The following is a 72,089-nucleotide window of genomic DNA, read 5'->3' as shown; positions in this document are numbered from 1 at the left end:
TTTAAAAACATCTTTCTCTACTAAAACTAAAATAGTAATGCGAAAGACGATAACACACTTAATTACTGCCCTTTCCTGGCGTCAGGTTTTGCTTAATTGCTCTCATCTCCTGCCTTATTTGTGACAGTCAGACCCTTAAGTTTAGGATCTGGGTTCATCATCCTGACACAATGACAGCTCACTGACTAGAAATTAATTATTTTGCTGTTGTCTCCTAAATGAGCCAAATGCCCCATGTTGGTTCTCTGACTATTAAATTGGGTTACTTTATGATATGGTATAATTGGTATCAATTGCTCTCCAGGTGACGTGAACCCTGTTGTTTAAATGGTGCTGCTTTTCCCACAATGATGGCAGCGTCTTGCTGGGCAAAAACTGTACCGAGACACTTCTCTGGGTAGCTATAATCTTAATTAGCTAACCCACTCATTCACGTAGATATTCGCATTGCCGTTGTCATCATCTATATGAAATACGCCCAGCAGGATGGCCATGATACAATATATTACACACAAAGGCAACTGTGTGAAATGTGTGCTTTCCCCTCCTTAAAATCATGGTGCGATGGAAAGGACCTGAGCACTTTTATCCTCATTTAATTCGGGTCTGGTGCGCAATGTGTAGCGCAGCAGGCTCAGATGGTGCCATTGTTTATTTGTCAAAAGTTAAAATGCCTCTTCGACAGTTCTTTGAAAGCAAGTTTAAGAGGTGCCCCCATGCTAAATTGTAAAGTTGTGCCCAAAATGGAACACATGATAAAGAGTGCCATAATTGATGGGTTCTTTGGAGGAATAAGGAAAGTGCTTAAATTAATGTTTGGTATTATGGCCCTTTAGTGTGTAATAGGCCTGGTTAAGATCATAAAAGCTAAGGAATTGTTAACACTTGGAAGAAGTACCCAGTAAACTAGCATGATGTTAGTTCCTTTGTTTCCCAACAGCGTAAAGCCACAGGAATCTGCACACTATTGGCTTCCTGGAAATGGAAGCACAGGCGGTATGATCAAGCATACAGTTGGTCCACAAAAGTATTTGGACACTTTAGCCACTTTTAAAAAGGTATGAATGTTATTGCATTCGAAAACAAAATATCACACCAAATTGCATTTATTAGAAGATTAGCACAAGCACATTTTTCTAGTAAAATATTTCACAAAATGTTAGGTTAAGTAAAATTTTAACTCATCGAATGTTTCTGAAATGTGCTTAGTTAGTGTGATTTCTGCTAAAAATCAGTCTAAGCTGGTTTTCTGCTCTTTACTACGTAGGTCTCCCAACCTAGTCAGCTTGGGGGAAAAAACGGGTTTGTTGGTCTTGTCTGGTTTAGGATGGTTTCCCAGGTTGGTTTGTTGAGTTTTTGGGAAGGGATTGGGTGACTGCCCAGATAATAGACACCAACCTGTTCAGATCGGGAGACTGTCCTAAACCAGTTAAGACTTTTGATTCATGCGTTCTTGCTGACAAAATAAATAAATAAATAAATAAATAATAATATATTATATATATATATATATATATATATATATATATATATATATATATATACACACACACAGTACAGACCAAAAGTTTTGACACACCTTCTCATTCAAAGACTTTTCTTTATTTTCATGACTATGAAAATTGTGAAAACCCAGAAACCAAATATGCTGTTCTGAAGAACCTATATAATAACAAGAACTAAAAGCCCTTTATTTTTGCCCTACAATATATTGAGTAAAATCTCTTGGTAAAGCAAATCAACGCAAATTGTAAAGCATTAATTTTTCCTATCCTAGTTTTTGTTTTTGTTTATTATCTCAATTATTTCAAAACATTAACTTCAAAACTTGTTGTTGATTGTTTAGCAAATCTCTGGAACTGTCAGGCCTTACCTTCATTATTCGGAAGCAGAGATGAATGTGAGAAATGATTATACCGGCAGTCCCAGTCATTATCTTATCAAACAATGGCAGGCCTGTACAAATGAAACTTTCTTCTGTTGACAGGTGTGTACGGATGTTCATCTCTTACCACGTGCCTGGTTCACGTTTGCGTCTGGGGTTGTGAGTCTGACGGACAGGGGTTTACTGTGACAGAGAGACCCCCACACACTCCAGAGAGACACTCTCCCCCCTTACAGAGAGTTTAACACAAATAGCTAATCTTCCAGGTGAAAAGTGTCTATGTGCGTGCGTATGTAAAGTATACAGCGTAGGAGTAACGTGACAGAGGCACAGTGTGTGTGTGGGGGTATCTTGATAGACAAAGGTTCAACGCAGCAGTGGCAGGTGAAGGTGCTGCCCTGATTCAGCTGTGGACTATTTATTAAAGAGGGAGGGAGGGATAGACAGATAAACGGAGGGAAAGACTGATTGGGGACGGGGTAGATCAGGTGTTTCTCATCCAGCCCCTCATTAATGGCTCGTTCGTTATTTCTGATTTAGCACCGGAGTGCTGCAGTGGTGTCAACTCTTAACTTCGCTCATTAAATCATTAATATTTTTCAGACAGTAAGTGAGGCCAGTGTAATGAAGCCATCACAGTCTCAGCAGAATTCACCCCTTGTTAAGCGTCTCTTGCAGGTTGTGAATGGCAGTCACTTATTAACAACTTCCCCGGTGTCTTAAAGTTTCTGTAGATCTGTTTGGGTAGAACATCTGTTTGGGTGTTGCATGCATTAAAATTGTTTGGACTATTAGGCTATGTATTCCTTACATTAACATAAAGTACTATGGTATTGCCTATTTTATTTGATTGGACATTTACATGAATGAGTTTGGCAGATGCTTTTATCCAAAGCGACTTACATAGCATTCAAGGTACACATTTTATACGTTTTTAATTTCCATTGGAATTGACTGGATGCACTTCAAATATTGCAAGCACCATGCTCTACTTTTTGTTTTATTTTGTTTCATTTTGTTTAGTTTCATTTAGTTTTGTTTCTGGACATGGTAATACCAACACTTTCTGGACATGTGCTGTCATGGTACCACTTTACTCTGGTATTCTTTGAAGTACTGTAAATACTATAGTGAATGAACATGAATATGGTGATCATTTCAGTATCATGGTATTGCCATTTGTCATCTGATGCCATCACTGTACCATGGTACCATTGAAATCACCTTTGTTAATTGTAACCGTACAGTAAGAAAAGGTTAAAGCCCCAAAAGCATAACAAAACGTAAACCAAACAAGCTAAATAAAGACAAAACACAAGTAATCTAGACTAAATAGAAGCTATTATAAAAAATAAATAAGTAAAGACCTGCACTGTTAACTGAAACAAAATAAAATCAACCTAACAGAAACAAAATTTGTTAGAAGTTTACACAAAATATTAACAGTTATATATATAAAAACATCTGTCCTGGTAACCGAAAGGCTATAGGTTTGAATCCCACAAGGGGCATTCAGTAAGCTACATGCATTTTGTCCTGGACCAAAGCACCTAATCCCAGGTTATTCCTAAGGGATTATGTCTATTATGGGGAATATTGCTTTAGAGGGGGGAAAAGGCCTTTAATTGTTACTCTTTAAGTTTGTGGCATTATATGTATAGCAAGGCAAACTGTTATGGTAATCATGAATATATTGACTAAACTCATCATCATCATCATAATCCACCATCATATCCAGCCCCACTAGTACTTTTATTTGTAACACCCAGTTGCTGTCACCAGTCCCTGGGATGCCGGTTCAGGAGTTTAGAGTAGGCCCAGGTACCTGAAGAAGCCTTGATAAAGCTCTCTGAGCCCTCTCCTCCCCTGTTATCTTGTTACTAATGTTTTCCTCTCTTTACCTCAGGGATCTGGTGGCCTCCAGGGTCTGCCATCAGCAGCAGCCAGCAAGCTGTTTCCAGGCAGCTCAGAGGCAAACAAGTATTGTTGAGTGTCATATATGACAACGTGCAAGTCTTTTTCCACTGTGATCTGGCACAACAACACATGTTAAAGGGCATCATGCCTTTCCCACCATGAGTTTTTTTTTTTTCAGCCTCAATACTGGATAAAGATTTATGCAGAAATATAAATTTAGCTTTAAAGTTCAGATCACCTTTTTGCAACATTATGTTTTAATAAGATATTTATCCAAGACCACTCTTGTGTGATCCACAATAACTACAGTTATTTTGTTGTTGTTTAACAAAAAAGGTGTGTCTTGTGGATCACACTCTTTACAGCATAGTTAAACTGCTTTCATATTCGCTTCAATATATGTGGAGAGAAATTATAAATGACAATGGAGCGCAGGACTTTGAATGCTGTAATATGAATAACTGAATGCTCAGTTGATGATTCTGGCCAAAGGGAGTCTTGTGATCTTGCGGCATGACATTTTTTTGGCTTCTCTCCTCCTCAGTATGCATGAAGTCTCTTCCATGACCCTAAGCTTGATGTGCCAAAAAAGTTGTGACTTGCTTTTGAAAGCCATCCAGCCTTTTATAAAGGAAGTCTAGACAGATGATTGGTTGTTTTGCATTAGTTTAGTGCTTGTTTAAATATATATTTTTTAATGTCAGATGATAGTTATTGCCAAATGTCATAGTGAGCTCTTGAATGTGTTTATTTATATAGTTTGCATGTAAATATATTATTGTTATTTACATTTATTATTTTTCTTTTATTATTATTTATTTGTATTATACATAATATATACATTTATTTGCCTAGAATTTGGGTAGAATACTTTTTTTTTTTTTTTACTCTTTTCTAGCCAAAACAGAGCTTTCATAACTAATCTTTATGTTTTAAAAAATACTCGTTGGTAGCTTTTCTTGTGTGTGTGTGTGTGTGTGTGTGTGTTTTCTGAACCGAACCCCCTCCGATTTCACTCTCACACACAATAAAAAGGCACTTTGATTGAAACTTACTTAGCTTCTCTCTTGTGGGCTAATGAGGTTCTGTTCAATGTGCTATTTTCCATATTCCATTTGATGTGTTTAAATATTAATCTTGTGAAATATTAATGCACCGGGAGCCTTCAGCGGTGGCTGTTACGGGAGGATAACTCCTGATAAGTGTTAATGTATCAGAAGCAGTGAAAATTTAGGATGAGAGCTGCTCAGAGATCAGTAATCTTTTTCTTTTGTGGATAATAATGCTCTGACTTTTAATGGACACTGTGATATAAGGGCTGCGTAACGACATACTGTGTTTGCATTTGATTTTATGCATGTAATCTCATTTTTGTGTGTGTTTGAGTGCATGCATGTCAGTATTGGGAAGTATCTAACTGTAAAACCTTGTTTGATTCATTTAAATGAGTGCTAAATCAGGGTTGTTATAGTTCACTAAAACAGAAACTACAACTAAAACTATATATTGAGCATGTTTATGTACATTATGCCATAAAACTATGGCTCTGATAAAATTATAAATATCTTTTGATGTTTAAAATATTATTTATTTATTTAATATGAAAGATATTTCCCCTTTAAATAGCTTCAGTGTTGTTTACTTAAATATTATAATATTATAATATTTCTGAATAGTAGTATAGTTTCACTACTTGAAATTATGTTTACTTGGCAACCTCCAATTGTTCTGTAGTTTTCTCAGCACGGATGCATGAGTGTCTATGTATGTATCCTAATGCTCTGGCCCTGTGTACATTCTGGGCATGTGCTAAAAAGTGTTGGTCTGTCTTACTGTACATTGGGGTCACAGCGTGCTTGAGACGGTGTCAGCTGGGTGGGCATATGGAAGTCTTGGCTGCTGGTGCAAGCAGACTGTGGGCAACCCTGGGTCCAAACATGGGCACATTTGTTCTATAGGCAGAAGGCAGGGGCAACCCCTATACCAGTCACACTCTGAGGACCCGGGACAGCGGCCCCCACCAGATGCCTGTATTTGTCCAAACATTGCACTGCGCCATTTTGAGATTAAACTTGCTGTAATTTGGTTTCAAATGGTTAATTTTACTAAACGTCAGTGTTGTTCAAAAGTTGTTTTGAAAGCATTTTAAGCTAATTTTGTTATTGCATTTTCTCAAACTTTTAATTCTGTATAATTAAAAGCTAGTCTACTAGTACTTTTGGAGTTCTGTTTATGTAATTTCATATGTGAGGCTGATAAGCTGTAAGAGTTACTAATGAAATAAGAGATCTCAACCCAACTGAGATGACATATAATGAAAATGCAAAAAGAAAAAAAGAAGAAGAAACATGGCTCTCGGAGCATGAATGTTTCATCAGCTCTACTGCACTATGCTGCTGAAAGCCTTGAGTTGAGTCTCTACCACACAATTGACCTGAAAGTTTAATAATAACTCTCTCATGAGGTGCCGCATGTGTGTCAGGCTGTGTTTCAGCATCTACATTTACATTTTTGCTCATATTTTCTACTGTATTTTTTTAATTTGTGTGTGTTTTCAGAAAATTTGATACCCCCCATCCCATTCTGGATGAAAAGGGTCCTGTGTGAGAGTGGAGTACAGCCAACCACATGGCAGGGCAGGCGCGGAGTCCTGGGCGGGGGCCGTATGGAAGGTAAGGGGGTTGGTGAGTAGCGGCAGCCAGGACTCTGAAGGAAACAGTGGGAGAATGGGGTGGCTTGAGCCCGCTGGTCACCAGCCAACACACCCAACCTCGAGAGTTCGCTTTCCTTGACTCTCAGTCTCAAGTACTCCATGCAAAATGACTCAATGTAGTTATCTGGTTAGTGTAGTAGCATTGATGTTGCTGACATTCTGAGCTTATTTCCAAGTATAATTGACAATCAGAGTTTATTTCTACAATACGCTTTTAAAAATAAAGGTTTTGTGCATTGTTGACGTGAGATGTGAAATTAGCGTAACTATGTAGAAAATGATTTATCTTGGACAGTATTACAGTTTAGCTGTCTTTATAGAAATATTTGGACTCAGAAAGCCACGCCTCACCAATAAGAATCAAGTATTTTAGTCATATTAACAATTTAGATATTTACACTACCAGACAAAATTTGGAACAATTAGGTGTTTGTATTTATTTATTTGTATAGCAAAAATTATATTTTGCTTGCACAGACATATTAAGCAGTAAAACAACATTGAACATTTACAAAATTGAAAATAATAATAAACATGATTAATAACTAAGAACCAAGTCAGAATATTATTATGACTTCTGAAGGATTATTTGACACTGAAGACTGGAGTAATGATGCTAAAAAATAAATTTCATTTTAATGTTAATTGTAATGTTATTTTTCTGTATCATCAATCAAATAAATGCATCCTTGATTAGAGACTTCTTTCAGAAGCATTAAAAAAAATCTGAATTATTTGAAACTTTTGGCCAGCAGTGTACTTTAGACTGTCTTAGAAAGTGTATGTGATTAGAAAGAAATAATCTTATCTATGAATTGTTCCTGAGGCTGCCGGTTTAATTTAATGAGAAACTCTGCGTGTCTTTATCATAATTCCCCTTTCTTCATACAAAACAGTCTCCACACCAGTGAAACCAATCCTTCGCTTGGTCTCACTTGTGTTTTAAAGTAGGACAAAAACATTTTTTTTTCTTTACCATGAAAATTGCATAAGGCCAGGGCAACAAACATGGAAAAGGGGGCCATGTGAAATATTGAAAAGGTTGAATAATTCAGGGCATCCGGTCATGTGTTAAAAACAGGATTTTAGGGAGAGGGGGTGGAGAAGAAGGTGAGGCGTAAGGGGAGTGATCTCCCAGCCGCGCTCCACACCCACCTGCAGGGTGACAGTCCTCTCTCCTGCCCTGAACCCCATCTGGAGCGGGATGGCTGGGATTAGACCAGGCCTGACAAGAGGGCAAGAATAACTTTGGAAAAAGTTCAACACAAACTGCATCTATTCTAGCTTTTTCCAATTGTGGGCTTTTTTATTTTTCTTAATTTTTTTTTGTATTACAGGCTTTTTTTATTTCACATTATGCAATGTTTTTGACCATTTTAATCATATATGAGTATTTTATATTTAAGTTTTAAAGTTCCCATGATCCTGTGAATATTTAAGACAATCACATGTATGAGACATAAATACTGGACATGCAATTGTTATTTGCATTACTGCAGAGTACATCTGTGGACCAGCTATTGATTTTCTTCCCTTTACAAATCAGCCCTCTTGTAAACCCTGAGGAATTCTGCCACATACATTCAATCGCACACACACCACGTCATCCTCTCTGAAGGGAACGGAGGGGTGGATGGGCTTCTCTCGTTCTCTCACACACAAAAAAGTGCATTAGGGGCTGGGAGGGGTGCATGGCAACTGCTCGCGTGTTGTCAAGATAGATTAGTGTGATACGACTCAATCAGACGTACAGCTCGGCAGACAGGCTCGGGGGAATTTTGCGGAATGGCGTACGAGATCCCCATTGCTCTTGGATACACACACGCACACACACTCCCATTGGCCATTTTCACTCCTAGTTTTTAGAATCGGATAATAAATTATATATATATATATATATATATATATATATATATATATAAGCTGATATAAACCTATTACAATTGCAAATATTTTGCTTTTGTAAGTATTGTTGTGTAAGTGCGTGTGTGTGTGTAAATCATAGCTAATTTAACTTGATCTCACAAATGTCTATGGATATTTTTAGTTTGTTTTATTGGGGGTGTTTGGTACAAGCTGTGTTTATGTGTGTGTTCGAGCAAGAGAGAGTATGTTTGTTCTCTGTAAATATCGGCAGGCCAACTCAGGTCTCCTCCCACTGTTTTATTTACCAAAATAAATGACCCCATTATATCACTTGTTTTTAATGCCTTTTAATTGCATGTATATATTAGGCAAAATTATTTAAATATTAGGCTGTTCTCATCAGCATATTAGAATAATTTCTGAAGGATCAGGTGACAAAGAAGACTGGAATAATGGCTGCTGAAAATTCAGCCTTGCCAACAGAGGAATAAATTATTTCAAATATATTAATATAGAAAAACAGCTCTTTTGTAAGTTATAATAATTTATATTTTATTATTATATAATTATATATTTCACAATATTAAAGTTTTTACTGTGTTTTTTGATCAAATAAACAGTATTGGTGTAAATAAGAAACTTGATTCGAAAACATAAAAACTATATACCAATCAAGAAATTTGAAATGCTATTGTACTTATATAAATACTTTATCCAGGCTCCTTTTTTTTTTTTTTTTCAAACAATTCATCCGTGAAGATTATTCCAGATTATAATATGTCTTTGAATTCTTTCCTCATAAACAACTGAAACGACTTTCCTTTTCAAATGACATCACCAAGCCCTCTAATTATTCAGCCCCGCCCCTTCAAACTGTCATATAAAGATCACTCTTCCCAATCCAGCCACTCTTGATGGATAAAACTTTTTCTTGTTGAAAATTATTTATTATTTATTTCTTGTAAATATGAAAGTAAAATCAATTTCATATTGGCTTTAAAAAAAAGGTGGTCTTTGGAACAAATTTTACCATGTTTGGTCCTTCAGGGGAGCAAAATGTGTCACAAACCAAGCTTTTATGTTTTTACATAAGGTAGAATATGTAGTGCAGCTGTCTTAACGTTTGTAGCCACAGCAATGCTGGCTGAATCCTGCATGCCAGCCTCGAAGTCACCTACAATTAAACTGAGAGCACTTCCTCTGCTTTTATGCACTCCGGCCTTTATTTAAAAAAAATGGGCTGCATTTTTTTCTTGTGACAATGTATATGCAGTTACAATGGAAGCCATAGATTTTTTATTGTATAATGTAAGTACTTTTCTGCACAAATATAGATATTATTATTGTTCATGGGGTTGAATGATCATGCATCACATTTTCTTCAAAACTTTTCCATATTTACTTGTGTTCAACCATAAATATTGTTTAAATTTTTATATGTATATATGTTCTCTCTCTCTCTTTCTCTCTTTCTCTCCCCCCTCTTCTGTTCTTGCACTTGTCCATGTTTTGGTAGCTGCCCACTGGTGCATTTAATAAAATAAAAAGGACTCAAGCGTGCTGTAGGCATGATGCAAGGTGATAGCCTGATCTGCTTACTGTAAATACTGCACAAAAACCCCTCACCTCCGTCACACGCAGAGGTGACTGTGACAACAAACCCTAGCCGTCTTAACGGACCACAGAATCTCAGAACGGTTAGTTGTTCGCTCTCCAACAAGAATGGCTGTTTATCTTGTTCTGGTTCATTACATGAGAATAATCACAACATTTTGCTTCATTGCCTCAAGTGTTGAAACAGCACCGCAGACAAAAGGAGCGTGTGTGTTTGTTTGTGCGAGTGTGTGGGGAGGTGTTGCTAGTCCAAGGGGGTGCTTTCGGATTGTGAACATTTTGAGTCCCTCATCAGCAAGTCAAGTTTATCCATCTGGGTTGGCAGGTTTACTCTCTTGTCCCTAATTTTATTTTGTCCTTTGGCAGGGCCTTTCTGTGTAGCTCTCTCTCTCTCACACACACACGAGAGAGAGCAAGGAGTGAATACACAATATAAATTTGTTAAAATTTCAATGTATTCATTTATTTCTTTATATGAATAGTATTATTCATTTTAATTATGACAGTGTGTACCTCTTATTACCATCAATTAGATGTTCAGTGATCACATTTTGTGGCTTATTAACTAATCTGGCAACAGTTTCCATGTCTGTAATCTAGAGGAATTTAATAGTTTACCTACTGAAGCTCCTTGATCAAATTCCTGATTGAATGATGCTGTTTAAAACCTGATTACATGCGTGGTCTGAGCTGAATTAAGACACTCGAACAGTTCCAAGGTCCATCAAACATTTGCAACAGCAATGTTTGCCCATATTCAGTTAAATTGGTCGTAAATGTCTAGTTAGTGTTTCAAGAGAGAACTCTCTCAGCTTTTTTCTTCTTGTGCCGTACGAGACAACGGGTTTAGATAACTCTGCTCAATTGTATTCAGTCTCAATCAGTAATCTCTCTTTTATTGGAGCATTAAAGGCCTATAATGGTTTCTAAGCTCTTGTGGGTGGCCGGTGGTAGCATCTAAAGAGCTTCGGTGCTGCTTCTTTAGGTCTGGCAGACCTTCTCGCAAAGCCACCACCACTGAATGTGTCTGAATGCCATGCATCTCTCTGATTAAGTCCCCTGGCCTCGACCAGCAGAGCGTGAAAGATCGAATGTGCGAAAACAGAGGAGGGTCCATAGTGACGTGATAGTTATCTGTCCCAGTCAATGCAAGGGAGCGAGATAATGGGTGCACATGAAACAAGTGGGCAGCACTGACAACCCCGGACCTATTTGATCCTCCCCAGACCGTAAAGGGGGCTTAAGCCAGGCCCTGTTTTGCATAAGACTACTCAGTGAATAATTAGCATACTCCTCCTCCCCTTCTTTCACAAGCCGGCTGCTCTATTGGGTTGGCACCACTTTGGTGTTTGGGACTTCACCCTCAAATGACCGATCTGCCCCTGTGTTGACCCGATGGCCTCTTTAGCGGACCACTTGATTAAGAGACTTGGGCGTCCTGTCACATTGCCACAGTTCACCTTCTGCTTTGTTCTGCTGATGTATCTATACTAAAGCTATCAGACAATAACAAATTTGAATCGAATTAATTCAAATGAGTTGCAGTCAGTTGTGCACAGTATTTGCAATAGACAAAACTTGTCTTTAAATGTCAGTATATTTACAGTTTATTGCCAAATTCCCATATTTTATGCATTTTGCATATTTTATAGATTCCATCCGTCCATGGAATGGTTTTAGCATCTCGCTCTGTGAGTGTCAAGAGAAAGTAAACTCAAAAGCCTCTTTAACATCTATAAAATAGCAGTTTACATTTATTTTTTATTCCCATTTTCTCACAATATAAATGATTACTGTGTCATTTGGAATTACTTTCATTCCCTTCTGTAACTTTGCTTATAGATTTACGGCTGGTTTGTCCTGTAAATTCCCAGAAGGAGCATTAAAAACCTCCACACCCAATAGCTGGCCCTCTCTTCTACCACCTGCGCCCCTCTAGAACACAGCCATGGCAGACTACTGCCATTTTAGCAAGTTACTTAGCATCCGCTCTAGGGAGTTACCCAAAAACTAGACCACATTAGAGCCAGTGTCCCCTCAAAACACTCCTCCAATGTCATGATTTAAATATCAGAAATGAAATTGCTTTCAGAAGTAGTTTAATGCATGTGCTCTGTATTTGTCTTTTTCTTTTGTCACAGTAATTTTAATTTTAAATTGTTATCTTTGTTGGTTATTTTTTTGTAAACATATATTTACACACATTTGTTACATCTGCCTATCAAAAAATATATCTAATCCCATTTCTAAAAATGAAAGAAAAAAAATTAAGCATCTGAGATTTAAAAAAATGGCTAAGGATGAAAAATAGCAAAGGGGTATAATCCTCAATTGGGCCAATTAGCACAAGCCTGGGTTCACTATCTGCAGACAAGCCGACTGATTAGCGCTGACACCAGTCTAGTTCTCACTGCTGCAATGCCAGGTATGATGGGTCTACTTCAAAGAGCCTCCAGGCGTCAGCAGGGCAAAGGATTGGAGGCCAACTTTTGCTGGCCTACTAATCTCCCTAACGCTCCGCAGTACTCACACAAAACCATCTTACAGTTGCACAATCAGGAGGTCTTAAGGCCTGGGTCTGAGTCATGCCAGTTGCCTTTGATTTTCTGACCGTCTGACCGAGAGGATGTTCACACGTCCTGTTATATGTTTTTAAGGCATGCCAATGATTATGTGGTTAAGTACTGCAGTAAAAATGTCTTTCTAAACATCTAATCTTTACGTTTAGATCTAAACTCTTGACTGAACAGAAAAATATTGGTAACACTTGATAATACCTTTCTTTTTTAAATCATTAACAAACATATAATGCTTAAAGGGGGGGGGGGGGGTGAAATGCTATTTCATGCATACTGAGTTTTTTACACTGTTAAAGAGTTGGATTCCCATGCTAAACATGGACAAAGTTTCAAAAATTAAGTTGTACGTTTGAAGGAGTATTTTTGTTCCAAAAATATTCCTTCTGGTTTGTCAAAAGTTTCGGAAAGTTTTTTTCGAGTATGGGTCTGTGTGACGTTAGATGGAGTGGAATTTCCTTATATGGGTCCTGAGGCACGTTTGCCGGAAGACCGCGCGCTCCCGTATACCAGAGCAGAGACATTCACTGATCAAGACAACCCTGCACAGATTACCAGAAAAAAAAAAACATCAAGAGACCAGTGGACGGAGTTTATTTTTAAGTATCAACGGAGTATCAACGGAGCTGTTACTACACAGAGCCATTGTTAATAGAGAAGATGCGCAAATCCACTTCATTTTCATCGTTTTTTGGAGCATCTTCTCAGTTAACAACGGCTCTGTGTAGTAACAGCTGCTCTATGTGAAATCACGCACCTGATGGAATTAACCGCTGATTAGAAAACCGGCTTTACTGATGAGATGCGCATTAACGATCGGCCGATCGTGATCGGAGCACCCCTAAATAAAACTAAAGGCTTTTTGGAGATATGAAGGATGCAGTACTACTCTAATTTATTATGAGCCATGTAAGATGCAAGGTGCAGTTTTGAGTGCTAAAGGCTGCTGAAGTGATTACCGTCTGTTCTTATTAAAGGAAATGCATGAATGAGTGAAAAAGACTTGTTCTGTTGTATTCTTTGCTTACTCTGTCTTGACCGATTAAGTTCTCAGTAAGCAAGCCGTGCTGACATTGTTAGGAGCAAATGCTTTGTGAGTGTAAAATATAATGGGAGGTATGTTAAAAATCCTTCTTAAAATAATATTCCAGGTTCATTATAAGTTGAGCTCAACTGACAGCATTTGTGCAATATTGATGATAACCACATAAAAAAATGCCTAAAATTGACACTTAAAGTGTGATTGGGTGCCAATTTTTTTATCCTTTTTGAAAAAAGCTTTTATTAATATTTTGAATTCTGAAGGATGAAGTACTACTCTATAGGTACTCAAGATTAACAGGATATTGAGTGAAAATGAGCATTTCACCCCCCCTTTAACAGATCATTATATATTCACATAGCTAGAAATGTGAGATAATGTTCTTGATAATTGTAATACAGTTCAATGTAAGGAAGAACTGGAAGAAGGACACAAAACTTAAAATAGCACAAAAGCCCCTCACGGCGACTACAGAACCTAAACAAAATAAAGACCAGGCCTGGTCCTCTCTTAATAGCCAGAATTAAAACATCTGGACTATTCATACGAGTACTATCAAAATTCAGGTAAAGGCTGATTGCTGCTAAAGGAAGTTATCCAACTGTTAACTACTGAATTCCTGATAGATCCTGACCAGAAGAATGAAGTGGGATACTTACAGTGTGTCACAAAGCTTCATGTCCAGAGCCCGTTCAAGGGGTTTCCATCTGGAAAGTATTATTCAATGCTTCACATTAGATTAAATTTTGATTAATATCTCTTCAAATAATTTCTGTTTAATTCTGAGCTTAGTTGTAGGTGGACTTACAGTAACATTCACGTTAGCCTGAGTCTACGACTGACTTCAGCACAGGTGAGCTATGTTGGATTAGTTTCTTCACACTGGAAGGTGGTCTAAGGCTTGGCTAAGAATGTGAAACAGGCATGTAATTAAACTGCTTCAGCATTCGGAGATTGAAGCTAATGGGAACTTCATCACTGACAGGGTGAGAATTTGGACTACATGATTGGTTTCAAGATAGCTCAGCTTGATTTGCTTTGGAATGTAGCTCATACAGGCATTATATACGGTGTCACTATTTTGATGCATTTTGAGAATCTTGAAGGGATAGTTCACACAAAAATGAGAATGACCCCTGTAATTTACTCTCCCTCAATCCAGGTGTATTTGAAATAGCAAACAAATTCTATGTGGTATCTGTTGCTGGAAGCTCTAGCTACAAGCCGAGCTGCTGGAGTCTAGGTCACCAGTTCAGGTCCTTGTCACCTGGAGTAGCGCTCTTATCTGAGCTGTTTTGTCAGATCCTGTCATGACATCTGTGCTCCTATTGGCTGCAATCTAACCTGAAACATGTTGGCATCAGCCTGCCAGAGGTACAGCGATTAGGAGAGAGATAGATGAAGGAAGAGAGTGGGTAGGAGGAAGATTGGAGGAGAAAGGGCAATGGACGAGATGGCAAATAAGGACAAAAGGGGGGGGGGGGGGTCAGCTTGGAGATTGTAAATTCAGAGCTTGTATTTTGTTCTTGTGCTGTTGAGAAAATATTTGACGTTGGGATTTATTATGAGCCATGTAAGATGCAAGGTGCAGTTTTGAGTGCTAAGGGCAAGATGGCTGCTGAAGTGATTACCGTCTGTTCTTATTAAAGGAAATGCATGAATGAGTGAAAAAGACTTGTTCTGTTGTGTTCTTTGCTTACTTTGTCTTGACCGATTAAGTTCTCAGTAAGCAAGCCGTGCTGACATTGTTAGGAGCAAATGCTTTGTGAGTGTAAAATATAATGGGAGGTATGTTAAAAATCCTTCTTAAAATAATATTCCATGTTCATTATAAGTTGAGCTCAACTGACAGCATTTGTGCAATATTGATGATAACCACATAAAAACTGCCTAAAATTGACACTTACAGTGCAAGTGAGTGGGGGCAAATTTTTGAACCCCTTTTGAATTTTTTTTTTTTATATTTTGAATTCCCCTTCAGTATTACGTATTCTCGATGTATGTCAATGCCACTTGGGTCTTTAACCACCTATAAAAAAATGCATAACATATATTTTTTTTATGTTTATTGTTGCATTTTCGAGTTCTCAAGTTCATTTTATGCTGTAATGGCATATCTCACTTCACCTCTGCGCACACATTGATTCGGGCATATGTTGAATAATCATTCAGAATGCATATGCTTGTGTGACTTTGCACTAAAATGTTGAAAAGGGTCAATGTGTTTGGAAAAAATCTTTTTGCTTTTCACTGTATTATGTATTCATAAAATATAACTGAGCTAGTCTTTAAAAACTGGTAGACAAGCGTTATCATTTTCTGCACAGTTTATTTCAAAGCCTGTGGAAAAATTGTGAAACCACTGACAAATCAGCGTTGTGAAAGGTCACAGGTCATAGTTTTTGCCAGCGAGTAAACATAACGTTACGTTAACCAAAAGGGCCACTTGAGTGGATGATAGAGACTGTGAAAGGATGAGCAAACACTTCATTTTGTTTATCTAGCAATTACATTAGCATTGAAAACAACCATAAGTTGTTAATTGATTTTCAAGAATCAATTGTGTAAAAATTCTAGCGTTGAATTGGAGGGCATGTGGCTGTGGTTTTGGCTGAATTTATTGTTATCAGCGTCCAGGCATCATCCGCCGACCTCTTGTCTGTATTCAGAGGGGGAAGTCCAAAGGTGGAATTTTGATCCAGGCCATAGAGTGCCATAGCCAGGAGCAATTCCTGCTTCGTCTCCGCTGGCATTCGACTTAAAAATAACTTTCCCACAGATTGTGTCCCATCCAGATATGGGCTGGTGCAAGCCAGGCTGTTTTGTTGGATGGAAGCTTTGTTTGTTTGTTTTTTTATTTTATTTTTTTTATATTTTGTTTTAATTATTATATATTCTGTAGAACTATATATAAAGAATGTATAGTTCTAAATATATGTTATGATTTATATTTTCAGATGTATAACAATATATCTATATTTTAATTTGTTGTATTGTCTGTATATTCGGATTTATAAATAAAGTACTATTTCAAACAAAACAAAAAAAAACTTTATGTGTAATATAAAATGTTATAAAAATTTCCCACTCTGTTTACAGAAGAGCCTACAATGATGACTTTAAAATTAGCTCTTCGTGTGTCTGTGTGTGTTTGTGTGTGTGTTTGTGTGTGTGTTTGTGTGTGTGTGTCTAGTGGAGGGTCAAGCAGTGACCATCAGGTCCAAACCCCACAGGTAGCCTTTCAGAGAGGTTGTATAGAGATGTACCAGAGCACAGATAATAAGTATTGATCACCGAAGAATGCACCTTATTGTTGGGTAAAGATTGTTCACATAAAGAGTAACACTACTTCAAAAAAGGGTGTCTGTGTAAGTAGATCCGCCTTCTATTTTGTGGAAGATTTTTGAGCCCCATTGTAAGCGGAGGATGATTTTAAATGTGTGGCTAAGATAAACTTTCCTATTGTCATTAATGAGGACAGCTAATACTGAGTGACAAGTGCATTTGGAGAGGGAGAAAAAAGAGCCGCTAAATTTGTCAAACCAGATCATTTCAACTGAGCAAACTTAAGGCCTTTGGGGGTGATTTTTTTTATTCTCATGAAGCTTTAGCCTTAAACCATTTTCAAAACATACAGAAAAAGCAAAGAAAGGCTAGAAGAATTTTACTATTTTTGCTGTGTCAAAACAAATTGGTTTTCAGTGTAATCTTGGCATTTTCAGAAATCTGTCACTAACACTGATGTGTATACCTACCTTTTTCTTCCATCGTTTTAGTCTTTTTATGGATTTCAAACACCAATGACTGATGAAAGTGACAGTTTTTCATTAGCATAAAATTCGGTAAATTGATAAGATCCTTTTTTTCTCTCTTTGTTTTATGTTTTAACATCTTGTATGCTCATCAAGGCTGCATTGTTTTGAAAAAGTAAAACCTGTGATATATTGCGAAATATTATAATTTTAAATAACTGATTTCTGTTTTAATATATTCTATTATGGCAAAGCATTAATCCAGTCTTCAGTGTCACCTTTAGAAATCATTTTAATATGCTGATTTGGTGCTCAAGAAACATTTATTATTATCAGTGTTGAAAGCAGCTGTGAACAGAATGAATAGAAAGTTCCAAAGAAAAGCATTTATTTGAAATATAAATCTTTACATAATAAATTTATAAATGTCTTTTTTGCTCAATTTAATGCATCCTTGCTTATAAAAAAAAAATGCTTATTTATATATATATATATATATATATATATATATATATATTGTTAATGTTTGTATTAACGATTTGTGTAAAGATTAAGTCCCTATAGTTTTCATTGGAGAGGAGTAAAAGGTATTTGCTAAAACATTAGAGAGTAAGAATTTCATCATTCTAATCACTTTAGAACACGTGACGGGACTTTTTAAAGCTAAATCTCTGACCAGCTCTTGATGTGAAAGCATGCTTAGTCATTTGGATGTAAACGGCAATGTTAATACCACTGAGTTTTTAATGATGCAACAATTCGCCTGCATAGGGTCCTTGAATAGGTTCTCAGCATGTAAATTAGAAAACATGTTGCATTATTTTTGTTTGTGTTGTGTTCTAAATACATGATTTACGTTTACAGATATGTCCCAGAATATCAGTGTCAGCTCACTTCACGCATGATGATTTGTCAACCCTGTTTGAGTTGTCAACTTGTCAAATATATAAATATTTTTATCATGTTTCTCAGTCACAAAAAATCTCATGAACTGACAAAAAAAAAAAAAAAAAAAAAAATATATATATATATATATATATATATTTTTTTTTTTTTTTTCTGTTTCAGTTTTACCTCTTGCAAAGTCCATTACTCGTTCCCTGTGGCACCTCTGACACTTTCCTCTAGTTTATGCCAGTTGAGCCACAACAGATGCTAATGCAAAAGCCACTGTGTCCCTTTCAGCGTCTCTCTCTAACACATTTCCACAGCTCCCAATTCTCTGCCCTTAATTCAGTCTGCTAGGCTATTCATGTGATAACTATCTGAGGAGATAACGCTATGAGAGTTCTTGCGAGCAAGCCATTCCCTGTTCATGGACCCAGTCACTTTTACTAAGAGCTAACCGATATCAAACTAAGATGAGAAAACTGTCATATCTGATCTCAGTTTTTTCTGCTAAGTCGAAAGTGTCATTCTTTGTATTACAAGCCAAACAGAAATACTAACCAAATCAACCCCAGTAATTCTTTTTATTATGTCCCGCCTTACCTTTCAAACCGCGGCTTTAAAATTGATGCCCATTTGGCAGATGCCAAAGCTCTTAGCCGACACATTGTGCAAGAAAATATGACAGGTCTTCATTATCAGTAATGAAGCAGGAATAAGCTGCACACTTAGATATAATATACTAAACGACCTTTCAGGGTCTAGGAGTGATGATTAAAGGTATCCGTTTCATGAATCATGCCTCATTTAGTCGCTAGTCTTTTGTGTTGGCTAATGAGCGCGAAGCGACGTTTTTAAGTTGGACGTGTAAGTGGTTGGAAAGTGTAAAAGCTGATTAAACTGATTTAGTGTCTTGAGACCAACATTACTTTAGTTTAGAGGAAGCTGCCATCGTTATTGCAGGTTTCTCATAGAGCTGATAAGTTCTCTGCTGTCTCATGCTGTTTATTTTATTAGCATGTGCAGAGATTAGCACAGCCGAGGGAGAGAAATTGTACGTAGCTCTTCGTATTCATGTAATGACAGTCTTTTAATGTGGTATTTATTCTCATTCTTACAAATTATTATTGTGGAAATAGAAGAAATGGGGGAATTGTAAAAATGCTAAAAGCTAGCATGCTAATCTTTTTATCTTATTTGTATGTTTCTGTACGATCTGCTTCTACCATAGTGATAGTTTTCCTTAAGGGAGGACCTTCGTCCTGACTTTTTCCTAAAAAATTTTGGGTTGTGTTGTAACATTTCCTCAGTATCTACCTTTTAACTATCCCCACCAACCCCAGCAGCCTCCAAATGAAGATGGTGAAGGGTTCAGCAGTGGGTAACCTGCATGAAGCTCCATGAATCTTTCATTTTAAAGCTGTGGGTGGGTGTAATTTTGTAAATCATTTGTAGAATATAAGAAAGATAAAAATTTCATTTTGTATATACAGTTAAAAATAACTTTTATGTAGCAATCTGTTAACCCGCCTAGAATATAAAGCACCAAAATTTGCTATGGTAATATCATATTTATCCAGTTTCTGGCAGAACACTGTTGTTTTTCCATTAATGGAAAACACTAACTGAACAATTAAGCCTGCATTTATTAAGATGTAAATTATTTTTAATTAGAATGTAAATTCTTACATTTATATGAAGACATCAGCTGTCAACGTTCCATGTGATATCGGTTTTGTTTTTCAGCCCACTGTCTGAATGAAGCTTTCATTGTTCATTTATGATGCTAAAACAATTTTGCTCTCCCTTTTGTTCTTTGATTCCTGCGTTCACTTTTGACATTACTTTTGTTTGTATTGCCACTCGTATCCCATGCAGTAGTGCCTTGGGACTCCAAGGAAATTTGGAATGAAAATCGAGTTCATTCAGTGTGCACCAATTACTTCTGCTGAATATTCCTCAATGCAAATCAAGCCTGTGCTCATGAAAGGTCCATATGTATTTGAAATAATTAATTTTCTCCTCTTCGGGAAGCTCGTGCCAGAGCTTCTAATGTTTCATTGTTTCTTTATATCATACACATGCACATACTAATGCACAAATGTATTCATTGACATTCAATATTTCTGCTGTCTCTCAATTTCATTTCCATTTTAATTGTGGGATGTGTATCATACAGTATATTTTTAAATACAGCGAGTGAAACTGGCATCGCAGATGCTCTGGGGACCGATGTCAGCTTTAGCCAGATCTGAATCAGGATTATTTGGCTAGGTTAATGGATGTTGGCTGTATCAGGCTTTGTTTAGTTGAGTTACGATGCACGTGTTTAGGATAGAGAGTGGGGAGGTGGTGTGGACTCCCTGGCTGAACCCAGGGCCCGAGCTGGAGAAGAAGAGCCCCAGGGTGGACGGCCCGATCAGGGTTAATCTGGGCTGGGGCCTGCCACTAAGCCTTCTGGAACTGACAGGGTGAGAGCCAAAGGCACCCTCTCTTTTCTTCACTATATGTGGCCTTGTTTTTGAAGCTGTATGAATGTATGTGTGTGTTATTTAAAACATTGTATGTCTCTATTTTAAATATTATTGTAATGTCGAGATGATAATACATGTATGGATGGATGCTTAGCTTGTAATATTGTTTACAATGAGACATTTCCTTAGATTTTTACGACCATGTTCCTCAAGATGCTACTTACTGGAGTTTATCTGATCTCATGCGGTGGCCGTTGCAGTTTCTAATTACTTTTTTCTACATGAGTTTAGGATGTGACACAACCTTTCTCTTGCTCTTCCAAATCCCTCTTTGGCCCCTGTAAGCTAACTTGTTGACTAACAAGTTGTGGCTCTTTTCTCCTCTCGGCACTTGGTTCAAGACAACTACTTGAGACGAGAGGGGAACATTTATCCTAGAGGCCACTTGTGGCTACTCAAGCAGAAAGACGTATCGCGCTCTCTCTCTCTCTCTCCCTCTCTCTCCACAGCATTCCACATTTTTAATGAGTTTCTTCACAAACACTCGAAGGCGGTCTATTCTCTCTCTAGTACTGGCTAAAAGGGGATTTGTCTTAATTAAGGCCGGACATGTATGTGATAGCCCACAGTGCCCACACATTACTTTTTAATCACCTTTAGTTTGCAAAAACTGCATTTAAAATTAAAAAAATTTTTTATTAACTTTTAATTTGGGGGGAGTGGGAGGGGGTAATTGCACCCTGACAACGTTACGTTTTCCCCCTTAAATTTTGTCACATATTGAACATTTATGCAAGCAGAATTTTTTTTATCTCTCTCAAATTTGGCTTTCAAAAGGTTTTTGTTTCTAGTTTTTCAAGTCTTTTGAAGTGAGATTACTTCTTCTTGTTTGTATTTGTGTGTCTTTCTCTCTCCCTCACTGAAAAGATCTGTCTCTCCGCAATTACCCCATGGTGGTACTCCATGCATGCGATAACGCTTTTGAAATGGCTTCCTTTTCTCTTTCCGAGCTATATTTCATTGTTGACTCTAGTGGGCTGTGTCTATGTATTTAGAGGGTAATTGGTGAAGGATACAAGGAGCCAGTGAAGTACATCCACTTATCTCACTTCTCTTTTTTAGCCCGCCCGAGCATCTTGGTGAGTGGGACAAAGTGCCCATAATGTCTGTTTTATACCTAGGTGGACAAACACAATCAAGGGCTGGTTCGGCATTGTCCTCGCCACTGTTTGAAATAGTCTCCGAGTGCATCATTTGTGCCAGGGCTGGCTGCGGGCCCTTCAAGACAGCAACCTTTTGAAACCCCCTCCCTCTTGTCACTGAATGGCATAATCTAATGATTTCACTTACACCTCCCTTATTTAACACTGTCATGGAAAGCAAGGAATCAGCCATTTATAATTTACATGTCATTTGCTGCCTCATATTGTGTGAAATTTAATTATGGTCCCGCTCTGATTGTGGCCGGTGCTCGTTTGTCTCTGGCGAGGCTCACAATGCGGCATTGATGTGAGCCGGGGCGGCACTGGCTGCGTCTCTTTTTATCTCATCACCTTCTGCTGTAGCCTTCAAGTCTGCTTGGTCCCTTCCTTTCAGTCCTTTGTTAGGAAAATGAGAGAAGTTGACCCCTCATTTTCATTTACAAATCCAGAGGCCATCATATAAAAGATTCGCGCTCTTTTCAAAGGATCCCATTCAGGGCTTTTAGTACAATGGAATAAACTGATTTTTATTTTTTTTGCACAGAAAAACGATTACCACTCTAAATCTTGCTGTAAAGATTTTCTAAAACTTTTTAACTATGAGTGAAAGCGGCTAGTCACAGGTGTCTGACTAACTAGCGCAGACGTTGTTCGACGTTTAGTGACGTCAAACAACTTTGTGTGTGCATGTGTATGCAATGGAAAGCCTCAAGTAAGGGAGGGTTTCTTTTCGTGCTCTGGCCTTCAGAGTCTCTAATGGCTTATTATTCAACATTTTAGTCAGTTTCTGAAAGTTTCCTTTAAATCAAAGGCGCCGCCGCGCTGTAATTGCAGGCTGCTCGGCCTCCTGCGGAGCGATTCATATGACTGTAATCCACCTGACAACTCAGACTCTGCTTCGAGCTGGCAGCCGGCCCATTTCTCAGCCAAACACTAAAGTCTGAATTAGGAGGATGAAGAGGATAATTATTAGATTCAGAAACAGTTTCCCAGCAAAGAAAACTGTTATTCGCGGCTGGGAAATGTGCTTATGACATTGGTTGTAAAGAGTGGTATTGGGCTTTGGTGTATGATGTCACAGAGAGGAGAGGTTTACTGAAAACAGCAAGCTGAAACACTAATGGCCGAGGCCTTTGTGAAAGGGTGTTAAGAGACACAGAAAGGAAGAGAGAGAAAGGGGAGAAGGAGCGCTGCTTGGGGTTTGATTACAAATCAAAGATTGCTGAAGTGGAATAACAGCATTCCATTAAGTGTTTGAAGCTCTCGCATCCAGTTCTCAAAATACTATACAACACTCTTACTCATCCCGCTCCAATCACTGGTTCACTGTATTCATGTAAAAAGGTTAATGAGAAGCTGTGGTTCAGAGTCACATACATTATTTATTTGCAATGGCAGATGCTGCCCGGTTAATGAAAAAAGTGACATTTCTGTGTAATAACTGTTTCCAAGCAGGTTTCCTTTAGTACCACTCCCATTTTTGTTATTGGATGGCCACACAGGTAGTCCCGCCCCAAACTCACACTATTGGTTGAGCCACTGTTGATTTGCTGAAGCTGGATGGTTGTTTAAACAAACAGAGCAGTGTTTTGCTAGTGCCACTGTGTTTACACTACAGTTCAAAAGTTTGAGGTCAGGTTTAAAAAAAAAAACCAATTGAATTCATCAAGGACATTTTAAATTGATCAAAAGAGACAGTACAGACATTTAGAATGTTACAAAAGATTTCCATTTCAAATACATTTTGTTCTTTTGAACTTTTTATACATCATAGAATCTTGAAAAATCATGGTTCCCACAAAAATATTTAGCAGCACTGCTACTTTCTTCACTGATAATAAGAAATATTTATTTAGCACCAAATCAGCATGTTTAATAATCAATATAAAATAACATTGCTGTATAATTTTACTGTATTTTTAATCACTGCAGCCTTGCTGAGTAAAAGAGACCTTAAAGAAAAAAACTACCATCCATAAAAATTTGAAAGGTGTTGGGAAATATTAGGTTGGAATAAGAGATAGTGTTTTAACAAAGAAAAATGATATTACCTGTAATTAAAAAATAATAATCTGGGGAAATTTTGATGAGGCAATTCAGATTCATGCTGGCACTTTATACTTGAAGATGTATGTAATCATTTAACAGCCACAAACCCATATCCCAAATTTTTTTAATTAGTTTTCCCTTTTGGAAAATTAAGCATTGAGGCGTTAAACACCATTGATTCTTTATGCTGAATCTCATGAATGCATTCCTTACTTGCCAACAGCATGCAATATCCTCTGTGCAGTGAGTCATTTTACAGTAAATGTACCCAGCAAATGGCAGTCAAAGGTGAAACTGTAAATGTGTTTGCTGCATGTGCTGGAGGCTTTGCACGTAAGAAACATGTCACAATCACTTTCATGTCTAGTCACTAGTCCCTACAGGAATTTACTGGTTTAATCTGCACAATAAGTCCATGGTTATATCAAAAATATCATTTATTTTCTCTGCATCATCCTTCCATAAAGAGAAACTGGGGTTTTTAGCTGTAAAAACCAAGCAGTGTTATGAGAGAGAAATGCTAAATGCTGTTTTTGTTGGGTGAGGTTAGTGACTGTGAATATATTACCCCGAGGGCCCTGATGGCCATTGTTTGGCTTCAACTGGTTAAAGTTATTGAACAATAGACTTCAGTGTCAAGAATACCAGAAAGGGTAAGGGAGGTTACTACTGACAACACCATCTCTGCATGTTAGGTTCAACGTAGCAGAAGTACAAATGATTGCTGCTTTGCATGTGAATTTCTTCTCCTTTCAGTCACACACATGCTATCAAAAGCACTTTATAAGTTGTCTCCTAACAGACCTTCATTCTGAGGATGATTACTGAAACATGACCTCCTCACTGTAAAATAGCCACAGACCTTTGTGGTTCCTCTTTGCATCGTCTAGCTTGTAAAAACGGTCACTTCTAGATCCAGTTCATGCTCTGAAAAGCCAAGAATAAACAAAACATCCATCTAATGCATCTCCTCGCTGTCCTCAACATAAGATAACATGCGTCTTATATACAAAATGTAGGTCATACAAATAGAAGTGTTGTTTTCTCGTTTTTCCCTCAGAAATGTGTTTCTGAGCAATAACTGGGAGTGAGATTGTTGCATGCCACTTCTGGTTGTGCTTTCTGTTTCTGATTCCCTCAAAACCAGTTCTGAACTACTTTTGTTCATAATTCACTTGTATGTAAATGTGACTTCAAACCTGTTGCCTTATGAGAATGAAAGTGATGCATAAATTCATCTTAAACATTTTGTTACACATCATATCTTGTTATCAGACACAATTTGTCATGTTGCAAAGTGTTCTTTTCTTTTTTCTTTTTTTTTTACATGCCAGTATGATGTATTTTGTCGTGGAGCCATTATATATCACTAAAACAAACAAGCCTAGCTCGCCTTGTGGAACAAATCCTGTCTTGTCATGATCCTGTCTAACTTAGGTCATCAGACCACGACAGTGACCTCATAAAGACTAGATTAGCATTGTATTTAACGGCTAATTAACCCCAAGCCTACATCTTTAGGCTGGATCTACACACTGATTCTGTTGCTGGTGTCATGAGGTGCGTTGCTTAATGGCGACGTTAACAACGCTGTCATTAAAAAGCTTGTTTCGGTTGGAGTTATCACATGCTATATCACACATTTTTAACAGAGATTAGCATCTATATGCATTTTACATCAACATGCACAAAAAGTGTGACTGACGAGGGTTAGATTGGATTTGTCCTATGAATATTCATTTTCATAAATGCCTGCTCATTAATATTCATGCATTCTCTCACATACAGGTCCTTAAGTGTTTATATGGCTTTCTCATCATCTTTTTTAGCAGTAAAGTGAAAAATGAGAGTTGAATAACCCAACTTATTGTTTTGTTATTGATAATTTGAGGAAAATACATATATACATATATACTAATTTATATATATATATAATTATGTATATTATTTATTTGAATGCAAAAATTATAGTAATAATATTTAATGTGGTGTTTTTTGTGCACTGAATTATGGGATGTTTGTGTATATGTGTGTGTGCACAGTGCTAAATGTAAATAGCCTTCAGATCTGTTGTCAACATTCATCCCATTGTAACATTCACAATGCCTGTGTATTTAATCTGAAGGCAGCACTTACATGTATTTTGCTCATGCAGTGTGTCTTGCTCTCACCCCCAAGGCCAAGCCTCACACTCTTCAAATATGTAACACACACACACACACACACACACACAGTATCTCTCTATCTGTGCCTGCTGTAGCCCATGCTGCCCTTGATTCAGTTCTGACTACCAAATATAAACGCATAGTACACACTCATAAGTATACACACATATCCACATAGGTGCACACACTTACAGTGTCCTGCAAAGCATGACCCATGTGTTTGACCCATAGCCAGGTTTTGTATTGTGAATACAATTGAACTGAATTGCAGCTGCTATGCCACAAAAAAAAAAAATATATATATATATAAAATATATATATAAATATATATATATATATATATATATATATATATATATATATATATATATAGTGTGTGTGATTGTAATGTTTAATTGCCTTATTGGCACTAAAATTGAATAAAAAATTTTTTTTACTGAAAATTATTTTCAGAAAAGTGGAAAAGGGTTGTTAGTGAGCAGATGCATTAGATGGATGTTTTATTTATTCTTGACACAAAACTCTTAAATGTAATGTTTTCAGTATTATACAGAATATTATTAATGGCTATAATTATTAATGTAAAATATGATCATAATCTTGCTTCCAAATGTATTAAATCTATATGTTTTAATATTTTACATAGTAATTTTAAAATGCAGCCATGGATAGATTAAGCCATTCTCAGTTTAAATAACCTGTCCCAACAGGAAATAGCATGTTCTTTTATCTAACTATCTCTACCTCTGTGGCCATAACTGTGCTCAGTTCAGCATATTCCAAAGGTCCTTTTACTTCCAGGTGAATATGTTGCTGATATATTACAAATGACCTTTTCATGCAAGCAATCCTCAGAGAATCTGATTTTCATCTGAGCAATAAGAAGAGAGCGTCCCTAGCAAGCAGTGTGCCCTTTACAAGGTCTGATTGGCCGACAGGTAAATATTTATAGAGCTGTATGCTTCTCCATTCAGCTTCCTGATCCATGTGTTTGTGTTTTTGCATATGGGTATTACAGATTTAAGACGATGAACTTCATTGCCTTTTCTATTATGGTAAGCTTGATTTAATTATCTTCTCACCTTTAGGATCCATAGCACCCGAAAACCTTAATTTACTGGTCAGGAGGTTTTAATGTAGTCTTGAAGACTGTTCGGCCCTTGTTAAACATCTGCTCAGGTGTGTGTCAGGAGTGCAGAGGCATTCAGAAGTCCCGTGGAACAATGGCACGTAACTCTAGATGACTCAGGACTTATAGGCAGGCTGAGAGATTTTTGTGTTTTTAACAGTAGGCTTGAATTTCGGTTGAAGATTACTGCCAGAAAGAAGTGGTGGGCCAGTCATAGAGATTGGATTGCTGAAAAACAAGCTTAATCATCTCCTTCAAAGGAAAACCAAGAGCAAAAAATCAGTTCCGTGTCTGCTATTGGTCAATATAAAAAAATAAAAACATGTTCATTTTCACTATTTTACATTTATATTGTCTAATGCTCAATTAAAAGTGTAGTATTAACACTAATATTTTTACAACACCATTAAATGTAATCTTTAGAAAATCTCAAAATAATGAATTAGTCATACATTATATATTCACTTTTAAAAATTCACATTATATATTTCACATTTAAAATAATTGATTTGTTTAGTTTTTTACTCTAAAGAAGAAGAATGTATCAGTATCTGCCTGAATTTTTTGGAGAATCAGGGAATGGGACTGGTTCCAGACTCAAACCTGCATGTCCATGTCAGCAGCACAGCCTGTTTTGTGAGCATTAACCAATGCACCACAGCTCTAACATGCATATAAATCTTTAGTTTTCACTTTTACTTTTTCATTTTGAATCAGCAACCAATATTTTATGTGTATTCCATATCATACAACTAATGCTAATGCTAAAACTGCTTAAAGTTAGTGTATAACCTTATGCTAGCTGTGTCAAAATTCCTTATTTGCTAAATAGTTTCCTTATATATTTTTCCCTATAAGTACCTTATACATTTGTTGAATTAGCCATTTTTGTTTTAATTGTCTTCATTAGCGTGAATGTTGTGCAGAAAAAGTCCCTGGAACCAAAAAAGGGACAGGAATTAGCACGGTCGTTAGCGACTCAGGCCAAAGCTGAGGAATTCCTTTGAAGCTGTTCTTATGGTAAGGACCGTTTTGCTAATCTCTGTTTGAGGAAATCATGGTATTTGGGTCACAAATTATTCACTCAAATTAGTGATATAAACTATTCTCTAAATAGCACAGAGTTGTTACTCCCTCCTGGTCTCCTGCTAACATGCAATCCTCATGCTCCTGTAGTGTTTTTGTTGAGGGATTTGTTTATGTCACAACCAAAAACACATGTTTGGGGCACTGCACTGCTGAGCCATCAATAGAGTAAAGATAAAGTTAGTTTTAGTGAGACTTGGGCCTGAAGTTTGGCTCTAGGAGCGCAGGTCATTCATTGTGGGTGTTGTTAGCATAGCTGTTTTTGTTATCACGATCTGCTATTCATGATGCTGCTGCTTCTTCTTTTAGCCTTGTCTGACTGAGTGTTTAGAGTGGCGAGGTTTATTTGGGAGGAGAGTTGGGTCTTTGCCCTGTCCCACAGTTGCAGGCGGGGGGTTGGTTACAATAGAGAAGCACTGCCATGTTGCCATCACCATGATGGGCTCTGGCTCAGAGGACTGTGTCCTAGTCCAGAAAGATGCCGCTTTCTGTCTGTCTCGCTGACTGGGGTGCCCTGAGACACTCCAAAAAGAGTCAAGGGTGAGGTGTATAGACTAGACCCCTTTCCATCTGCTGAGTGTGTATTTGTGTTTGAGTTGAGCTTGTGTGCAAATGTTTACACGTGTCAGTAATGTTAATATAATATATATATTAATAGTATATATTAGTGTATTTGTATTTATATGGTATATTTCTATTAATTGTTATATTTGTTTCGTTTTTATTTCAGTTTTAAATATTGTATAAAAATATATTGGACAATTATTTGAGTTTTTTAGTAAAAGTGTTTATCCCCCCAATTATTTTAAGTAATTTTACTGTTCAGTATTAGTTTTAGAAGCCGCATTATTTTTCTTTCTAAATGATATCTGTGTTTCTCCATTGTTGAAAAGCAGCAGCTGCCACTGTGTTTTACTTAATAATATGTGAGTCATTCATGCTCAGTGTGTCTGGCCTGTTGTTTCTCCAGCTCTTTTTGCCAGCTGCTGTCACTCATCTGTCCTTCCTCTTACAGCATTGATGCTCATCCCACTATCTGTTAAAACCTGGCCAGGGCCAGCCAGCTTTCACTACTGTAATCAACTGTAGGATTTATGAATGGAAAGGTAATATGATTAAACACATTTAGGTAAAAAATATTACCAAAATCCTTTCTCTGAAAATTCCACCTCTTCAACATCCTAAAATAAGCACAAAGAGGATGTCGGTATTCGAGTTCACTCACTTTCCCATGCAATTTGAGCACAATGCTGTATTTAGAAAAATACTGTTTCGCAGTTCTGCAAATTTTAAGTGAAAAAAGGCGTAATTATAGTTTGCACTTGGCTTGCGTACAGATGCATGTTTTTTTAATTGTATGATATTTTTATGCACATTTGTGCAACTTATTTTAAAAGCTTTCATTATTGCACAAACAAAACTCTATCATCCCAGTAGATTTTGAGAGGCCGTTTGACTGAATTCAGTTCCACTTTAGGTGAGCTGAAGTGTCTCTTCACCCGCTGACTCCGTTCACAAGTGGTTGACCGCGAGGCCTCTCAATAAAGCTTAACTGTGCTAGTTCATTAAGAGAGCGATCAGTAGCAGAATTTGGTCAGCAGAGCTTGTCTCTGCAAGTGGGCATCGAGAGGAGGGGTTTGGGGTTTCTGAGGACGTGTGAAGTGGCTATTACTCTAAATTACAAGCTTCAGTATAAAGCACTGGCAGGCAAAGGATACACACACTCTGCTGAAGCATTATTGTTCAAGTATCAACAGCCACTTGTCTTTTTCCCTCTCAGACAGACTGATAACCCTTCTTTACACTCTCTGGAAACCATTCTGTGGATTTATGCACAGGGCGTTTATTAGATAGCCTCCCACTAAATTAATAGCATTTTAATGGAACATACCATCATTATATTTTCATCACTTCTTTGATTTCCTTCTTAAGCACACTATCTATCTATCTATCTATCTATCTATCTATCTATCTATCTATCTATCTATCTATCTATCTATCTGTCTATCTGTCTATCTATCTGTCTATCTATTTTTTAAGCAAGCACAAAAAGGCTAATTGAAATTCAGACACTTTAGATGAAGTCGATTGTCACATTGAAAATCTATATTTTTTTAGCAGTATTATTTATTGAAGCTTTAATGGAAAGCATCTGATTAAAATGTAGCCAGATATATTTCATACCATATATAAATATATAAAATCTAGAATGTTCTTTTTTATTATACTTTTTTTTAAATACTATATTTTATGATATATTACAGTACATTAAGTTATTTTATAAATATATATATATATATATATATATATATATATATATATATATATATATATATAATATACATATATATATATAATATACATATGGAATAAATACATCAATAACAAGTTCAATCATAATATTTATATTTATGAAAAAATTATTATAAAATAAATGTTAAAATATTTATCAAATGTTTCTTCATTAAATATTTTATCAATTAAATATTTATCAATAAATATATCTCATTATATTTATATACTTAATTGTATCTGTGTGTGTGTGTGCGTGTCTGCGTGCGTGCGTGTGTGTGTGTGGAATTTGTTCTCTGGTTGGTTTTACTGCCTGATTTTGGTTTGTTTTTTGCTACTTTGTCTTTTCGCCTCGTTTCCTTTGTGTTTATCATTTCAAACACAGCTGCATTAACTCTATTGCAGGGGTCTGCAGCACAGGGACCCTTAAGACTGATGCTCAGAGTAGAATTACAACAGAGCACACACATCTGCAGCCAACAATGGAGAGAAACATAATTGTGTCCTGTCATATTTAAATGCTCCTCGACTGCAGAAAAAGGACAAAATATATCCCTCTCTCTAGCTTTTCATTGGTCTTTTTTGCCCCTTCCTCGTCCTCTCTGTCTCTCTTTCACTTTCAGCAGAGATGCAGCTTTAGCCTCTAGACTAGTCAGAAACAGTCTGGCGTTTGAGGGAACAGGCATTGGCAGAATACAGAGGTGGGGGGGAGAAACACCTGGGTTTCCTCTGCTCCTTTTTAACCACTTCATGCAAATAAGGCCCGATTTTAAAACTCATTCGATTAGCACATAAACAACCTACAAAACAACAGACGGCTTCTCAACAAAACATTATTTAAGAATCTTAAACTGATCATCTTAAATTGTTCAGAATGATTCTTCTCTGTTATTTTTTATTTTATTTATTAATTTATTGTTAGATTTATTTTCAGACTTTTATTAATTGTATTTATTATTTTAATTTGCAGATATATAAATTGTTCTTACATGTTATTTTATTTTATATTCGGATATGTTCTTCCCTGTTGTCTTGTTTTGTTTTATTTTATTTATGTTATTTTATTTAAGTGTATTTATTTAACTTTTAAATTATTATAGTGTAAATTAACTATAATTATTGAATGCTTATATATATATATATATATATATATATATATAATTCATTTTATTGTTTTATTCTTTTAATAGTTTATTCATGAATTTCATTTTAAATTTTGTATTATATTATAATTTTGCCATTTTACATTTTAAATGTTAGCTGTAAAAGCTTTTTGCCACTTCATTGGTACAAAAGGAGAGGACAGGAGTTGAAGGATAGAGGAAGAAAAAGTAGGATCAAGCTAAATTTGAGCTCATGTCTCCCAGATGAGCAACAGAGCTCACAGCCTTGTGTGCGAACCACTAAGCCACATCTCATGGCCTCTTGTCATGACTGTACTCTGAAATCTTTGCATATGAACCTAAATGAAAGGTCTGTTGTTGTTTGTTGCTCAGCTGGAGAGAATAATGTCTTGCCTCACATTCAATCAGAAGTATCCTCCACCTCTGAAGTCCTTTTGTGACTAAACATACAACCAAATCAACTCAGATCCTCACAGCCACGTACACAAAACAGACATATCTAGGGTTTGCATTTTGAAGTGGTTTAAATGTGATCGCTGCAGGCTGAACGCACACCCCATCGCTAGCCTCTTTTGCATTATGCTCACTGGTGTGAAAACATACCCCGACAAAGTTGTTTCTGACCAGCTTTCATACATAGATGGCTTATGGGTTCTTTGGTTAACTTTTAGTATGTATTAAAAAAAGAGAGAAAGTACGATTTGTATGTTTATATATATATATATATATATATATATATATATATATATTTTGTTGGTTTGTATATTACATATATTACAATTGATTTGTTGAATGGTTGAATTTTGCAACAGTCTAAACTATTAATATATATTGTTTGCGGCTGGAATACAGTTCATAGATGCTTCATTAAACTGATATTCCAACCTGATCTCACGGCAATTCATTCATATTTTACGAGGTGCCTAATTCGTATCAATTTGTACGACCTCATTCGTACAAATTCATACAATTTGTGCTAAATCGTATCTATTCTACATGTTACACAATTTGTATGGATTTGTACGAATGACCTACACCTAACCCCGCCAGAATCGTACAAGTGAGGTGTTACAAATTCGAATTAGCCACCTCGTACAATACGTACGAAATGGTCATGAGATAATGCTGGATACTCCTATCGTTGCTATCGTTAACAGTGCCGTCTCATGAATTTAAAAGTCGTTTAAACCGTCAGCGTAAGGTGTAGCTCTTTGTTTTTTTTTTCTGTCTTTAACATTCGCATAAATTTGCAATCCTTACTTCCATTCAGATTTGACTAATTACATCAATACAGGAAAACTTAGATTATTGCCATTTCTATTTAGTTATGCAGGGTTGTTATATACAAATTATATACATTTTCCAGTCTACTGTACAATTTTGTCTTTTGAGATGTTTTTGTTGACATGCCTAATGTTGGTTGAATTGTGTGTACGTGACGCACAGGCCAATCGCAGTCACACATACCTGAGCGTTCTCCTGTAAGGATTCTTCTCTACATTTCCCTCCCTGCTGGGTCTCCCAAGGGGGACAAAATCACATGTTTTACCCTGCAATCATTCCTTACACTAACCGGTAAGATAAATCTATATTTATATATATTTATTTGATTTATTCTTTAGAGTAAACAGTTGCTTGAGTTCTTTTGTTTTGCTTCTTTTCACATTATATCCGTTATGGTGTTTTGAACATAACATTTGCCAATTGTTTCTCGAAAACATGCCGATAGCGTTTATACAGCTGTGAATGACTTTAGTTATCTATGGAACCCCACTATTTAGTTTTTCATTCCTTTATGAAACTATTTTACTCAAATGGTAACATTATTAACCTGCAGATTATTTTAAAGTGAACAGGCTTATGGAAATATCACAAAAATCACATATATGAGTTTCAAAGTGTCGAATGGAAATGTTATATTTTAAATGCAGTCATGTCTATGGAGATGAAGCTGAAATGGCCTTTTAAGATATATTTTTCCATTTTATTTTTATTTTAATATTAATTATTATTCTTTTGATTGTTTTTTTTTGTTTGAGGACATTCTACTTGAGATTACACATTCAAAAATAGCAAATAAGTTAATCATTATTAAAAAAGGATGTACGAGATTGGATGAAATTAAATCGTTGATTGATACAAATACTGATGACTGTAATTATGCTACATTAATGTTAGTTATGTTTAAAAAGTGCCCTTCAGTGAAAAGCATGGATTGAATATTCAGAGAGTTATAAAATGAAATTAATTTTATTATAGAAATTGTTCTGAGAGACTTCTAGGGAAGACAAATACTTACATTTTGACATAAACAAAACTGAATTATACCGAAGACACAATCTACCGTTTTAAACTAGCAAACATTTTCCTTCTCCAGTTCAGCAGTCACCATGATCAACAAGTAGCTTACTCTTGTCTGCAAGCTTTGGAAGACAAATTTTGGATTGGCTTCCTTTAAATTTGCTTTTTTTGTTGTTTTGAAATGATACAGATATCATTTGTTTCTACATGTCCACATCTGAAACGGAAATGGGGAGTTCTTGATATCAGCTGATGAAGAAAAAAGAATGAAGAATAAGCCTGCACGAATGATCTTCCTCTTCACCGATGTAAGACCAACTTGGTTTGACAGTCCATCCACGGTTGTTCAATTTTGTTTTTCCTTTTTGTTTGTTGTTTTTTGTCTTAAGATACAATTGGCCATTACATGTACAAAAACATCAAAATGACTTAGGTTGGAAACTGAAAAGCAGAGATTTTTTTTCTTTTTCCATTTTACGATATAACACCGGGCACTTTACAGAAGTCTGTTCTCTTTTATTCTTCAAGTCTTTGTGTCAAAGAATGATAGAGAAGTGGCACAATCCCCGTACAAAAAGGTCCTTTAGAGTCTCCTCCTTTCCTTCCATAGTAGAATACTGCTGAACAGCCCTGCCTTGAAGCCGAAAGACATCAGGAGTTGGAGAAGCTCCTCGCTCTTTTTTCCTCTTTTTCTTTTTTGTCCTCGTATGACTTTTTCTCACTGTAATCTGGGCCAGTACTGCGACATGTCTGGCTCACTGCCTGGTACTTGGACTGGTACAGAAACTCCAGGCGAGATTAGACCTAGCACAGAGGTGGGAATGCAGAAATATTTAGGCTTGTCATTCAGAGCATGTATAAAAATGAATAAAATAAACGTATATACAGTGTATATATATACTGTAATTATGAAAGACATTTTAAATAAAAATAAATGTTAAATAAATCAATTAAAATATAAATACATTTCAGATAAAAAGTTGTCACATGTGACTTCAGAGTTAATAATTTTAATGAAACTAAAATATAAAAGAAACATTTCATAAAATAATACATTTTATATACTTTTTTAAATATATTGTTATAAAAGATAAAAAATAAATTCAATATTAAGATATATTTAATAAAAAAAATTAATACATTTCAAAAAACACTGAAGCTTATTGTTGGCCACGTTTGACTTTAGAGCATTATATATATATATATATATATATATATATATATATATATATATATATATATATGTGTGTGTGTGTATGTGTGTGTGTGTGTGTGTATAAATAATACAAAATAATATTTGTTTTCATTTTTATTACAAAATTTTGTGTAAAAATATTTATTAAAATGTTTAATAAAATAACATAAATTTTTCTTTTATTTTTAGTATAGGAATAAACTCTTACCCGTTGAGGCTGTGCCTGAGGGGGCCATTGATTGGCTGTTCATATGTGCTTGCATGTGCGGTGGGGTGTATGTGTCATAGCTCCGCCCATTCACCGTAGGACTAGTGGGCAACATGCAGGAGTAGGATGAGGTCTGGCTGGGCTGTGGAGGGGGTAAAAATGGCAGACCTGTCAGCAACACAGCCTTAAATAGAAATAGCCTTACAGACCTGTATGCTGTAGTTGCATAAGATTTTACAGTGCTCGGAAATTTCAAATTAATAATCCTATGAAACACTAAGACAAGCGTATGAAGAGTATATTACAGTGTGAGGCACTAAACTGACAAATGTGGACATACTTGCATAGGAAGGTTGTTGGACATGGTGAAACTTGGCATTGGTGGCAGGGCGCTGTATGTGTTTGTGAGGGCTGTGTCTGATCTTCCCAACATAGAGCCTGATGTGAAGGATACTGTAAAAAAAAAATGAATGTCCAAACATTATTTTTTGTATATTTTCAGTAGTATTTTCTTATGGCTCTTGTAAAGGAACAATGTGTACATTGTAGAGGCTTTACCTGGCGTTGTGGGCTGAGGGATTGGCTGATAAACACTAGTGCTGAAGCTGCTACTGATTGGTATGTGACTCGAAGAGTTTGTGGCTTGTCTTCTTTGATTTCTTAACTTTTCCTCCCTCCTCCATTTTGCTCTTCTGTTCGAAAACCATACCTGGATGGACATACTTTAATTAGTTATCAAAGACATTTTAAAACAATGTTTGAACAATCAGTATCTAGCAGGATGAAGAAGAGGTGGGAAACTTTTCTATGAAATATATTTCCCTTTAGATCCTCAGCTATTTAAAACTCCATAAAATCAATTGACGGCAGTTTTCATATCCTTGCAGGTGTATTTCCAAGTTCGTTTACATTTATTTTGCAGGTGGTTTCAGTGAGCAGGACCAACCCGATCTCACGGCAATTCGTACAAATTCATACGGCCACACTCGTACAAATTCATACGGTTTTTGCCAAATCGTACGTATTTTACGAGTTGCACAATTCGCATGAATTCGTACGACTGACCTAAACCTAACCATCACTGGGGTTTAGACAAATCGTATAAAATCATATGAGTGAGGTCATACAAATTCTTATGAGTGATGAGTGATTTCCTTTTCTTTTTTACTGTGAGTCAAGCAGCCAATAAAAATTGCAAGAAAAATTATGACAAATTATTATGAAATATACCCATTTTTATCTCTGTTTATCCTATTTTAGTGTTTTCGCTCACCTGTATTCTGGCCTCTGGTAAATCTATTTTTGCAGCTAGTCTCTCTCGTGCGAAAACGTCAGGATAGTGCGTTCTCTCAAACTCTGGTGGAAACATTACAAAATAAGTCATGAGTTTTAAAAAAAAAAATCATTTTCTGTGCAGTTACACAAGGGAAATGCTTAAATGTCATGCAGAGCATGCAGTAATTTAAGTATAAAAGTTTATAAAAATGTAACTGTTTTGTTGTAGCTAGTCTATAGATGCTTTAATATCAGTGCTAATCTTCATGTTTACCTTTTTCAAGTGCTTCTATTTGTTCTTGTGTGAAAGATGTGCGGTTTCTTTGGAGTTTTCTTTTTAGCTGAAGCCTCATTTGGGTCTCATCTGAATCCTCTCCATTGGAGCTTATTGAGTTTGTGTTCTCACCGCCTCCATCTGACTGCTGGCAGCCGTCTGGAAAGGAAATATGAAATGTAAGTTTGTGCGGTTTATTCACACTTCTCATTCTCTGTTTGGACTCTTAGCTGTAATTAAGGTATATAATGGTTTGCCTGTCATATTTAGGTTGGAAGAATTTAGTAAAAAATTACTGGAGCATTTTGTAGGCTACTGTATTGCCATCTACGATGTGTATACATTTAGAGCACGCTCACTTAGATCTTTCAGTATCAAGTCACAAAGGCTGACGAGCTTGATGGCTTTACAGAAATGCGGTAAAATGCCCCAGAAACCTTTTCAGATCCTCTGAAATGTTTTTTTAAAAACCAAACACCCTCTCCCTCCTTTTCATTCCCGAGTTCTTCAATTAGCCTATGGCCACCATATGGGCATTTGCAGAGCTATTGAGGTGACCACCAATACTTGAATAGGAGAGGGATGCTTTCACAGCCACACAATGCGGGAGAGTAAGGGTAACTCTTAAATACTCGCTGGGAGGACGGATGGCAAACTTTCGTGGGTTGAATTTTGAGGACACAATTGGATGAGGCGACAAAAGGATTCTCTCCAGCAGTCATTGTAGCACGAGGATTCCAGTCAACAGACTTCTCAGCTCGGTGTGTTAACCTTTATGCTCTACTGTCATTAATCACTGTCCCTAGGGCCGGCCCATTCAACCTCAGTTAGGATTTATACCTTCTTATAGGCGCAGAAAGAAAAACAGCCAGGCCACCATGAATGAGACATCTAAATACGAAGGCTCTTGTTTGTCACAGACCAGCTCAGAGTCGATGAGCTTTAAACCTGCTGTGTTGTTGGGCACCAGTGCATAATCATCCTTTTTCATCTCACCAGATACATTTGAGATTAAAAAGTTTTATTTGAAGTTTGAAAAGTCTAGCAAGTGGATATTTTGAGTGTTGTGAGGTAATAATGAAACCCCAAACAGTTTGGACTTTGAAACTGGTTGTGGTGTAAATAGTCACATGACCATCCAGATGACCCTTTAAAAGATTATTTTGGTCCTATAGAAGGCAACCTGTCAACCTCTCATATACATATACAACCTGTCATAATTTGGAATATATAATATTAAAAAGGTATATTATGAATGTATTAAATAACGCTCATAGCACCTGTAAACATCACATTTGTGTCCAGTTGGAAAACACAGAGCCTGTTTTACAATAGGTAACTTATTGAGCCCAATTAAAAATAATAATATTAATAAACATATATTATATGTTATATATTAGAGAGAGAGGGGGAGATCTTTTTTATATATATAAATAGGCTAAATCCACTAAAATTGTATAAAGAATACTATTTTGTGTCACAAAATGTAGTTTTAAGGGTTTTTAGGCAATGATGTATTTGTTATACTTCAAATATGCAGTTTGCTAAAAAAGATAAGGCTTATTTGAATATTTGCTTCAACGTTTTCAGAGATATGAGCTCCAGGGCATCAGCGGCCGTTCATCGCTCATGAACCCGCTGAGAGCAGCCTCGTCTCGGCCAGTTCTTCTGTATTTTGACTAAGTGATTAAACATGAGATATAATTCGTTTTGGGTAAATCTAACGGCAGTCTTTGGTCTCATTTATCTATTATTTGTTCCAGAGCAAATAATTTTGGCTAAAGGCAAAATCTCATCACATTATATTTTATATAGCCTAACTATACTGTATATCACAGCGCAACCTATGTTGCTTTTGACTGAATTGCCTAGCAATGTTTATGATGAGTGTTGTTGTTTATTAAATATTGTTATTCAATAAATAGTATTTAATATAAATAACATCAGTATTTAGTTTTGGGTGTGTTCCTGATGGTGATTTTAGTTAGCCTACATTGTTCTGCCATGAGATGGTGACAAGAGACTGTTTTTATGACTCAGCAGTAAGGACTTTTATATTGAAAGAGACTAAAACAAGGTTGTAAACAAAGTTAATTTAACTTTTTCAAAAACACCTTGTAAGACTCAGGCAACAAACACACTCAGCAGCGCTGTCAACGGAACTCATCGGAACAAATATATCACTTTAATAAGAGGACAATCAAAGTAATGTTTTATTGTGAATACGAGACTGAACTGAAGATTGAATGCTGTATCAGATGCAGGTAATCACACTCGCTCAGTCCATCTCTCTTATAATATTCTACTCTACATCGCTACTAGTTCTAAAGTGACGTTTTTTAATTAGTTATGGAGGCTTGGGCTCAGCAAACTTTACTTGAGATTTAACCCAGGAAACAAAAGAGGGTTTTTAAAGACTCAATAGGCTAGTTGTTTCATATGTAGGCTATTTACACACTTGTGTCGTCCAACTATTGTATAAATGCAAAATCATATATTGCTCATATATATGTTAGCTTACTGTTTAATTTTTAAATTGGGTCTTATCGAGCAAATTATCTGTTTTGTTTTGTTTTTTGGCTCCATACAGTTTAGGCTACAGCTGATCCAGAATAAAATGCATGATAGGTAAAAATTTATAGCCTGGTGCACTGTAAGTCGCTTTGGATAAAAGCGTCTGCTAAATGCATACATTTAATTTAATAATTTAATTAGAAACTAAAATGGAGCTAATAACATGCACATAAAATGCTGGGTTGTTTCAACCCAAGATTGGGTCAAATATGGACTAACCCAACCACTGGGTTACATTTTTAATCAAGTTTTTAAACAAACATTGGATTAGTCCATATTTGACTCAAAGTTGGGTTGAAACAACCCAAGCATTTTTTAGAGTGAACTGGAAAAAGTACTGTCCAAAATTACTTTTTAGTAATATTATGTAAATTTGACATGGTTACTCAACTACTCATTGGCATAGTGTGAAATATTAGACTAGATCAGTGATCCTCAAATCTAGTTTCCTTCAGAGTTTAGTTCCGACTCTAATTAAACACACCTGCCTGTGATTTTCTAATGATCCTGAAGACACTGATTAGCAAACTCATGCGTGTTTGATTAGGGTTAGAGCTAAACTTCGCAGGAAAGTGGATCTCGCGAGCCAGATTTGAGGATCACTGGACTAGATATTAATAGTCTAACTTTTATTTCTTCCTTCAAGTTTCTTTATTTTTCAAAGACAGTGCATTTCTATGTTCTAAGAAAGTTTTAAAAGGTCTTTGTGTTTAGTATCCCCACTTTTCAAGAGCTAATCCGAATGTGTGGCCTGTTCTCAAAAGCCTGACCAACTGTCGCCAGATTTCGGATTTGTTTTCGCTGACAAAGGCGGTGGGAAATAAAGTCGTTCCTTATTTGGGCGTTGTCGTAACCGGTGAGGCGGAAGGCAAGCAAAAAGGTAGCAAAACAACCGCGGCATCTTTCAGCTGTGGAGGCCTTGATGAGGACCTTTGGAAAAGGGAAAGTGTCCAAATCCTTTAGACGGCTTTAGCACCCCGAGCCTCTGGCGGAGGGAGGGGCTACTACGAGTCCTCTGAATGAGTTGTCTCCTTTAGCGTCCTGTCAGCCCAGATGAATCCGCTATTTTATTCAGTGTTGCGTGACATTCATCAGATTGCGACCATATTTGTCTCGCTTCGTAACCTCACCCTGCCTAATAATATCCTACTTTGGGAGCGAACTTCTAAACGATATTGAATGAAAATTCTATATGCCTAAATAGGTTTGCTAATATATATATATATATTTGTTGTTTTTTTCTTTCTTTTATATTTGTTGAGACAAATCAAAAATGAGATGCTTAAGAGTGCCGGCAATTAATTCACAATTATTAAATAAGCACTTTATTATAAGTTTTCTCCTCAAACATGGTGCGTACGATGCCGCTTGTCAATAAATTATTAAATATATATAGGCAACATGGCATGCGAACTCAAATTAATCCATATATGCGTATTATGCACTGCACTTTAAGTAGCCTATAGTTAAATGTGTCTAAATCTATTCATAAAAACATGCTGAATATTATATAATGTGATTAGCTCAGTTATGGGCTACTCCTCTTTGCATAAAACACGTTTGTTTATTAAATTGCTGTAAACCAGTCAATGATTTGACAGGCCGATATTATATACAGACATTAATTCTCTATGTGTCATATATTTGTATATGTCTGTCACTTTAGCTGTGTAGCTAGCGCCTTGACAAGTCTAATTGTCAGACGTTGCCATATCATGTCCAGCGTGTCTCCGGTGGAACATTTCCACAGCTGTCTCCTCCAACTAAACGCGTATTTCTGTCGCCTTAATGAGAAACAAAACGTTTTCTAATGAGCTATTACATAGCGACAGAGCTGTTCCCATAACACATGTTTCTGTGTGACAGAAACATATTTTGTTCGGGGAATCCTTGTTTATTTCTAAGCCGCGTTTTTAAAGAATTGTAAAGGTGGACTGCAACTCACATTATTATTCTTAATTTTAATTTCATTATTAGAGTCACTGCATATAATTTAGCCTATAATTCAAGCGTCATTCAATTATTGATAGGCTGTTATAACAGTAAATTAAGCTCCGTGAAGCATGCATATAATTTAATTGTCTATTTAATATTTTAATATTTTATTTAATTCTATCGTAATACTTAAAAGTACATTGAATAAAAAATGTATTATTCTGGGAATTGTTTTATCTCTTTATATTTTAATTAATTACAATTTACTCCAGGTTGCAAAATAACATATTTAGGTAATACAATGCCCTTTTCATAATTAAAATAGCCATACCTTGATTGGGCTGTCCTGGCACCGAGGTTCCGGGGTACCAACCCGGCCGGGTCCCCCACGTGCCGGTCTGACCGTTCAGCATCCTCAGCTTTTCATACATGCCATCTGCTCCCATCTGTTGCTTTTCGCTAGCCAGGTTGCGCAGTACTCTGTTTATCGATGACACCTGAAAGACGAACCCAAAGATGCGGCACATTAATTAAAGAGCGCATCCGCGATGTGGCATGTTGTCTTTTGGAACGATTGGCCCCATTTCTGCACAGGCCTACATGCCAGAGCATTACATCGCGTTGCATTCTACTTTGGTATAGTGAAGATTACAGCAGCGTCCGGGGAAGGCCGGTGTTGGGGAATGTTCAAGGTCATTAGTGCATGCTTTTAAACAATGCATTACGCATTAACTTCTCTGAATGAACTTACACTGGGTATATTATCGTTTGTGCAGACCCCCTCTGATAGCAGCCTGTCTCGGATTTCCCACGCGAAGATTGACGGACACTCCCTCTTGTACTGGGCAATTTTGCCGACCACCTCGGGGGTCGCTACTCTTGGTTTACTTCCTCCGATCGCCCTGGGTCTGATGGAGCCCGTTTCATAGTATCTACCCAAGATTTTACTCACGCAGCCGTTCGACACCTAGACAGAAAACAAAAGAAACAATTCACATACATTATTTAAAACTAGTGTGAAATGTTAAGTGTGTGCTGGAAGCAATGATAAGCTTACGTTTTCATTGTCCAGCACTTGGACTTTTGCATCAGCATGGGTCTATAACACAAGAGATACCTTTAACACGAAAAATATGTCTTCAGTGGTACGAGAAATTATGCACTCTTTAAAATGCATTTCGGTCGCCAATTTTAAAAAAATTGCCAAATGGGGGAAAAAAATTGAAGTGCTTCGATCCATTCCTCAAGACCACCGTTTATGCATTCCAAAATGAAATCTGAAATGAATTCTCGTTGGTCGCTGGCATTAATAATGCAAGGAAAATAATATTATTGATAAAAAAAAACAGCTGGGAAAATGACGTTTGAAACAGCACACATGTGAAATAAAACCAAAATATTTCCATTTTTGGTGAAGAGTTCACATGGACGGAAAAGATGCATTCTCATCACCTGCAGAATCCGGGATATGTCACACGGCCGCGCGCCACTGTGAGCGAGTTCAACTATTTTCTGTCTCGTGGAGTCTGGCAGCGGTCTGCCGTTGACGAACACACCGCCGAGCTGGTTCACTCCACTGTGACCTTAAAAAAGAAGGTAAGATCCCGTTGTAAAACACCAAGCATTTAACGCACCAGCCTCAAAATACTCACTCCATTAAAACAGAATCCAATCACAGCTGTTTTCAACAGAAGCTTTCAGGTCGCGATTGTCTAAAATGAGTCAAGCATTACAAGAGCATTGTCAACAAATCCCAATGTTCGGAGTAAATCGCTTTTAAATCAGCATAGCCGGTTATTATTGCTGTTCCATATGTTTTGGACAGTTCTCCAGATGTGCTCATAATACCATAATCTCCTAATGCACAATTGTAATATAATTACACATGCAGAACATTGATTAAGCGTCAGCGCTCTCGTATGATCTGGAGCAAAACATCTCCAACCCACTGAGCTGAGATTTGCGCATCTTTGCAAAGCCTTAAACGGATCAGATGGGGTAATGCTATTTGTGGCATTATAATAAAACTTCTTAAACGCTGCCATGTTTAAACCATAGTCTCAAACATTAAATAAAATAACTTTAACAATAAAAGAAAAAAAAAAAGAAAAAAAAAACAACCAAAGCACAGCATTTCCTAACTAAGCAACTGGCTTATGTTACTTTGTATGTGGAAAAGCCCGTAAAAAGCAGACCAAAGGCACCAAACCTGAAGCCAAAACGGAAAAGCAGCCTTCCCAGTTTGCTTTTACTTCTCAGCTCCCTTCCCTCCGAAGCCTCGCGTTAAATTGAGTCCAAGAGCACAAGCTCCTTTGCAATAAATAAGCTCCAAATATAGAAGAGGGGGAAAATATGATGAGCCTGCCTGACATTTGTCTTTAAAATAAAGCTAGCTGCATGTCAAGTTTGAGCTTAATTTCTGGAAATAGGCGGAAGTCGCCCTGGATCATGCATGGAAGGCTAATTGAAAAGATCAGTTGGAGCACTTGTGGCAGGCATGTCACTTTATGACATAGCTCTGCTTTTGAAAATCGCATCGTCACGACAAATAGTAGCATGATAAAACGACCCTTTCTGTCTGCATTTGGATATCACTCAGACTAAATTGGACTCTACTCATTTCCCCTTTAAGGGAAGCTTAATTTTAAGGTAGCCAGGGGCTGTGCGCGTGTACGTTCACGGGGGCGCGCCTCGCCCTTAATATATTAAAAGTGACATTTTTTTTTACCAAGTGACAAACCTCCATTTGCCTATATTTACGCACTGGGAGCGAGTCTGCGGGATGCTGTTTTATTCTGTAGGTTTATGCATAATAAATCTGCAGAGCGAAATATAAATCTGAATTATGCATGAATGTTTTATTTTTATTGTGCACACTGAAGGTTTATTCTACCCGAGAATTATCTCTCTTAACATAAATGCGGAAAGAAAATACATATCTGTTCAATTAGGAATTAGTCAATCCGTTGTTGATGTTTGTGTGTGTGTGTTTCCTGCTACGTAATAGACACAATTAGATTTATTGGCTTTGAAATCCAATGCCTTATGGCTTTAAAATACAGCCACTTGATTTGAGCTCGCCAACACGCAGATTAGGATATAAAATCAAACTTTCACTTGAAAGGTTAAATCTTAATCGTTCTATAATTCCCCACGGGGAACGGTGTGTGTCTCGCGCAGTGGCAATCATTGCGCGTGCGGTAGCTACTCTGTTTCTAATCAATTAATAAGAAGACATATGGTGTCAGTTTGGACGCTCCACACTATATTCACAAGAGTTATTAGCACAAAGCTTGGATTGTCGCCTGTGACCTTTAAACAAACCAAAGGCCTAACCCGAATTATATATTTTTAGTAATACACGCGAGACATCACACAACATTTGTGTACAATAACACCATTTATCCATAAGAAGAAAAAAAAAATCAAAATACAATTTTTAGGAGAAACTTATTTTCATACATATTATTTTAGGATGTTTTATCTTTAGTTCTTTTTAATAATAATGTTTTTAAATGTGGGAATATGAATTTTATATATATGTCTCTAGTGTAATGTGCCCCATTTCCACTGACCTAGATTTAAATGCTCCGTTGAAACTCCAAAGTGTTTCACATACAAAAATAATCAATGGACGTCAACGTTAGTGACTAACACAGTACACCAGTCGTTAGTATGACGACAGAGCAAACACTGGCACTTACAACAATAAAAACATTAGAAATGAGGATGGCATTCAACACACCTTCGTTACAGATGTCATACACCTCTTGTCCAGCATTAAGAGAGAAAATATGTCTCATTTATTTTAATCATAACTTACTCAGTACTTTCCACAAATTACTAAAAGTATATGTTTTGCAAGTTGGCCTTCACACATCTCAAAGACACAGACACATCCGCGCATGTAATTTATTCATGCTCTAGGACACTCAACGTTGCATCAAAGCTCAGTCTATTATTTCACTCTCGCGGTGTTTCATAAACATGACAGACATTCCATCCAAATCATGCAATGTCAATTTCGTTTCTGCTAATGGACTAGGTGGATTGGCCGCCGATGCTAACATTAATTCAGCAATTATTTAAAAGCAAGTCAAGCAGAAACATCCTCTCTCTCTCCCTCTCTCTCTCTCTCTCTCTCTCTAACACACACAGACACACACAATTATGCAAAGAGCATATGGGTAAGACATTCTAAGTAGGTTGTGTAGCTATGCAGGGTTCCATGTGAGTTTTTTTTCGCAATTTAAGGAATTTCTCACTGGGAATGCAATTTTTGCTCTCTCAAATGTAGCCTTACAAATTTTAAATAATGAACTACGATGTTCCATAAAATGTAAACTTGTTAAAGTCAGGCTTAAGCGAGTTTAGCTTACTATAGTATTCAGCTACTTTTGAGGGAGCTGTATGAATGACAGGCAAAAAAATTGGCAGCACCCCTGACTTACAGTGTAAACTGCCTTCACTAATATACCAAAACAAATGCTTTTCTGGCTAGACGCCCCTCACGTTTTTCTTGTGTGTGTGTGTGTGTGTTTGTGTATACAAAAACGCATTTCAGAAAAAGAAAAGAACTCCACTTACTGTTTTGCATCATGGACGCGACGCCAGACTCCCACGTGGCCCGGTTATAGTAATCTATTAGTCATAAAGAACCAACAACAATGGTCAGTTTCACATTTTTAAATCAAGTGTATTGCAGTGCATTGTGTTTGACTTGTGTACAAGAAAGTTACGGACAATAATTGTGTGGGCTAAAGCCTCACAGTTTTTGCATTCATGCTGCAAAAAGTGAGAAAATAATAATAATAATAATAAAATACTGTCTCCAACAAATACACTTATGTCCCGGGTTTAAACTTGCCTGGAAACAGAGTTGACTGTCCACTTAAAACAATTTATAGACTCTCATCTGCTTCACTTATTAAAATATCCCTAGGACAAAGCAAAACAATTTATTAGTAAACCTATCCATAATTATTTATTTAGCATTATAGCTAAATCTAATATATATATATTTGTGGTTTTTTAGCAATTATAGCTAAATGTAATTAGTTTTTTTGTTGTTAAGATAGTGTTTTTGACTAATAAATTGGACAATAATTAATTTGTTTTTCGGATTAATAAAAAACAGAGTCTATTATAGTTAAAATCGTTTTCTTGTTTTAGTTTTAATTGATTATTCGAATAACAATAATAGTATAATAATAATAATTATAATAATAATTAAATTATAATAATTATACAAAAAAAAATTCGACCTGTAGATCTGCTTTCCCTTGACCTTCATGATCAGAAAACTTCAAATGTTGTGAACAAGGCCTCTCGTTCAGATAATCTGTTCTGGTGACACACGCTGTCTACTTCGCCTGGCTGCGTTAGAAAAGTAAAACCAGGAGGGGGTGAGGGGTCCCCTACAAAGCCCCGCTGAATTTCAACAATAGCGTTCTTTCTCCCTCTACACCAAAACCCAGAGAGTAAAACCCGGGCTCCCTAACTAGCTACACCGCTTCCAACTAAACGTACCAACAACTCTCAGAAAATAAAGAGCTGAAGGAAGCGACCCCTTCCCCTCCTCCTCCTACACCCGGTCCAGCATAGCCCCGTTCACCCGCAACAGCCAGTGCAGTTCATTGTGACCCGGTGCCCGTTACCTCAATGCCTTTTTGTTTGTCTCTTTGCACGAAATAGAAAAGTAATTTCTTGTTATAAGTATCTGGAGGTAATTGTGTTACTGGTATGTGTGGGTAAAGGCTGTAAAAATGTACAACAGCGCAGTGGGGCGCTCAATTGGTAAAAGACAATTGCAATAAAGAACCCATTCAATACATTTACCGAAAAGGAGGCCAGTGAAGAAATACTCAGCGCTTTGATTTGTTCTTCTTTTTTTATTTTTGAGGAGATGGATTGTGTGCGCGGTTTACGGTGCACCGCAACAAATAAATACACCAATCGCCAGCCAGCTTTGCACGTGTTTTGTGAAATAACATCTGTATTTTAAAAAGCTATATTAAAAAGTTTTGCTTTTAAAAAATATTTGTAACTCTTTAGATCTATTCATAGTTATTTTAAGCAACACTTTACATTTTCTCAGATTTCCCTATAAATTACAACAAATCAAAACAATATATTGTATTCAAATAAATAATTGTATACAATGATTCTTTTTTATATAGGCCTACGAACTAAAACATTCCGTATTTCTTTCTAACGTGGGCTATTTGAGGTCTTCTGCCTGCACTCATCTTTTTGGTTAATCTATTTTAATAATGCTATCTTTAATTGACAGGCCTAATCATAATTTTGTTTGTTCTAATGTGCAACATGAAGGCTCTTAATTAAGCACACTTATTTAAGTTATTGATATTCTGCGGAAAGTTGATAGGCCTACTTGTGAAAGTTTAGAAAGTTGAAAACGGTGCTGATTTATATTACAACAAAACTATATATCCTGTAATATAGCTTACAAAGTACTGACAACGTAAAATCCAAATAGAGACTCTGCAATGCATTTAATTTTACTCCATTTAATTGCATTTTTATCACGTTTATGTTTAATGTAATATTTTTTATAAAACAATTCATGCATATAGATTTAGATTAGATGCCAAAAAACCCGATAATTTATGTCCCTTTTTTAATACAAACTTCACAACAAAATTGAGTAAATTAGCTGTTAAGTTTGAAGTTTAAACATGAATGTGATTATGCATTTTAATAATTCGTTTGTGACAAAGAAGGCATCGTTTTCCTGACTGAAAAGCAAAACACCAAGTTCACGGTGCGATTTGACGGTGGCGCGCGCGGCTGAATGTGATGGTGTGATTCAACCTGACACTCCACCTCATCGGGTCATTGCGTTCCCATTTTCAGGACTGATCGCGGTCTTGGCCTACTGTGACTTTTTGCTCTCTTCTGTCATAAATAAGATCTTTGCTTGGCACAAAACTCGACATAGCTGAAGCTTAAAAAGGCAAAGAGCGTCCGTGAAAATCCATGATAAGAGTTTGACACCACGAGGCTGTGCAGCTTTAAGTTTTCTGTTTCAGTATCGTGCCTTTCGTTGAAAGTTTTTGTTTTGGTAAACAGTTTCTCAAGGCTATAAACAACTTCTGTTTTAATTGTTTCTCATAATTATTATTTACTAACCACTAGTTTTTATTTATAATGTTTAAAAGCCAGCGTGTATATTTAGCAATTTTACTTGCAAGTGGTGCATATGCGTGCAAGTTACTCGAAAGAATAAAATCTCTTATAACTTACCTTTTTGAGGCATAGTTCCAACAACCTTCGTATCCTCGCTGATATACTTCGTTTACAATAAGGAGAAGACTCTGAAGTTCTGAAAAATCGTCCTCAGACAGTTTGTCTTTTATAGTTTCCAACTGATCTCGGGTGGAAAATTTTAATTCCCTGCGAAGGAAACAGAGATTGACAATAAAATGGGATGTCAAGCCTGCGCGAGACTGAAAAATGTGCGCTTGTGGGAGTGAGTGAGAGAGACGGGGAAAGAGAGGGAGCGAGAGAGAGAGAGAGAGAGAGCGCGCGCACCTATGCTGATTGGTGATAGCACTCGTGTATTAATGTGTGTTCCTGGTCTGTGCCTCGCCTCCTCTCCTCTTCAGTCGCCCATTAGCTGAGCCTGACCTCTGTCATCATCTCGCAGCAAAACACTTCCTCCTGCCCCGGTGACAGAGCGGGGAACAGGGCAGAGCAAATCTTCTTATAAGCATATGATTCTCTCCATATTTTTTTTCCATTGAAATGCCTTTGGGCGTTCACGTTATTGAACTCTGTGTGACTAGACACTTGGAAAAAAGTCGGCTACCAGGAAGTGCTATGGCAATGTGTTTATTTATTTATCTATTTTCGGCATACAAGCATGCTCTTGGATTAACCTATAGTGCTTTTATGGGAATTGCCATGGCAGTACTTATTTGTTGCCAAATATTAAACAAGCAAATCTGTATATAAATAAAAAAAAAAATGTTGGCCTGCTTTATTGCTTAAAATTTTACCTTACTCCCTTATTAGTTATTATTGTGTCAGTTTACTCTATTCTTGTGATTGAACCTAGCCTAAACTTTCTCCACGTGTCATTGTTGACTTGGTGTCTGAGAATGTCATCCCCCTTTACGGCGCGCGCTCGACGATCAGTTGGGAGACCCCATACTATTTACATTAATAGCGTGATTTGTTGTCGTTTTTCAGCGGGAGGAAAAGAAACTCCGTGTCGTGGGCTGCCAAGGGGGAAATGAAAATATCATTACGTCCATGGCCGGACACTTAAACTACATTTGTTGATTGCTTGGACATTAGCACACACCTCGGTAAACTCCAAAGCAACCCCTCCGCGCCTGTGTTCGAGGTTACATGCGCTGCACTCGCAGCTTGGGGTGTTCCACCCGTTCACTGGAGTGGAATAGATTCCGGGTTGGGATACAAGAAATGGAGAGGGGAGGGGGGAGGTATAGCATGGTGGGACAGCTTTAAAGAGAGACAAAATGTTTTGGGACGCACGGAGCATAAAATTAAGCTGTGGTTGCATACACTTGACTTCGTTTTGACATGTGAAAAGTGCTAAAAGTCGGAGCTCATCAATAAACTATCGCGAAAGTGAATGCGAGCTCTGACAACCATTGCATTCCCCACTATAGCACAATGAGGAAACAAACGACACTGCCAAAGAGTCTGCATCGCAATGAAAGGCCGCTTGAATGGGAGTCGGATAATGAGCTGGCGCGACCGTCATGCACTGTCATCTCGGGTCCCGCGGTGCGACCCCGCCACGCCGTTTGATATTTCTGCTTCCCATTTAAAGTTTTGCTGGATCCTCCGATGGTGGAAGTTCAATTGGAAACGCAACACGTTTGTGCTTCTGCACTGGGATTCAAATGTTTGTTTTTAGGTTGTAGCTACTGTGTGTTTGTGCTCAACGATTCTATCCTATTTAAAATATTAGTAGCAAGCTAATTGACGGGGTTCCTTAAAATAGAGCAGTTTTAACATGACACTTTAAAAAAAAAAGACACTTCAATGTTTTTTTTGGAGGTTCGGCAAATAATCTTAAGGCATTTCGATATTAGCTATGTTGTTTTGTGGAGATTAAAAGTTCTTAATGTGTCGTTAGTTTGTAGGTTTTTCAAAAACAAAAGTTGTGTATGGAAGATTGCATAAAAGCAGGCTTTAAAACTATCTAGGTTCTAAGTAGAACGTTTACTTTTTAAGAGTATTTTAGATAGGCTAGTAGGAAACCAAAGACGTCTATATTTGTTAAACCGCGGCCTTTAACGATACAATCTTTTTAAAAGGCTGGTCGACATCAAATATTTGACTAGTTCCAGACTTTTCACACGGATGAACTCTTGTAGTCCTCCCATCAATTAGCACAGTTCGGATTACCAGTCATTGGTGATTGGTCATGAAAAAGACCCTAATCTTGTCGCTATTTCCCCTTAGGCAAAATAGACGGTGCCTCACCTCTCCCTAAAAGTTTTTAACGGAGAGAAAGAAAAACTAATAAAAAGGGGCGGGGACAGGACTGAATGCAGCTGACGTCAGAGCGAGCGAGCGAGAGAGACGTGTAGAGAGAGAGTGAGACTGGCCCTTATTAAGGCGATGTGGGAAAAGTTTATCGTTATGGCTAGTGCAAGCCCCACATCCAGTCACCATGTTCTGGGGGAGGGGACCTGCCAAAGTTTTTTTCTTTTTTTTTGGTTGCCCACAGCGACATCGACCACCGCGCTTGGCAAAGGGCCCTTCTTTGTAGGCTAATTCTAGGCGCCATGATCCAAAAGAAGCAAGTTATACATTGTTCCTTTTCATTAGGTAGCCTATAACAAACAGAAATGGTCATGGGCTGATCATTTTAATTGTTATATCCGTTCTGCCTTTTGCTGGTTAGAGGAGATGTACAGTACGGGAGAAATATTTTGCTGCCTTAATGTTTTATTTTTATTTTATTTTAAAATTAGCTATTGAATATGGATTTCTGAAAAGAGGTGTAAAGTGCAAGAATGAAGTTATTTCGATAAAGTGACGGTTGCGGCAAAACTTTATTGCCTGTGTAATCTCCATTCAAAAGTTTATGCATTGCAGGTCAAATGAGAATATTGATCTTAAAATGAATTTGTGTTTTATATCCGTAATGAATAGTGCAATTTGTATAGCAGCGATTGATTGTAGGCTATAGGCTACTTAAAACATTTATTTTACAAATATTTAAATACACAAATTCCGCTTTATGGGCCAAATTGTATTGGAAAATCAATATATTTGTGTATATAAAAATAGCTATTAATTTGTGGCAGTCATACATTATTTTTTTATTTATTATTGCCATGTCAATTTTAGTAAATACTTGTATTTTTATATAGGCTAGACATTAATTGTATTCTGTAACTTACTGGTGAAGGTATTCATAAAATAACAAATTTATTTTGTTTATTTAGTCATTACATAAAGCTTTACCAATGCGTGATAATGAAAACTCATATTATAATAATAATTAACGTTATTATGAAGTTGTAACTTATTTAACTGAGTATATGTTTAAATTGTCTGGCAGAAAACCCAACTTAAACATTCTTCGTGAGGATTTCCTGTTTACAAATGTCTTTATAAGACAATTAAATGAAATAACATTGCACAAAGCAGTTGACTGGCATGTTGTCAAAGCGTGTATCAAGTATGAAAGAATAATAAATTGATTTAATTGAATAGTTTTGAGGGGGAAAAGTTCTGCATGGCTGTCATATTTAGCCTACTGCTCGAGATTAACAGACACCTAAATGATTTCAGCGCAACAATCTGTCATAACATTCGTGAAAAAATGTTTTAAATCTAGAACTTTGCTAACTTACCTCAATAAACGTTATAGCCCGTTCTGCTAGTGGACCATATGTAGGTGATTTCGTTATAAGCGGCACGTTTCCAATTGAGCGAGAAAAAAGATTGTCTAGAGAGAACCCCTCCGGATCCGTTTCACAAAACTAGTCCCGAAATAAATAATATCCAGTCCAACAAGCTGAAAAGGGAACCACGGGAGAAGTTGTGAGAGACTGTAACCCCTCTTTGTGGTGGTGAAAATACTAGCCTATTTAACGCATGAAAGCATGTCCAACTTTGTACTCGCCCTCGTGTTTCTTGCGATACACGCAAACCACGGACGTCATGTGTTGTCTTGTTGAAAATACCTCTTACTTTAAAAAGCGGTTCGGAATTAAAAAAAAAAAAAAAAAAAGAAAAGAAAAGAAAAGAAAAGAAAAAAAAGACGTCCTCGAGTCACTATCAGCTTTCTCGACCTGGCAAGTGATTGGATAGAGTGACGTCCCACGTCACAATTGACGCCATTTATCATTCCCCAAACCGGGAAGTTGAAGGAACTGCTGTCTGTTATGAGTGGATTTAAGAACCTATAAACTGTATATAACCTATGTAGTTTCTTTGAGGTTCATCTCACTTTATACATTTGTCTGTTTTAAGTTTAACAACTGAATTAGCGAGGTAGCCTATTATTTTGTAGCCTATAGCTTCCTTTAAAAGCATAAATGAACACTTTTTTTGCTGTGAATGGGTCTATATGTATTTATTTATATGTATGTATGTATGTATGTATGTATTTATTTTAGAGACAGGATACAAATTAAAATAATATAAAATGAGCAAAATTCATTTATGCTATTTACAAACTGTCACCAGCAGACTGTAACCTTTATATAGGCCAACAAAAAAGTGTCTCAAAACTCTGCTCGTTATTTACGCCAAATGACAACATAAAAATACAGTTTACATCCCATTTTGTCATGTTTGATATATGTTATTTGTCCATTGATACAGTATTTATGCCTACACATCATTTCATTAGATGTGTTGGCTACATTAAAATATTTAAATTTCGAGATGTGGTCTTAAGGAGCGATGATGCCATCGTAATTTAATATTAACCTTATTAAAGAATAGGCCTATCTTTATACAAAAGATTACGACAGATTCGTAAAAGTATGCATGTTCCAAAAGGGAGAACACAAAGAATCAAGTGCTGCCGCCGTTTAGACCCTGTGAAACCAGTGCCACCCAGCAGAGTTCTTGAGATCTCCGCTGGAAACAGCACGGCCGGGCCCCGCTTATCAGGCTGTCAATAACGCGAGATGGGGATGCTAAAGCCGGGCCAGGTGCTGTCTTTCCCTCTCTCCGCTGGCCTGCACTCCAGAGCGCGATCAAGCGTAAACTTAAATCTGTCCAGCCAGCTTTCCCTTACGCCGACCCTCTGCTTCCAAGCGTGTGTGTGTGTGTGTGTTTGGGAGAGCGCGAGAGCGAGAGAAACACGGGAAAGCAAGGGGAGCACCCCCCACCACACACACAAAACCATCTCAACTTATCAAGGGAAATCTTATCATTTCCAAATTCCTTATATGGTGGTACACCAGCAAATGTTCAAAATTCAGAAAAATATTTTGTTGATTTTTTTTACTGTTATTATTTTAAATACATGTTAGAATTAAAAAAACAACACAGTTATAAATTAAAACCAAAAGTTATGAATAAACGTATACAGTTTCTGACTTCACGCTCCCGGTCATTATTTTACGATTTTATTACATGTTGTTATTAAAAATTAGGCTATGTGTGTGTGTGCGTGGGTGAGTGGGTGTTTCAGAGAGAGAGAGAGAGAGAGAGAGAGAGCGACAGAAAAAGATGCTCTACTTAAAGTATTATGTTGGGAAAGTTTGCATGAATGATCATTAAATGAACGACCTATTTGGCTTTTCCGGCTCTGAAAGAACATCTTCTTGATATTAAAGCCAGTGTTATGCTTGTTGATTTTGTGCTTTTCTATTAATTAGTAGCTAATCAAAGCAAAACCTCTTTCGATTTTACTCAAAAAAAAAAAAAAAAAAAAAAAAAACGGCCTGTTTAATTCATCATGAGAGTCACTCAAGTGGATAATATATCCATAGCAAAAGCTTTCCTGACTTGTGAAAACACCTGACAAAATATTTATGGCAATAATCGTGATTCTGTTGGAGGTGGATTTTTGGTGATTATGAAGTAATTTAATAAGCAATCTTGTGTGTGTGGTTTTATTTGTTTAGGCGACATTAGTTGAATTTCCTCGGGGTGTTTGGAGTTTGCTCCAAGTCGGCAGCCACGGCCTTAGAAATTCATTTTTGCTCAACACTTCAAGGCGGAGTTCGATTTTCAGTGTATTTAAGGGCGCGTCAAGTGGAAATAGTCCCGAACTGTTTGCAGAAGCCGTTGTGTTAGTGTGCAAAAACACGTTTCGTTATTTTCATTAAGACTCGATGCGACAGTCAGGGGCAGAAAGATGAAGCCTGCGCAATAAAATCATCAATTGTACATCAGTCAAAAGAGAGCTCAGACTATGAGATTAGATATTGACAGGGTCCAGTGGTATAAAGCTAAGACTGACACCTTCCTCAGAGTCGATGCATGTAGCAAAATTATATGAATGGATCGAGCATGTTTATAATTTTCTTGTCAACCTGCATGACCGGCATTCATTTTTTTTTACCTTCACATACACACACACACAAATTGTTTTTATATTGGGGCATTTTGACTGGCCAGTTATGCTTTACCTCACTCACACACACACACACAAACACACACCTTTGTTTTTGTGAAAAGTGGGTTCATCCCATAGGCGTAATAGTTTTTATACTGTAGAAACTGTATATTCTATGGCCCTTCACCAACCCTACCCCTAACCCTAACCCTCACAGGAAACTGTGCATTTTTACTTTCTCAAAAAAACTAATTCTGTATGATTTATAAGCGTTTTGAAAAATGGGGACACGGGTTATGTCCTCATAAGTCACCCTCTCCTTGTAATACCTGTGTCATATATGTCATTATACAGAGTTGTGTCCTGATATGTCACAAAAAAAAAAAAATTAAATGCAAATTAAAAGTAAATATAATTTGGAATCTATTTTGTTGTGTTAAAATACAAATCCATGCTTGAAAAAAACATTTTTTGTGTGCTTAAAATTATTTTTTGAGTCTTAAATGATGAAATGTCAATTTTAGGTTTTAGTTTAGTATATATATATATATATATATATATATATATATATATATATATATATATATATATATATATATATATATATATATATATATATATATACGCTGTTAGCCATGATTTTCATACTGATAGTGTCAAAGTAAAATTATATAAGTAAAGAATTCTCCAACTGGATTAGCCTTAATGAAAATACATTTTTGAGTCCATTTTATTTAAAACATAGTCCATCAACTTCAGAGTTGCACATTAAGATTATCAAATGACTTGGAGGGGAATGTCTCTTGAAGACAGTAATGTAAAACATCACAAAACTGAGTAATGACTAAATGATTAGTGCAGACTATTCATTCCAAAATTCCATTCCATAAATGGACAAATCCAAAATTCTTTGTGATCAGTTAGGTCAGACATATGCCACGTGGCTCTGGAAAAACTGCTTTCTCCTGAGATCATCGTGTTCATCATGAGGAGAGCTGCCATGATCATTAACGGTTCTGCACTGTTGGTTTTATATCCAGTTCTGTGCATTTGTACATTTATTAAAATATTAATTTGGCCCCAGTTGCCCTCTTAAAAATTATGGAGTATGAATACATAAAAGGAAAAAAGAATACTGTCAATTCATCAAGCAAAATGTTCATTTTTTTTATTAATTTGAATTAAATGTAGACACATACATCTTTCCAAAACATTGTTTGTTTTAAGTCAATGTGTCTTGATTTCTAAATGCCTTTCCATGTAATTGTTATGGACTGACAGCTGTGCATGGCATCTAAGTAAAGTTTTGTTCATAGAGACAATGAAAGCACGTAAAGGCCTCTGAACTTGGAAACCACCAAGTTCACAAGCGACTGAGAATGGAGAAATATGAACAGTGTCATAAATGCATTTATTTTCATCCTGCTCCCAGATATGATTGAAAGGAATTGTATGTCTCATAGTTTCTTCTTATGGTTGTGCAAAAGTTGAACTTAAATATTCTGTACACTTCATATCAGTGTTGAAAGGTATTTGTACCATGGATTTTTCCAATTCTATAAGCACCAGGCTCATTCATTAGCTTTAATCCGGGTTCTAAGCATACACTGTCCTATTAAAGTACATCAAATGATCTTATGACAGTGGGTGGATATTGTAGATGGTGCTCTGTCCATTCCTCTAAATTAAGACCACGCAGAGGCAGAGTAAGCAATGTAAAGCAAGACATCAAGAAGTGAATTAGTTTCCCTTTTGCCTGCTCTCCCTGGTGACTCTTTCTATTCACATTATAATTTCAAATGTAACATCACTGAGTGTTTTATACCATTGTTAGGGGCATCCAAGTGTCCACCGAGACGAGGACCCTTGGCAATTTCTTGTAATTAGCAACCCCCATCTTGCCAATAACTGAAAAGATTCCATTTCATCCCAATCTTAATCCATGCTAATCCATTTGGCCTGGGCACCTCCAGGTGTTCTTCCCCAATGCATGCATTGGAATAAAGCTGCATGCTGGGAACCTCAAGGAGTGATATCATGACTGATATGAATTAATTTTATCCTGCTGAGAAATCAAGTTTTTGTTGCTTTTCTAATTATTAGACAAAACATATCTCTCTTATAACGTCAATTTTCCAGTGACTGCATGTCAGCAAGATGATCATTCTAGAAGACATGGAATACAAAGTAAGGTTTAAGGTAATGTCAATCTTTATGTAATTAATAAGGAACATTAGAGAGGGACTTCTGAATGTTCGAAGTGCAAATAAGATTGCAAAGAAACATCATGAGTGTCATTTGAAATAAAGAGAGAATTTACACATATTAGTGTGCTTGTATAGATTTGTACAGTTAACCTCCACATTATGGACGAAACCAAAATAGAATTCAAAACTATACACTTTTGTCCATTTTACTGTCTGTCTGAATATCTCGTTAAAGGTGTGATGAGAAAGACCGAGGATTGTTATGTTTTGTGAAACCGCAAAGCAATTTTGTAGGAACCTGAATAACAGGAGGGAAGAGATTATGAATAAAAACTAAGTCATTATAAAGCGGGCTGCGTAGCTCCAAGCGAAGCGAAGACGAAATGTAAAAACACCTAAAGTGACAAATTCAACACAAATCTGGCTTATACATTTAAATGGATGCAGCAGCAGCGCCGCTGTGTTTGAAAAACAGGAATACTAACACTAAATCAGGCAGTAACAACGACAAACCGCCCGGAAAATACATTCATGCTGTAATGAGATTTCCCGGTTTTATCTAGCTGACCTTTTTTTGTGCTGAAGTAAATATTTTGAAGATAATTGAACTGATTGCTCCTCGCTTGCTCATCTGAATTTTTGAAAGCAAAATATACTACAGAATACACTTTCCACAATGCACAAATGAAACCGTTATTAATATATTTATCAAGTCATAAATAATGTCACGAGCTGTTAATGCAAATTCTCTTGTAACAGTTCCATTTAGATTTAATTCAGAATAAATTTCCAGTTTTTCAGCACTGAGTGTCTGTGAACCTCAAAATATTGCAAATGTAGACTTCGTTACGGACTAAACGGTATCAGTTCCACAAGTTTTACCGCCTTGAATTAATTTTAAATAGTTAAATAAATGAATAAAAATAAAAAAATTTAGCGACTGCACGTGAATGAAGGTTTTTATTGTTGTTGTTGTTTCAAGAGTGATAATGGGACATCTCGCGTTACAAAACGAGATCATAATGTGCGTCCATAATATGAATTCTTCAAAGCTCGCACTGTTGACAGAAAGCCATCTGTTTACGTTCCTGCCTCTGACAGAACCTTAAATATGCTTTTAATTAAGGACGTGTTAAAGCTGTAGCAACCCGTTCTCATCAGTCTGCGTATAAATAACACGACTTTACACTTTCTATTTGCGTGTAATGCATACGCCAAATGCCATTTTTGCGTGCATATGATACGCCAATCCTTCCCATTAATTTCGGTGGAGAGCAGATGCGTCTAAATAACACGCATCATCTTCAGCGGCAGTGACGTCACCAGCGAGGCTCGTTCAGTTCACCTGATGCGCGTACACCTTCAAACAGGTAAGCAAGGGTAAATATATTTTTTTCTTCTTCTTTTTGTAATGATATCACGTGGTTAAGCGTATTGTTTTAATTATTTCAGTATTTCTGCATCACGTTAGACAGGGCCGTGTTTTTAAAGGGCAGTTTATGCTCAAATTATGGGTCAGTGGGCTGCTCAGCTAGCCTACCATTGTCATTAGCCTAAGCTAACCTGTACTGTTTATAGACCTGTTGCAGTTTTAAATAAATTTATGATGGGTCTTCAGCTTTTAGACATGACTAATACAAGCACAACAAAGCACCCAACCCAATATCGCGTGATAATCGTGATCGTGTAAAAAGTCCACACATTTAGCATATTTTTACAATACTAGCCTAACTTTTGCTTGACCACGTCATGTGTAGCCAATACACACACAGTAACTACAGCATATTTACCATGCTTCTCCTACTGTAACCGTAGTTTTACTCTGGACTTTGTAACGCACATAACCACGACATTTACTATGGGTTTACCATAGTAACCATAGTTTTACTCTGGTATTTGTATTTACTAACACACAATAACCACGACATTTACTATGGGTTTACCATAGTAACCATAGTTTTACTCTGGTATTTGTAGTTACTAACACACAATAACCACGACATTTACTATGGGTTTACCATAGTAACCATAGTTTTACTCTGGTATTTGTAGTTACTAACACACAATAACCACGACATTTACTATGGGTTTACCATAGTAACCATAGTTTTACTCTGGTATTTGTATTTAATAACACACAATAACCACGACATTTACTATGGGTTTACCATAGTAACCATAGTTTTACTCTGGTATTTGTATTTACTAACACACAATAACCACGACATTTACTATGGGTTTACCATAGTAACCATAGTTTTACTCTGGTATTTGTATTTACTAACACACAATAACCACGACATTTACTATGGGTTTACCATAGTAACCATAGTTTTACTCTGGTATTTGTATTTACTAACACACAATAACCACGACATTTACTATGGGTTTACGATAGTAACCATAGTTTTACTCTGGTATTTGTAGTTACTAACACACAATAACCACGACATTTACTATGGGTTTACCATAGTAACCATAGTTTTACTCTGGTATTTGTAGTTACTAACACACAATAACCACAACACTTACCAGGATTTTACCACAGTAACTGTGTTTTTACTCTACACTATTTGTAAAGCACAGTAACCACTAAGTTTGCCATGCCTTTAATATCTTTTTGTGATGTAATTGTAATTCAGTGTTTTTTCTGTCTTGCAGTTACGTCGGATTACATACTCCACAACAACCTGTAATCCAGCAGATCTTTAAAGAAGCCATCTCTTGTAAAATCTCTCTCTCTCTCTCTCTCTCTCTCTCTCGCTCTGCTAGAATTAACAGGGAACTTCAACTCCACGCTCCCAATGCTGATATTGAAGAAGCTGTCAAGGGGGCTGAACAAGTCCTTCAAAGGGTCAACCCTTCACAGGTAATGTTGAAGACTCTTAGTTATAACTGATTTGCTTTAATGAACTCATCCTTATATTATGTGTTAATCAAATATTTTGGTCACAGATCATTTTAACACACTGTCTCAACATGTTTATATTTCAGGAAGGCCTGTCATGAGATTTGAATTTGACCATCTTGTGCATTTATGAAGAAGACCAAAAGCTGCAAAGGCAAACACTTCCAATGGTACGTCAGATACATTTTTCTCAGCATTTGATGTTTCTTAAATTTTGGTTCACTTAGCCCATCAGGAAGAACACTCAACAAAGAGCATGTTGTAGTAGTAATAATTCATCCAATAATCATATTATATTGCACAAGCGTACTTGTACAAAATTCTACAACTTTTACTCCTACTGCTGTTATTGGCCATTACCACAGCTCCCATCAGATTGTGCCCATTGTAAGAGTGTTTATATCATGAAGTTTAAATGAAGTCCATTGTATTCTTTATTAATCTTTACAAATTGGTGACGCCTCTTCCTGTTTCAACAGTACATGATATCTGTCCACACCTCATAGTCTGCCTTTCTTTCTGTGGTGATGTTACTGAACACATCTGTCTTAGAAACAAGAGAATGGAAATCCTAGTTTAACTTTTCAAGTGCTACAAATCAGATCTTCAATGAATTTGGGCAATCAGATCACTTAAAGTTGTTCACATAAAGACCAATAACTATAATGAGAAGTATTTTAGCATCCACACCAACAGACAATACTGTACAATTACTGCTATGCACACTGCAGTTACAGTATGTTGTATTCTGCCATTTGTTGTTGTCAGTGTTTTTGTTGTTCATAATGTGATAAATTATCTTTGTTTCTTCTTGCAGGATTTCTCACAGATTACTTAATCATTCTTCATCAGCTCTTCACAATATCAGCCCATTCAAAAGCTTCCAGATCTTCCTCTCTTGTGTGACACATCTGCTCTCAGTCCTTTACTGCCAACCTCTACATTCATCACTCCAATCTCTACTATAAGCACTCCTGTATATATATATATATATATATATATATATATATATATATATATACACATAATAATAATAATTATTATTAACCATTTATTTGTTTTGCATTTATTCACAATAGAGGCAAACAATGATTACAGGATATATGTTTTTAAAGGTGATAATTGTAAAATATTGGAGCATTGTTCTTAATCATTTTTGCCTATTTGGTTGATAAAGGGAAGAAAACAATATATTTTCAACTGTAGCCTTGATTATTCTTTGGCATCTTTTGTCAGGATTTCTGTAAACAAATTCCCTTTTTATTTTTGAATATTAAACTTATGTTTTTTGAAGGGAGTTTCTGTTGCAATTTTGTTTGTTTGTTTTCACTTAGTTACCTCTATGCATTTTTTTTTTATCAACTTTTCTTTTTTTTTCATAGTGGAATAAACTGGAGAGAGACTGTTCTGGGCACTATGTTTATCTGCGAAAAGTTTGACATATCAATAAACACTGTAAAATGACTAGACAATGAGTGATTGATGTCATGATGTTTTTTTTTTTTTTTCTATTCCTATAGTTCAACTGGTGGATCTAAGAATGGCAAGTTTTTAGGGTCCATTTCCATGAAACGTAGATGTGATAAATTGTTTACCTTTAATACACTATAAATACATTGTAAATATTACAGAAGGAAAATTGAGTTGTAGAAAAATATTGTGTTTAAATAATCTTCAGAGGTGTTTTTTTTTTTTTGAGCAAATGAAACATTTTGACATTTATTTTTCACACAGTATATGCAAACTTTTGAGTTTAAGTACTGTACACTAATATTAGTGTAAACAATGTAGCCTATTCAATACAATGGGAATCATTATACCTTCGTTAAAACACAAAACAAAAAAAACACCTTTAATCAACGTATTTCTTGCTGCATCAGGGTAACTGCAGCTTCTGTCCATTCACTACAGGAACCCGGAAGCTCCCGGCATAAATGACCATATATGTACAAGTTAGTGTGACGCCTCTGCTCAACTGGGTTGCCATTGGCTTTGACGTTCCCTTGGCTCTCGCAGAACTCGCTGTGATTGGACTATCTTTTAACCCAAATTATAAACCGCTTAATGTTGCAAAGTCCGTTTGACTGTAATTATTACGTCAGTAACACCTTCAGTTAACAATGCAGTGTTGCTATGTCGTGAGAAATTACCTCTTTACCGAAATCGTAACCCTAACCCTAAGCACAACTCCAATAAACTCCAAATACCAGCGCTAATATTACTCGCGTTCAAACGATAGAATGGCAGAGGCTTATGGGTAATGTAGTTTAAAATGTTTAATAATTAAAAAAATGGGAAAATGCAATCTTTTTTAACAAAGGGTCATCTAAACATGTTCATTGTGTAAACATTAATGACATATTTAAGAGGCAGGCTGAAATTCGATATTTTACTAAGTGCACTTTTTTAAACACCTTTATACCACCTTTCCATATATGTTTGAAAACTCTGTCCAACATTATTTAATTAGCATAGCATAAGTAGTTGTCCTGCCAATTTTTTCTTTGACACTATAATCAGACTTTGATTTACAGCCATTTGAAATGTAAATTTTTTTGCTCTTCTAAGGGACTCTACTGGGCCCTTGAAGATGGAAGGGCAGTAAAACATACACATACCTTTTCTCATCATGGACAACAGACTGTGCTGAGTCATAATTTTTTAGTTTTTCTTTTCAACAAATTGCCAATATGTAAGTTGTAAGTCATGTTTATCTTAGAATAAGAATAGAACCATAAAAATATACATCAGTGCCTATTTGGAATAGGCTCCAAATATTGAATTATATCAGGTGCAAGGATACAGTATTGAAAGTAAACAAAGACACCAATTTAAACAACCAATATATACTGTGACACTTCATTGTACTTTCACAGTGTCAATGTGTCATTCAGTAAGACAAGGTACAGAGAGTGTGTAGTTTATAGTGCAAAGCCATACAATTCATGCAATGCAAAGAATCATAATATTAAGAGCTAATTTGTGTCTCTGTGTAAAATACTCCTCATATTTGTCCTCCTCGGGTACTAAACATCAGTAATGTGCATGCTCATCTTGCTTATTATACAGTACTGGATTCATGTTGATCTTTCCCTTGTCCATCACCTTCAGTTGTGCATGAAATTCCTGCAGCATTATAGTCCATGCAGTATCTTCTAATGCAGCTTTCAGCCTGCCCTTCATCTAACTGAATGTCATTACTGTAACCAAATGTTCATTTCTTAATTAAAACACATTTATCTATTGTTTACAAAATTAAATGGTGTATTTACCAAACACCATTCTTAATATAGAATATTCACCCTACTTTATTATCCAACACCATGTGCAGTACTTTACTGGAGGATACAACATAAAGACAACTAAAGTAGTGTATTAAGACAAATGATATACAATTTTTAACAATATTAAAAATGGGTTATGTTAAAACCATGTTTTTCTAATCAGATGAAGCCATGCAAATGCATGCATGGTGAAATGTCTTGAGCCCCAAAGAATCACATCAAGTTTTTAGAGCTCTCCTGCTTTTCTTCCTCTTCTTGCTTGTCCATGTCCTGGACATATCATAATCTTCCATGTCATACATTTTTTTTGCAGTTGTTATGCAGCACCCTACAGCACAACTGATGAACAAAAGACATGTAACTAATTTAAATCAAATATCTTTATTGTCACAATACAATGAACACAAGTATACAGGTGATGAAAGTCTTGGGTGCAGACTGCAGCGTGACAGTATGGATGACAAATGAATTAATTCATGAATATATATGAAATACAAATTCTGAATATATATATATGCAACACACATATATAAGGGACTCAATTCAGGTAGAGAACAATATATGTTAAAAATTATGCTATACAAAGAGCATGAATTGAAAACAATAATAATCACAGTACACATACATCTCTGCAGTAAAGCACGGTATGAATTAGTGCAAACAGAATGTCAGGGTGCATAATAATATTGAGTCCAGTCAGCATAACTGATAAGAGTGCAGGGCATATGAGGTTGGTGGGGTGTGTATGGTTTTACTGGTATGAGTTCAGTTCAGTCTGATTGCCTGTGAAAGGAACTTGTCTCACTGTCTGCTGGTGTAGGTTCTGTGATAACGTCTGCCTGATGGTAACAGTGAGAGCAATCCATGGCTCGGCTGGCTGGAGTCTCTGACGGTCCTCCTCACACTCCACCTGGTCTAGATGTCCTGGAGGGCCAAAACATGTATTTAGGTTATGGTAAATCAATAAACAATATATAGTATTTTTATTTATAATTGTTGCACTGGACTTAACATTGATTCTTGTTGGGGATATTGGCCAAAAGAATCCCACCACAACTAGCTCTCGTTGTTTAGCTGTGATGTTTACTTTTACAGGCCGTAACATCTGAGCTGTCGCAGTAGAGCGGTTTGTGAATGCAGTCTTCACAGCAGATAACTGATGGGTTCAGGTAGCAGTGATGCACTCAGTGGCCATTCAATTGATATCTTCATCAACTGGCTTCATCTTAATTCAAACAAACAGACAAAACAATAAGTCAGCAATAACAGCAATAACCATTCTAGAGTAATAGTGTTGGTGAATACAGTTGCAGGTGTCAGTACTCACCATATTCAGTCATTTCCTTCCCAAATCACAGCTTATTTGCTCATTTTAGGAGCTATAAAAAATATGTATATGTGAAAAACTATAACTGCGGACTTGAAAAGTCTTTTGAGAGATCAACATCAATGTTGTACCACACATAACTGCATTGAATTCAGACATACAAATTGAAATGTGAAACTTTTCACCTTTCTGTCTTTTCTTTTGGGGCACAAGAAGTCCATGTTCATTCCTCATTTCTTTAGGACTGGTTTGACTGATTTTCTTTGCGTTTCTGGTCTTCAGCTGTAAAACAAGAAAATATTTATTGACCCCATGTTTAATCATTATTGTTGTTTAAAAATATAAATAAAGCAGATATAATTATATACTTCAAGCACAAGTTCCTTGGCAACTCTAGTAGGCTCCTGAGTTCATCTGTACACATCAGATTCAGCGTCTGAGAAAATGCCATCATGCAAACTCTCAGTTTCTGCCTTACAACAGAGCATAAAAGAATGTGTGAGTGAGGGAGTACAGCATGAAGATGAAGTGAAAAAGGCAGAGAAAGGCAGAATTTTGTGTATAAATTTAACAGAATGAGGGGAACATTTAAGAGATTTAAGAGAACAGTATTGTCTGTTGGTGTGGATGCTAAAATACTTCTCATTATAGTTATTGGTCTTTGTGTGAACAACTTTAAGTGATCTGATTGCCCAAATTCATTGAAGATCTGATTTGTAGCACTTGAAAAGTTAAACTAGGATTTCCATTCTCTTGCTTCTAAGACAGATGTGTTCAGTAACGTCACCATAGAAAGAAAGGCAGACTATGAGGTGTGGACAGATATCATGTACTGTTGAAACAGGAAGAGGCGTCACCAATTTGTAAAGATTAATAAAGAATACAATGGACTTCATTTAAACTTCATGATATAAACACTCTTACAATGGGCACAATCTGATGGGAGCTGTGGTAATGGCCAATAACAGCAGTAGGAGTAAAAGTTGTAGAATTTTGTACAAGTACGCTTGTGCAATATAATATGATTATTGGATGAATTATTATTACTACAACATGCTCTTTGTTGAGTGTTCTTCCTGATGGGCTAAGTGAACCAAAATTTAAGAAACATCAAATGCTGAGAAAAATGTATCTGACGTACCATTGGAAGTGTTTGCCTTTGCAGCTTTTGGTCTTCTTCATAAATGCACAAGATGGTCAAATTCAAATCTCATGACAGGCCTTCCTGAAATATAAACATGTTGAGACAGTGTGTTAAAATGATCTGTGACCAAAATATTTGATTAACACATAATATAAGGATGAGTTCATTAAAGCAAATCAGTTATAACTAAGAGTCTTCAACATTACCTGTGAAGGGTTGACCCTTTGAAGGACTTGTTCAGCCCCCTTGACAGCTTCTTCAATATCAGCATTGGGAGCGTGGAGTTGAAGTTCCCTGTTAATTCTAGCAGAGCGAGAGAGAGAGAGAGAGAGAGAGAGAGAGAGATTTTACAAGAGATGGCTTCTTTAAAGATCTGCTGGATTACAGGTTGTTGTGGAGTATGTAATCCGACGTAACTGCAAGACAGAAAAAACACTGAATTACAATTACATCACAAAAAGATATTAAAGGCATGGCAAACTTAGTGGTTACTGTGCTTTACAAATAGTGTAGAGTAAAAACACAGTTACTGTGGTAAAATCCTGGTAAGTGTTGTGGTTATTGTGTGTTAGTAACTACAAATACCAGAGTAAAACTATGGTTACTATGGTAAACCCATAGTAAATGTCGTGGTTATTGTGTGTTAGTAACTACAAATACCAGAGTAAAACTATGGTTACTATCGTAAACCCATAGTAAATGTCGTGGTTATTGTGTGTTAGTAAATACAAATACCAGAGTAAAACTATGGTTACTATGGTAAACCCATAGTAAATGTCGTGGTTATTGTGTGTTAGTAAATACAAATACCAGAGTAAAACTATGGTTACTATGGTAAACCCATAGTAAATGTCGTGGTTATTGTGTGTTAGTAACTACAAATACCAGAGTAAAACTATGGTTACTATGGTAAACCCATAGTAAATGTCGTGGTTATTGTGTGTTAGTAAATACAAATACCAGAGTAAAACTATGGTTACTATGGTAAACCCATAGTAAATGTCGTGGTTATGTGCGTTACAAAGTCCAGAGTAAAACTACGGTTACAGTAGGAGAAGCATGGTAAATATGCTGTAGTTACTGTGTGTGTATTGGCTACACATGACGTGGTCAAGCAAAAGTTAGGCTAGTATTGTAAAAATATGCTAAATGTGTGGACTTTTTACACGATCACGATTATCACGCGATATTGGGTTGGGTGCTTTGTTGTGCTTGTATTAGTCATGTCTAAAAGCTGAAGACCCATCATAAATTTATTTAAAACTGCAACAGGTCTATAAACAGTACAGGTTAGCTTAGGCTTATGACAATGGTAGGCTAGCTGAGCAGCCCACTGACCCATAATTTGAGCATAAACTGCCCTTTAAAAACACGGCCCTGTCTAACGTGATGCAGAAATACTGAAATAATTAAAACAATACGCTTAACCACGTGATATCATTACAAAAAGAAGAAGAAAAAAATATATTTACCCTTGCTTACCTGTTTGAAGGTGTACGCGCATCAGGTGAACTGAACGAGCCTCGCTGGTGACGTCACTGCCGCTGAAGATGATGCGTGTTATTTGGACGCATCTGCTCTCCACCGAAATTAATGGGAAGGATTGGCGTATCATATGCACGCAAAAATGGCATTTGGCGTATGCATTACACGCAAATAGAAAGTGTAAAGTCGTGTTATTTATACGCAGACTGATGAGAACGGGTTGAGCTGTAGACCTCGTGATGGGTAATAATTACAAATTACACTACAAATTCGACAGATGTGACAAGGGGCCTTCGTCTGCAGGGAGAAAATAAAAGACAACCACGAGCAATTTGACAGAAGTTGTGCGGAATTCATCTGGTGTCTTGAGAAACACCGTCTTTGATTATCCAGACACGGGTTTTCCTTCTTCTCCCTCGTGATTGTTTTCATATTAAGTTCTTTGACATCCATTGATTTTGAGGCAGCTGCAAGACTTTGTCACAAGAGAGAGTAGCAGTCACAACGCATTAGTCTGATGGCATAACTCGAACGTTAGAGGCCCTACAGAGCGCATGTTGAGAGACCATGTGATGGCTTGTCTTGGCTCCCACCTAAATGGATATAAGGTCTATAATTAGTAAATTTTTTGTCATTTACAAATCTGATACAGGATCATTTAAATTGTGACGTAGCCCACTTCATCACTCATTACTACCGTAAAACAGGATGATTTAGGGCTTATGGGTGATAACTGCAAAGAAAGGTTTTACGCACAGAAACAGCTTTGCATTTGGGAGTTCTGCTGCTTGTTTTGACGTTTGTTCTCAAAACTCGTATCACTTTTATTAATATTGTGTAGTGGCAGAAAAAGACTGTTTATGAATGGACTTATTTCCATCCATGCTTCCATGCTTCCAGTTTTACCTTCAGTTGTTTAAGAGTTGTTTAAGAGTGTAGTGTTAAATCAGCCCTGAATAGATCCACAAAAAAAAAAAAAATCTTTCTTTCTTTCTTTCTTTCTTTCTTTCTTTCTTTCTTTCTTTCTTTGTATGTTAAAATGCGCATCAATATATGTAGCTACTTTAAGACTTTTTAAAAGATTTCAGTCACAAGTAGTGAATCTTGACTTTAGTAAATAAGCTAAATAGTGTGTCAGAACAAATATGTCAATACCTCTTCTTCTTCTCAAAAATCTGTTGTTTTTAGATGCTATACAGTCACCTTTCTTGCCTTTGTTATAGTAGCTTAAACTCTAAGAAGCCTTGCTTAGTTCGAAGTGTAGTTTAAAACTTTCATTTAAATGTCTTGTATTTTACTGATTAGGCTAGACTGGCATCCATAAACTTGAAAACACTTGTAATTCCCCCGTAACGTTAATGAAGTTTTGTCTGTTGCATGTGGCTGTTGCTCTATAAAGTTGGCGGTGATGAGTTTGAGAAAATTCATATAGCAGTCTCTCGTGTATTCATTTGGCTGTGGACTTGTCCAGTCGCTTCAGCCAGTGTGGGTTTATTGCCTTCAACAATGCTCGATCTCCCTCTAGCGGTTAATCCGCAACCGAAGCGCAGAGGGGAAAACAGGAATGACAGATCCAATTATAGCATACTCAATAGATTAAAACATCAAGTCAACAGACTTCCACAAGTTAAATTAAGTAACAAGTCAGAAAACACACACACACACACACACACACACACACACACAATAGCCTATGGCTCAACACAAATGATGTTTACATTTCACGTTCTTATCATGCATTGTTAGAGCAGTTTCATGTGTTTTAATGTATCCATCTGCTTCCAGCATAATATAATCCATATATAAGAATCCAAAACGTTGCTTCTCCTCCGAATAGCCTACTGATCTCAATCTCACTGAGGCCACCTCTGTTAATGCTATGGGGAAAATAGATTATGTAGGCTATATTGCAGCTGTTCTTGTACGCGTTATTTGTTTTCCTTTTTTTTTCTATATATTATTTCTGTGTTTTTGACACATGCATAACCAGTTCTTAAAGATGATAGAACTCGCTAATATACAGTAATTAATTAGTGTGTTGCATGTGCTGGAGTGCGTTGATTTCGACAAAGGTTGGGGCTCTTGTGGTGCTGAACGGACAGCGACAAATAATAAAACGATCAGGGGCGAATAATGGGAAGGGCTTTTGCTTTCTCTCTCTCACTCTCTCTCTCTCTCTCCCTCTCTTTGCGTCACTTGAGTTCCACAACTAATCACGAATTTTGCTGGGCTATTTTTTGAACGCGCCCACGGTAAACACTGTGTGCTTCGGGACCTTTTTGGATGGTAATGCCCAGTCAATTACGTTTCTTTCGAGATCATTAAACACAAACCCGGCTAGGCTTTTAACAAGGCCGTCCCGTGTGTTAATGAGGGTCACGGAAGGTTAGAGTTACTTTTAATGGACGTTTTTCCATCTGCAACATCACTGTTCAGTGCGCTAGACTGTATTTTACGCGTCTGCGTTTAAATTTAGCATTTAAATGACCATTTATTATAATAAAATATATACTTTATTTTGATAATATAAATAATATATTTTACATTATTTGTTAATATTTGTGATCTCCTTTACACATAAAATTGCGCTTTAACATTTTTCTCATGTTGAACTACCCTGCTGACACTTCACGAGTCATCAGATGCAACTAGAATGCAATTTCTACTCGATTCCGACATGAGAGCGGTGCACCGGTCTATAATGACTGAAAGAAATGCAATGTCTAAGTCATGTTTCAGTGTTCAAGGCCTGGTAAATTACAAAGAGATAGCAATTGATTTCTTGATTCGTTTCATGATTCATTGCGTAGTATTAATTCTGTAGAATGACATGCATGAAATACGTTTAGACGTTATAGAAACGATGGAATTATATAAGGCATTTGACTTCTTCTTGATTTCACATCTAATATACATAGCAAAATACGTCAGATTATCAATAATTTGTCATCACTTTGATTGTGTGTCAAGCTAGCATAAGTCAGAGATCTTCTCTATGCTAAATGAGGTGCTCCATGCTTGGGTAATGATGCTTAATGAAGAATTTTGAAATAAATTCTCGGCAGCAAGAGGCAAACAATCTGAAGGGTCATAACACTCAACCACTCAACAGACCAAAAAACGAAAGTATCATGCTGAAAATTAAACTAATGATTAAAACATGTGCATTAATTTAGCATTTGAGAGGACATGGAAAATGTCAGACGTATTTAAAAGGTTAATCTTTAATTCAACCACTAATAAACATAGCAGGGGTAAAAGATAAATGAATCAAGTGATCTTTCACTGGACATATTAAATAATCATATGAATTAATAACTTTCCACCCTGCAGTGTGTTTTCCGCATAAATTAAATAATTATCCATCGTATCAGTGGATGAAGCTCAAATCTAAAGGTTTGCAGACAGTACAGAAAGAGTTTTTTTTTTTCATTTGTTCTAAGAAATCTATCCTCTTAGCTAAAGGATGGACCAGTGAGTGGAAATCCTTTTGTTGGACTATTATGTTGGATTCTGTGTATTTCTGTTTAATAAGTAAAAGATTAGATGGATCTTCAACTCTATTATGACTAGAATAATTGGGTCACTACGTATCCTCATACATAATGCAACAGAAGATATTTTGTAAAATGTTTTAACTATTCTTGTCCATATGGAAGTCAGTGGGGTCTAGAACAACAACACTAGTCTCTACTGGCTTCCACTGTATAGATATGTTTCATCTTCCTTTGTGTGCCAAAGAAAAAAAAAGAAAGTCTTACAGGTTCGGAGTAACTTGAGGGTGAGTAAATGATGACAAAATTTTCATTTTTGGATGAACTATCTCTTTAATCTGCTCAAAGATGCTCAGAGAACCAGCACTAATGTTCTGCTACCACAACTTATAGGAAATTGTCAGAACATGATGGATGTTGATCATCATGCTTTTGCAGAAGGCTAGGGAGAAGTTTGCATTCATTTTATAAAAAGCTGTAAGTTGAAATGAAACTTTCATTTTTAACATTGATTATTGATCAGATACACTCTTTGCTGTTGTCTTTCTATAGAAGCAACAATTTTAAGATTATCCTCCACTTTCTTAGCACTGAGTTTTCCACTCGAGCTGAGTCTATTTTGATGTATGAGTGGGCAAAGTTTGCTCTAGGTAACGGGCTAAGGTCATGCTTATGTTATTGAACTCAGTGCCAGGCACGTATGCAGGGAGCGAGAGAAGGACTTGGAACAAAAGTGGATTCACCCGCTAGGCAGCATATGCCTCCACACTGCCATTCCCTACAGGCCTACAGCACACATCCAGTCAGATCTGCCGCTCTATGCCCAAAATATAGCCCTTTGCTCTTGTTACCACATACTGCAGACCTCTCAGTACAAAGAACAGACTCTGTTGTGTGCGATATGAAAGGACAAACTGTTATTGTTGGCTCCCTAGTACTCAAAAACTGTACTCAAAAACAGTTTTTCGGTCAGTCAATAAATGTGTCACTAGGTGAGTTAAAAATAAACATAAGGATAAAGGGAAACAGTTTGTAGATACTTTGTGTTAGATTTAACATAAATTTAATACTATTTATTATATAATTTATATGTTGTATAGTATTATACATTTCATTACATTTTGTATTTTATGTTATATATTTGTATTTTACACCTTACACATATGTATAATT

At 36.5% G+C, this 72,089-nt stretch overlaps 1 protein-coding gene and 2 long non-coding RNA genes across 16 annotated transcripts; 1 reads left to right on the top strand and 2 right to left on the bottom strand.

The window, feature by feature from the left end:
• Positions 1–34,005: 34,005 nt before the first annotated feature.
• Positions 34,006–52,720, bottom strand: LOC127946961 (paired box protein Pax-6-like). 7 transcript variants are annotated; one of them, XM_052543807.1, is made up of 14 exons: positions 52,402–52,720; positions 48,803–48,952; positions 46,124–46,177; positions 45,282–45,305; positions 42,989–43,119; positions 42,594–42,635; positions 42,288–42,503; positions 41,868–42,033; positions 37,028–37,186; positions 36,752–36,834; positions 36,037–36,187; positions 35,819–35,931; positions 35,479–35,620; positions 34,006–34,879 (listed from the first exon to the last, which is right to left on the bottom strand). In XM_052543807.1, the coding sequence occupies exons 2-14, from the start codon at positions 48,813–48,815 to the stop codon at positions 34,794–34,796; spliced, it is 1,380 nt and encodes a 459-aa protein (XP_052399767.1). In that variant the 5' UTR covers positions 48,816–48,952; positions 52,402–52,720; the 3' UTR covers positions 34,006–34,793. The 7 variants fall into 7 exon arrangements, with proteins under 7 accessions (XP_052399767.1, XP_052399771.1, XP_052399766.1 ...); XM_052543811.1 differs by lacking the exon at positions 52,402–52,720 and adding an exon at positions 46,404–46,474 and having other exon boundaries at positions 48,803–49,056; XM_052543806.1 differs by lacking the exon at positions 52,402–52,720 and having other exon boundaries at positions 48,803–49,056.
• A 5,822-nt stretch (positions 52,721–58,542) lies between these two features.
• LOC127946966 (uncharacterized) lies at positions 58,543–61,646 on the top strand. Of its 4 annotated transcripts, none has more exons than XR_008151203.1 (4): positions 58,543–58,644; positions 59,936–60,143; positions 60,269–60,352; positions 61,000–61,646. It is a non-coding gene; the product is annotated as an uncharacterized LOC127946966 (long non-coding RNA). The 4 variants fall into 4 exon arrangements; XR_008151204.1 differs by having other exon boundaries at positions 58,543–58,654; XR_008151205.1 differs by having other exon boundaries at positions 58,545–58,644; positions 60,047–60,143.
• A 2,185-nt stretch (positions 61,647–63,831) lies between these two features.
• Positions 63,832–67,645, bottom strand: LOC127946964 (uncharacterized). 5 transcript variants are annotated; one of them, XR_008151199.1, is made up of 6 exons: positions 67,420–67,645; positions 66,144–66,353; positions 65,935–66,018; positions 65,162–65,266; positions 64,979–65,075; positions 63,832–64,390 (listed from the first exon to the last, which is right to left on the bottom strand). It is a non-coding gene; the product is annotated as an uncharacterized LOC127946964 (long non-coding RNA). The 5 variants fall into 5 exon arrangements; XR_008151198.1 differs by lacking the exon at positions 63,832–64,390 and adding an exon at positions 64,810–64,845 and having other exon boundaries at positions 67,410–67,645; XR_008151197.1 differs by lacking the exon at positions 63,832–64,390 and adding an exon at positions 64,810–64,845.
• Positions 67,646–72,089: the final 4,444 nt, after the last annotated feature.

The sequence above is a fragment of the Carassius gibelio genome, chromosome A25, assembly GCF_023724105.1.
Source record: "Carassius gibelio isolate Cgi1373 ecotype wild population from Czech Republic chromosome A25, carGib1.2-hapl.c, whole genome shotgun sequence".
In the NCBI taxonomy this organism is placed as follows: domain Eukaryota; kingdom Metazoa; phylum Chordata; class Actinopteri; order Cypriniformes; family Cyprinidae; genus Carassius; species Carassius gibelio.
The sequence above is the reverse complement of the archived record's forward strand: the minus strand, read 5'-3'. Positions and strand labels throughout refer to the sequence as shown.

Bases quoted from the DNA above. Each gene is read 5' to 3' on its own strand.
- LOC127946961 (XM_052543807.1), bottom strand. The intron at 43,120-45,281 runs GTGTGTTGAATG...TTCTTTTTTAAG, and splicing joins GTATGACATCTGTAACGAAG to GTCACAGTGGAGTGAACCAG. The intron at 36,835-37,027 runs GTAAACATGAAG...TGTTTCCACCAG, and splicing joins AATAGAAGCACTTGAAAAAG to AGTTTGAGAGAACGCACTAT.